The sequence below is a fragment of the Leucoraja erinacea genome, chromosome 19 (assembly GCF_028641065.1).
Source record: "Leucoraja erinacea ecotype New England chromosome 19, Leri_hhj_1, whole genome shotgun sequence".
NCBI lineage: Eukaryota > Metazoa > Chordata > Chondrichthyes > Rajiformes > Rajidae > Leucoraja > Leucoraja erinaceus.
In genome coordinates this window covers 19,382,213-19,452,652 of record NC_073395.1, presented here as the reverse complement: position 1 = coordinate 19,452,652, position 70,440 = coordinate 19,382,213, and the positions used below count along the sequence as shown (strand labels likewise).

At 45.8% G+C, this 70,440-nt stretch overlaps 5 protein-coding genes across 6 annotated transcripts in view; 4 read left to right on the top strand and 1 right to left on the bottom strand.

Annotated features, from left to right (window-relative positions):
- The window catches only part of th2 (tyrosine hydroxylase 2), an 11,322-nt gene extending 4,082 nt beyond the window's left edge, over positions 1 to 7,240 (top strand). The window contains exons 6-12 of the mRNA XM_055650538.1: positions 1,164 to 1,313; positions 1,403 to 1,534; positions 2,050 to 2,119; positions 3,108 to 3,164; positions 3,825 to 3,920; positions 4,237 to 4,370; positions 6,023 to 7,240. Of these exons, the coding sequence (XP_055506513.1) occupies positions 1,164 to 1,313; positions 1,403 to 1,534; positions 2,050 to 2,119; positions 3,108 to 3,164; positions 3,825 to 3,920; positions 4,237 to 4,370; positions 6,023 to 6,182 (799 nt within the window). The 3' untranslated portion in view covers positions 6,183 to 7,240. The remainder of the gene's footprint in view (positions 1 to 1,163; positions 1,314 to 1,402; positions 1,535 to 2,049; positions 2,120 to 3,107; positions 3,165 to 3,824; positions 3,921 to 4,236; positions 4,371 to 6,022) is intronic.
- A 2,726-nt stretch (positions 7,241 to 9,966) lies between these two features.
- Positions 9,967 to 23,071, top strand: igf1 (insulin-like growth factor 1). The gene is made up of 4 exons (XM_055650537.1): positions 9,967 to 10,193; positions 13,228 to 13,384; positions 19,786 to 19,952; positions 21,343 to 23,071. The coding sequence occupies exons 1-4, from the start codon at positions 10,158 to 10,160 to the stop codon at positions 21,406 to 21,408; spliced, it is 426 nt and encodes a 141-aa protein (XP_055506512.1). The 5' UTR covers positions 9,967 to 10,157; the 3' UTR covers positions 21,409 to 23,071.
- A 5,560-nt stretch (positions 23,072 to 28,631) lies between these two features.
- LOC129706552 (uncharacterized) lies at positions 28,632 to 32,143 on the top strand. The gene is made up of 2 exons (XM_055650915.1): positions 28,632 to 29,438; positions 30,646 to 32,143. Exons 1-2 carry the CDS (start codon positions 29,034 to 29,036, stop codon positions 30,910 to 30,912), a joined length of 672 nt encoding a protein of 223 aa, XP_055506890.1. The 5' UTR covers positions 28,632 to 29,033; the 3' UTR covers positions 30,913 to 32,143.
- A 792-nt stretch (positions 32,144 to 32,935) lies between these two features.
- parpbp (PARP1 binding protein) lies at positions 32,936 to 48,722 on the bottom strand. Of its 2 annotated transcripts, none has more exons than XM_055650532.1 (11): positions 48,595 to 48,722; positions 46,414 to 46,567; positions 44,242 to 44,475; positions 43,446 to 43,544; positions 42,527 to 42,697; positions 40,838 to 40,992; positions 38,134 to 38,317; positions 36,191 to 36,372; positions 35,963 to 36,047; positions 34,198 to 34,354; positions 32,936 to 33,309 (listed from the first exon to the last, which is right to left on the bottom strand). In XM_055650532.1, exons 2-11 carry the CDS (start codon positions 46,561 to 46,563, stop codon positions 33,038 to 33,040), a joined length of 1,689 nt encoding a protein of 562 aa, XP_055506507.1. In that variant the 5' UTR covers positions 46,564 to 46,567; positions 48,595 to 48,722; the 3' UTR covers positions 32,936 to 33,037. The 2 variants fall into 2 exon arrangements, with proteins under 2 accessions (XP_055506507.1, XP_055506508.1); XM_055650533.1 differs by lacking the exon at positions 48,595 to 48,722 and adding an exon at positions 47,967 to 48,106.
- A 25-nt stretch (positions 48,723 to 48,747) lies between these two features.
- nup37 (nucleoporin 37) lies at positions 48,748 to 70,045 on the top strand. The gene is made up of 9 exons (XM_055650534.1): positions 48,748 to 49,336; positions 50,175 to 50,299; positions 56,247 to 56,319; positions 56,875 to 56,969; positions 63,320 to 63,410; positions 64,531 to 64,712; positions 66,820 to 66,870; positions 69,332 to 69,425; positions 69,786 to 70,045. The coding sequence occupies exons 1-9, from the start codon at positions 49,169 to 49,171 to the stop codon at positions 69,897 to 69,899; spliced, it is 993 nt and encodes a 330-aa protein (XP_055506509.1). The 5' UTR covers positions 48,748 to 49,168; the 3' UTR covers positions 69,900 to 70,045.
- The last annotated feature ends 395 nt before the right edge of the window (positions 70,046 to 70,440 follow it).

The following is a 70,440-nucleotide window of genomic DNA, read 5'->3' as shown; positions in this document are numbered from 1 at the left end:
TGGGTGAAAACGTTTTTCCCCATCACAGTCTTCCCTTTATTCTAAGACTGTGGCCCCTGGTTCTGGACTCGCCCAACATTGGGAACATTTTTCCTGCATCTAGCTTGACCAGTCCTTTTATAATTTTATATGTTTCTATTTAAGAAGAACCTGAAGGGCACATTTTTTCATTCAGAAGGTGGGTGTATGGAATGAGCTGCCAGAGGAGGTTTAGGCAGGTACAATAGCAGCATTTAAAATATATTTGAACAAGTACATGGATAGGAAAGTTTTAGAAGGATATTGGCCAAATGCAGGCAGGTGAGACTATACATGGGGCATATTGGTTGGCACGGGCAAGTGGACCAAAAGGTCTGTTATCATGCCGCAAGACAAATGAGGTTTTTGTTACAAACAAGAAAGCCACGATGCAGCGCTGTACGTCTTTGATTAGACAGCATTTGGGGTATTACGTATATTTCTTGTTATCCGATTACAGAAATGATGTGGCAGCTCTGGGGAGAGTGCTGGAGGTTTACTAGAATGCTATCTAGAATAGCTATGCGGAAAGATGGGACAAACTTGCATTGTTTTCTCTGGAATGTTGGAGATTGAGGGGAGACCTAGGTGCCAAGTTGAACTAAACCCCACTGCAATCTTATTTTGCCCTTAATATCCTTGTGATCGTGAGAGGTTACCAATAATTGGAGAACACAATGTTGTAAACTACCCCAGCGTAAGTTATTTTATACATAATTTACGCTGGGGACTGCACATTGGCGCAGCTTACAGCGCCAGAGACCCGGGTTTGATCCTGACTACGGGTGCTGACTGTACAGAGTCTGTTCTCCCCCTGTGGCCGCATGGGTTTTCACCGGGTGCTCCGGTTTCCTCCCACATTCCAAAGACATGCAGATTCGTAGGTTAATTAGCTTCTGTCAATTGTCAACGGTGTGTAGGATGTAAGTGTAAAGGTGATCGTTGGTCAGCGTGGACTCTGTGGGCTGAAGGGCCTGTTTCCACACTGTATCACAAAATGAAAGGGTTTCAACCCAAAACGTCACCAATTCATGTTCTCCAGAATTGCTGCCTGACCAACTGAATTACTCCAGCACATGGTGTTCTGTTATGTAAACTAGCATCTGCATTTCTTTGTTTTTGCCATTATGTGTTGACTATTCTAGGAAGGTGGTCTACACTAAGTTGACCACTTTGTACCCAAGTCATGCCTGCAAACAATTTTTGGATGCCTTCCGGTTGCTGGAGCAGCAGTGTGGTTACCGAGCGGACAACATCCCACAACTTCAGGACGTCTCCGTGTTCTTGCAAGGCAGGTATTGCGTAGCAGGGCGGTTCAGAACCATGGGGACTGTGGCAGGGAATTGGCTCACCGTGACAGTGTGGTCCTTCCTTTCCTAGACAGGACAGGCTTTCAGCTGCGACCTGTGGCCGGACTCCTCTCCGCTCGAGATTTCCTGGCCAGCCTGGCATTCAGTGTCTTTCAGTGCACGCAGTACATCCGCCACCCTACATCTCCAATGCACTCCCCGGAACCGTAAGCATTTTAGTGTGTGTGGTGTGAATGTGTGAGTGTGTGTGAGTGTATGTGATAGTGTACGAGTGTGAGTGTGTGTGAGTGTGAATGGACTTGTGCGTGAGTGCGAGAGTGAGTGAGGCGTTAAAGCACCAGCTTTAAGGTGAGAGGGGGCAAAGTTTAAAGGATATGTGCGGTACAAGTTTTTTTACGCAGAGGTTGGGGAGTGCCTGGAACGCACTGCCATGTGCGGTGGTGGTAGAGTCAGAAACGATTATGTTTTTTACGGGTTTTTTTGGATAGGCACAGGGATAGGAAGGGAATGGGGAGATGTGGTACATGTGCAGGTTGATAAGAGTTGGTCTTGAACGAAGGGCCTGTTCGTGTTCATATTATAATCAGGTTCGGGGCATTTGTCACCCTTCAGAAGCGAATGGTCAGTCAGGAAGTTCTGACAAGCCTTAATAAAAGGAACATTGTGGACACGAATTGATATTTATAATGAAGCTAACACCGTGCTTTCTCCTTCTTTCAAGAGACTGTTGCCATGAGTTACTGGGCCATGTTCCCATGTTGGCAGATGCAGAATTTGCTCAGTTCTCCCAGGTAAAGCTTGCTACTCCCTCTGCTCATTTGTGTATGTCTAAATTCCTATTGAACGGGGTGATTTTAGCTCTGATCCCAACTCTTCTGGCAATGAGTTCCAGATTAATTTAGTTTAGTTTAGAGATACAGCGTGGAAAAGGGCCATTTGGCCCACCGAGTCCGTGCACACTTACACTATCCTACACACACTAGGGGCAGTTTACCAAATTATACCAAAGCAAATTTGCCTACAAACCTGTACGGACGAGGAGCACGGGAGGAAACCGGGATATCCCCGAGGAAACCCACGCAGGTCACGGGGAGAACGTACAAACCCCGTACAGGCAGCGTCCATAGTCATGATGGGACCCGGGTGTCTGGCGCTGTGGCAGCAACTCTACCGCTGCGCCACCGTGCCGCCCCAAATAGATGTGAGTGGTTTCGGATGTCGCTCACACTCGAGTCATGAACCTATCCCTCGGATCTCCTTTAAAATTCCATCCTATTTTCTTGTTTCCCTATAGCAGCATCTGCTATTTAGAGATACAGCATGGAAACAAGCCCTTCGACCCACCCAGCACACGCTGACCATTGATCACCCATTCACACTCATTCCATGTTATCTCGCTTTCTCATCCACTCCTTCTATACTAGGGGCAATTTACTGAAGCCAATTAACCTACATTCCCAATTTTGGGAAGTGGGATGAAACCGGGGCACCTGGAGGAAACCCACGCGCTACAGGGAGAACGGGCAAACTCCGCACACAGAAATCACCCGAGGTCAGGATCAAACCCGGGTGCCTGGCGCTGCGAGACAGCAGCTCTACCCGCTGCGCAAGTGTCATGTGGCTTTATGAAAACTCTAACACAAGTAGTCTCATTTCTCCCCGTGAAGCAAATCAGTCTTCCTATCAATTATCGGTGACTCCCCCATTTCACCGACTCACTGGTCACACGGGTCCCTGACCACTGAATGTAATGTTATTTCTTTTTTCCATAACCTTCAGGAACTTGGCCTTGCATCACTTGGAGCAGCAGATGAAGATATCGAGAAACTGTCCACCGTGAGTAATTAAGACATTCGTTAAGGTGAATGCACAGGCTTTTACCCAGAGTAGGGGAAGCAAGAACCAGACGGCATAGGTTTTAGGTAAGTGGGATAAAATTTAATGGAAACCTAGTGGGCAACATTATCTCAGAATATGCCAGTAGATAGAAACACGAAACTGCAGATGCTGGACTATACCAACGATAGACACAACGTGTTGGAGTAACTCAGCATCTCTGGAGAACACATATTATGTGATGAAACGGGTGGAGACCCTTCCTTCTTCAGACAGAGGAGGTAATTGGAGCAAATTCAATAATAACATTTAGAATCAGAGTCATACAGCATGGAAACGGGCCCTTCAGCCCAACTTGCTCATGCCAAACCAAGATGCATCATCTACACTAGTCCCATTTGCCCACGTTTGGCCCATATCCCTCTAAGCCGTTCCTATCCATCTACCTGTCCAAATGTCTTTTAAATGGATATAGATGGATACGTACCTTTTATCCGGGTTGGGGAATCTAGATCTAGAGAGCAAAAGATTAGTGAGAGGGGAAAGATGTCAGATGGGCTTGGAGTTGCCAAACCAGGCGGTGAAGCAGTCAGGATGCTCTCACCACCTGTAGAAGATTTGGCAACGCATCGAATCTGCTCAATGTGTTTGTTTCTGCAGCTTTACTGGTTTACAATAGAGTTTGGTCTCTGTAAACAGAATGGAGCTCTGAAGGCCTACGGAGCTGGTCTGCTCTCTTCATATGGGGAGCTAATGGTGAGAAAACGGCTGTACCGAGAGAAATGTCCCACAGTGTGGCGCTCCCTCAATTCCCACGGTGTGGCGCTCCCTCAGTAACGCCCCTCCCACAGTGTGGCGCTCCCTCACAAACGCTCCTACCACAGTGGCGCTCCCTCTGTAACGCCCCTCCCACAGTGCGGCGCTCCCTCAGTAACGCCCCTCCCACAGTGTGGCGCTCCCTCATTACTGCCAACCAAGGTGCGGCGCTCCCTCAGTAACACCCCTCCCACAATGCGGCGCTCCCTCTGCACTGCCCAGACATTAGGACTCACACCGCTTCTCTGTTATACAGTACGCTCTCTCAGGGCAGCCCCAATACAAAGACTTTGACCCCCAGTTGATCGCCCACTTGAACTATCAAGACCAGACCTACCAACCAGCCTACTTTGTGGCAGAGAGCTTCGAAGACGCAAAATCCAAACTCTGGTAAGACCCCAACAAAACCCCGGCTCCCTCACCAACCGCTGGCGATAGAACATAAGACAATAGCCAATAGACAATAGGTGCAGGGGTAGGCCATTCGGCCCTTCGAGCCAGCACCGCCATTCAATGTGATCATGGCTGATCATTCCCAATCAATACCCCGTTCCTGCCTTCTCCCCATATCCCCTGACTCCGCTATAAGGTGACGTGCATTGCTGTAGCGCCTGTCACATTCCAGGATACCACATGCTGTTTTTCAGCCAATTAAATGGTGGAGTCACAATTGGATCCAGCCAATCAGAATCCAGCCTACCCTGGCTAAAACACTCTGCATTCACCCTGTCTATTCCCCTCGTCAATATTTATACACCTCTATAAGATCATCCATCAGTCTCCTGTACTGCAAGGAATAAAGACTTAGCCTGCCCAACCTTTCCCAATAGTTCAAGCCCTTGATTCCTGGCAACAGCCTCGTATATCTTCCCTGCACTCTTTCCACATTAATACAATCTTTCTTATCTTATAAAATAATACAATATTTTGTCTTACCAACTTTATTTTCTAACTATCTACCCTTGCTTCAATCTCTCCCAATGCTGGATACATCCCCTTAGGATCACATATGCGTCAATGATATATGAATAGGAAGGTAGACACAAAATGCTGGAGAAACTCAGCGGGTGAGGCAGCATCTATGGAGAGAAGGAATTGGTGACGTTTCAGGTTGAGTCCCTTCTTTAGATTGACAGGGGAGGGGGTAGGACAAAGAAAAAAATGTAGGCGGTGGGACTAGTGGGGGAGGGGAATGAAGAGAGTGAGCAAGGGCTACCTGTAGTTAGAGAAGTCAATGTTCATACCGCTGGGGTGTAAACTACCCAAGCGAAATGTGAGGTGCCCCAGGAGGCCCAGGACAGAAAGGTCAGATTGGGAAAGGGTTGAGTGGGAGATGGCCAAATGTGACTCGCACCCCGCTCATCCCTTCTTCTCCCCTCCCATCAAGCAGAAGATACAAAAGCTTGAAAGTATGTACCACCAGATTCAGGAACATCTTCCCCGCCGAGATCAGACTACTGAACGGTCCTCTCACAAGCTAGGCTATGTCCCACATCTCCCACCCTATTTCATTGCAGACCTTGCATTTTTCAAAACCTGCACTTTCTCTGTACCTGTGATAGTGTAATGCTGTAACACTATATTCTGCACTCTGGTATTTTTCTCCATACACATGATAACAATAAACCAATACCAAGTTGCTTCTCCCTAGTGGTCACACAGATTTTTGGAGGACACCTTTCTCCAAGAGCCTTCGGCCCATCGAGTCCACGCCGACCAGCAGTCAGCCCATACACTAACACTTTCCCACACACCAGGGACAATTTACAATTTTACCGAAGCCAGTTAACCTACACACCTGGAAATTTTTGGGATGTTGGAGGATACTGGAGCACCTGGAGAAAACCCATGCGGTCACAGGCAGAACGTACAAATTCCGCCTAGACAGCACCCGTAGTCAGGATCGAACCCGGGTCTCCGACACTGTGAGGCAACAACTCTACCACTGCGCCATTGTGCCGTGCTAAACGTGACAATAATAAACCAATACCTAATGCAACCTTTCATTGTTACGTTGACCTTGCATTTTGTTTTTTGAGCAGGGCGTATGCCTCCAATATCAGGAAGCCATTCTCACTGCGTTATCGTCCACAAACCTGGAGTGTGGAGATACGCGACAGGCCAGACACGGGCAAGGATGCACTGACCCATTGCAGGGAGGACCTCAACAAACTCTACTTCGCTCATGATAAACCTTCTTAAACAAGTTGTTCCCACGGTGGCAATGGGCAGGTTGACATTTGTTGGATTTCGCTCCTGGGAACTTAGCCATGATCTTATCAAAGCACCCAGAGATATAATGAATAGTCCAGGTTCTTTATGATATCATGAATGTGTTCCTGAATGTAGAGTTTAAGCTGCTGAGATTATGTCTGAGTAACTGTGACTGGGTCTAAAATGTCTAGTGTTAGGTGTATGTCCATGTAGAGAGAGTCATAGAGCCTTACTGCATGGAAACAGGCCCTTTGGACCAATGTACTAGCCAACATGTGCCAGCTACACTCGTCCCACCTAGAGTTTGGCCTATTCACCTGTAAACCTGTTATATCCATGGACTTGTCTAAATGTTTCTTAAACGTTATGATAGTACCTGCCTCAACTATCTCCTCCAGCAGCTCGTTCCATACACCCACCAAACAGTGTAAAAAAAGTTACCCCTCAGTTTCCTATTTAATAATGCTCCCCCCTCATCTTAAACCTATGTCCTCTGGTTCTCGAGGGAAAGAGAGCTCGGAGAGATATTTATTTCCATTCCCTAATTGCCCCTTCTACAGGTGGTAAAGAAACATCACCTTGATGTGCTGCGGTCAGCCCTGTTGAAGGTGCCCCCATTGAGGTGATGTGGAGGGAGATTCCCAGGCTATGGCCCAGTGATGCTAAAATACCTGTGTTGTACGACCCAGCCGGGAGTTTACCTGAGATTGCTGCCCTTGGCACAGGCTCACATAATGGTTAGAGCAGTGAAGGAGGACATTTGGCCCATTGAGTCTGTATTAGCATTGACTCTGTAGGCTGGTCCCAGTCTCCTCTCAGATCTGCAAACGTTTCTCCTTCAGATACTTATCCTGCCTCATAATTCGAACTGCTTCCTCTAGTTCCCAGACCGTGTATTCCAAACCAGACCAGGCATCCGTGACTTGGAGGTCTTGTGAAGGAACATTGGAGCTGACAATATATAGATTGTAGATGGCACATGCTGTGGCCTCAGTGCGGACTTATGTACACTTGTATGTCTGTGTGTGTGCGCATGCATATTTGTGTGTGTGCATTAAGTGCATGTGTAAGTGCATGATTGTGTGTATGTGTCTGCACATATGTGTATGTGTGTGCATGTTTGTGTGTGCATATGTTTGTACATGGGTTGGACAGGCTAGATGCAGGAAGATTGTTCCCGATGTTGGGGAAGTCCAGGACAAGGGGTCACAGTTTAAGGATAAGGGGGAAATCTTTTAGGACCGAGATGAGGAAAATATTTTTCACACAGAGAGTGGTGAATCTCTGGAATTCTCTGCCACAGAAGGTAGTTGAGGCCAGTTCATTGGCTATATTTAAGAGGGAGTTAGATGTGGCCCTTGTGGCTAAACGGATCAGGGGGTATGGAGAGTAGACAGGTACAGGATACTGAGTTGGATGATCAGCCATGATCATATTGAATGGCGGTACAAGCTCGAAGGGCCGAATGGCCTACTCCTGCACCTATTTTCTATGTTTCTATGTACATTTGAGTGCTTCTGTGTGTGTATCTACAGTATGTATCTCTGTGTGTCTGTGTATGTTTGTTTGTGTGTGTGGCTGAGTGTGAGTGTACACATGCTTGTTTGTGTGCATGTATGTGAAGATGCATGTGCCTGTGTGTGCACATGAATGAATGTATGCCTGCATGTGCCAACATCCATGTTCGTGTCTATACACATGTGTGTTCATGAATGTAAATATTAATTTGTCATGATAATCTGTGATAATTAGGAAGTTTGTTGATTTAGGCAGCAGTCAATTTTACAGCCATTTAATTTCGACTTTGCAAAATCAAAATACTGCTGGAGCTGGATATGGAAAGATCTTGTCCTACTGTTAAAAGTTATTTGTTGGATATAATAGTTACAATAAATGCCAACATGGAATAATAATGTGTGCATTCTGTTTATCCCTGGCCCGTGGTCATTAGTGCTCTGACTGGGCCACCTGGGAATGGTGGGGTAGACCTTTCATCCTGTTGGAGATTGGGTGAAGGTTTCCCCAAGGCACTGCTGGTAGGGAGACCCAGTACTCTCTTTTAGGGTAGAAGATTCTCACACTTTGTCACACACCTTCTATCAGTGAGCCAGTTATGAATGCAGACAACCAAGTTGCATTGGCAGCACAGTGGCACAGCGGTAGAGTTGTGCCTCACAGCGCCAGAGACTCGTGTTCGATGCTCTCTGTGCGGAATTTGTACATTATCTCTGTGGCAGCGTGGGTTTCCCCCAGGTGGTCTGGTTTCCTCCACATCCCAAAGACGTGCAGGTTTGTAGTTTAATTGGCTCCGGTAAACATTGTAAATTGTCCCTAGTGTGTAGGATAGTGTAAGTGTACTGGGATCGCTTGTCAGTTCAGTCTCAGTGGGCCGAAGGGCCTGTTTCCGTGTTGGATCTCTAGTCTAAAGTAAATTTTAAAGTCTAAGGGAAAGTTACTGTCAATTCCATACATCTTAATCTTCTAGATCAGCCTATGATGGGGAACTTCTTCAACTGCCTAACTCCATGTAGACAATACATATACTTCCTACCCTCATAAATCACCGATTTCAACAATACCATGTTCTGCTGTTGATTGGAGCGATGTCTTGTTATCCCCAATTTTACCACAGGGTGGCAGGCATTGCTTAAACATGGCCTGGTTCTGACTGGCCAGTTTATTGGCATCTTTAGACTTTTGACTTCAGAGATACAGAGCGAAAACAGGCCCTTCGGCCCACCGAGTCCGCACAGACCAGCAATCACCTCGTACACTGCCACTATCCAACCACTGGGGACAATCTACAATTCAATCAAAGCTATGTAACCTACAAATATGTACATATTTGGATTGTGGGAGGACACTGGAGCACCCGGAGAAACCCACGCGGTCACAGTGAAAACTACAAACTCCCTACAGCCAGCACCCGTAGTCAGGATCGAACCTGGGTCTCTGGCGCTGTGAGGCAGGAAAAAAACCCGAGCACTGTACAACCGTGCCACAGTGAGGTACAGATACAATGAAAGCCTTGAGCAAAACACAAAGTGACGGAGGAACTCAGCAGGTCAGGCAGCTTATCTAGTCTAGTCTAAGAAGTTCAAGTCTAATTACCATGCACACAAGAGTGACACAGCTGCTACCTCACGGCGACAGAGACCCGGGTTCTGACTTCGGGTGCTGTCTGTGTATGTTCTTCCTGTGATCGCGTGGGTTTCCCCCGGATGCTCCGGTTTTCCCCCAAACCCCAGAGTACGTGCAGGTATTGTCATCTGTAAAATTGTCACTAGTGCGTAGGGTATGGATGCGAAACTAGTATCGTACTAGTGTGAACGGGTGATTCATGGTCAGTGTGGATTTGGAGGGCCTGTTTTCATGCATTTCCATGTACCTCTAAACTAAACTAAACTAAAGCGGGGTATAGGAACTTAGTGGACCAGGCAGGTGGGGATAGGAAGGGAGATGGGAATGGAGTACAGGAGAGAGGAGGGGGAGAGGAATTCGACGGAGAGGTGAGGTAGGGAGAGAGGAAGAGGAGGGAGATGAGAGGATGGAGAGAGGAGATGAGCAGGTGGAGCAGGGGGGGGGGGGGGTTGAGAGAGGGGAGGAGAGGAGAAGGGATGGGCGGATGGAGCAGGGAGGGGGGGAGGGGTGTGAAAGGGAGAGGGTGGGAAAGGGAGAGGGTGTGATAGGGAGAGGGTTGGTGGAGGGAGAGGTCTGAGGGGTGAGCTCGTCAGCTGCCCTTGAAACAAGCCCAGACACGCGTGGAGCGAGTCGGCCTCCCTCCCTCCCACCCCCGGCGGCCGGAGCAGACTGGGGCCGCGCGTCTCCGGCGGGGGCTCCGCTGCGCTCAGGCGGGGCCGGGGGTAAAGGAATATCCGGGAGATATCCGTCTGTGCCGGCACCTCCTCACCCCGGCAGTGTACGGCCGGCAACGCGGCTCACATCCACCCCGTGACAGCGTCAATGAGCAGGAACGCAGCTACAGGGAGCCGAGGAAAGGTAGCCGTTAATGAATTGCCTTAGATGCTTAGCTTAAGAGTTGTTGGCAGAAATATAACAATAATACTGCACTGTTGTTTATGCTGTGGAGATTAATCCAGGCACGATGCCGCACTCTTTGGGTGAAAGTTATACTAAATGAAAGAATTGCTTAATAGTTTCAAGTGGGGCGGGTAGTTTACGCTTGAAATCTGGATGTTTCTTGGAGTTTAAGTGATTACAAAGAGTTGGGATAGAGACACAAGGAACTTCAGGTGTTTTGATGCTGGAGCAAAACACAAAGTACTGGAGGAACTCAGTGGGTCAGGAATGGACAGGCGATGTTTCAGGTCGGGACGCTCTCTATTTGCCTGCACAGATGCTGCCCGGCCCGCTGAGTTCCTCCAGCACTCTGTGCTACACTGGGACGCGCTGGGGTTGCGACGTTTGGTCTAATTTCAATTCAATGCCCAGCCTTGAAGCGACCGAATCTCCGCGGGAGGAACGGGCTGGGCGTTAACAAGGGCGTTAGATTCATTCCTCATTCGTGTTGAGCAAAATGACAATTCTTTATCACTGCCTATCAACCTCTCCGGCTAACGAAATTAACTCCGCGCTCGGAATTTAGTTGTTTGGAGGTTTAAAAAAAAATGCAATTCCAATTTCCTGGCCACCAAGCCAAGTTTTTTTTTCCCCTTAACCTGATTTGACATTGAACGCAAGATAGACACAAAAAACTGTAGTAACTCCGCAGGTCAGGCAGCATCTCTGGAGGAAGGGAAGAGGTGACGTTTCGGATCTAGACCCTTCTTGAGAAATCTGAAGAAGATACACACACACACACACACACACACACACACACACACACACACACACACACACACACACACAGACACACACACACACACACACACACACACACACACACACACAGACACACACACAGACACACACACAGACACACACACACACAGACACACACACACACACACACACACACACACACACACACACACACACACACACACACACACACACACACACACACACACACACACACACACACAGAGACACACACACACACACACACACACACACACACACACACACACACACACACACACACACACACCGACACACACACACCGACACACACACACACACACACACACACACAGACACACACACAGACACACACACAGACACACACACACACACACACACACACACACACACACACCGACACACACACACAGACACACACACACACACACACATCTAAACACACACACACACACACACACACACATAAACACACACACACATACACACACACACACACACACACACATGTTATAGGAGTACAAGTAAGCCATTCGGTCCATCCAGTCTACTCCGCCATTCAATCATAGCTGATCCCTGTCTCCTATTCCCATTTTCCTGCGCTCTCCCCATAACCCTTGACACCCGGGAGGTCAACTATTCTTTTTTTCCCAGAGATGCTGCCTGACCTGATGAGTTACTCCAGCTTTTTGTGTCTATCTTCGGTTTAAACCAGCATCTGTGGTTCCTTCTTTGACATTGATTCCCCAGTCCTTTAGATGTCAATTCACAATCTGATTCCTTGGGGAGGTTACGATCTTCCCTTTCCAATGCCCAAAGCCTGATTCCCTCTGGAAATGGGGCACCTTTCTCACCAGTAACTTGCTGGGTAAAGGAATAGTTAGACCAAGACGCACCTACCTGTGAGATGGTTACCTGTCAGAGCAGAGTCTGTGTGAACCAGGGGAACCTGAGGCATGTGAGATACACTAAGAATCAACAGCTACTTGAGAGGCAACTTTTTTACACTGAAGGTGGTGGGTATATGGAATGAGGAGGTAGATGAGGCAGGTACTATACATAACATTTGGGCAGGTGCATGGATAGGATAGGTTTAGTAGCTGCACAACGGTTGAGTTGCTGCCTTACAGTGCCAGAGACCCAGGTTTGTTCCTCACCTCAGTTACTGTCTGTACGGAATTTGCACATTCTCCCTGTGACCGCGTGGGTTTCCTCCCACATTGCAAAGACGTGCAGGTTTGCAGGTTAACTGGTGTTGGTAAATTGTCCCTAGTGTGTGGGATAGAACTAGCATTTGGGTGCTCGTTGGTCAGTGTTGGCTCTGTGGGCCGAAGGGCCTGTTTCCACGCTGTATCTCTAAAACTAAAACTAAAAGACAGATATGGGCCAAACACAAGCAGGTGGGACTAGTAGTTGGGGAATGTTGATTGGCATAGGCAGGTTGGGCTGAAGGGCCTGTTTCCACACTCCATGACTCTGTGTGTTGGTGTGCAAGGAGATGAGGTTAGAGAATGGGACACCACCGGGTGTAACGTACATGGAGAGTAGATGAGCCCTTGATGTGAGCCAAGTGCATGCTCATATTGAGAGAGCTCCGTCATTCAAATATAGAACACAGAACCATATAATTATGTATCTATCTATGTATCTAGTGGAAACATCTTCTCCACATCCACTCTGTCCAGGCCTTTCACTATTCAGTAAGTTTCAATGAGGTTCCCCCTTATCTTTCTAAACTCCAGCAAGTACAGGCCCAGTGCCGTCAACCCAAACATCCCTGGGATCAATCTCGTAAACCTCCTCTGGACTCTCTCCAACGCCAGCACATCCTTCCTCAGATATGGGGCACAAAAATCCAGGAGGTTTCAGTGATTAGGTTTGGTAGTGATTATTGGAGTGGAATTGGAGATCTTGGAGCACTCCAGGGTTGTGGGAGAAGAAGGTTCGGCAATGGGGAGGAGATGGTGGGGAGATTATATTTCACTGGAAAACAAGAACGTAGGCTTTAAAAATCAGAGGTATTGCGTAACCAGCAGACAGCACAGGCTGGGGTGAAAGGCGAATGGGACAGAGTGCATGTTAGGACACTGCCTGTATTTTGGATGAGCTCAAGGTTTCGGCTGAAATGCTCTGACGGCAGTCCACGCTAGCCAAACATAGTCTGCTGGGCGACGCAGTGGTGCACAGTGACTATTATCTCCTATCTCCACAGGCCGCTAGGATGGTGCTGCACTCCTGCCTCTCTGTGCTCTACCTGATGCTGTGTGCACTGGCCGTGAGCGGGGTGAGAGCCAGCCCAGAGACCCTGTGCGGGGCCGAGCTCGTGGATGCTCTGCAGTTCGTCTGTGGCGAACGAGGATTCTACTTCAGTAAGTTCAACTCCTTCCTACATCGGTTGCTGTGCTTGAGAATCTCTCCCTCTCTCTCTCTCTCTCTCTCTCTCTCTCTCTTCTTACTTACAGATTCAAGATTTAGAAGGAACATTTTTAATAGGACAACTTTTTCACACAGTGGGTGCTGGGTATATGGAATGACCTGTGGAGGAGATAGTGAGGCTGTACTATAACAGCATTTAAAGGATACTTGGACAGGTGCATGGGTAGGAATAGTGAGAAGGATGTGGGCCAAACATGGGCAGGTGGGATTACTGAAGATGGCGCATCTTGGTGGCATGAGCAAGTTGGACTGAAGGGCCTGATTCCTGACATTTACTCCCCTGGGGTTTGGTTGAGAAGTCGGCTGTTCACTGCATTATTCAACTGCATTCACAATTTGTCAGTTAGATCTATCTGCACCAACCCCTAGATTTTTTACCAGGGTGGAAATGTCAAAGACTAGAGGGCATAACTTTAAGATGAGATGCAAGGAATTACAGATGACGGGTTTACATACAAAGGACTCAAAGTACTAGAGTAGCTCAGTCGGTCAGTCAGCATTTCTGGAGAACATGGATAGGTGACGTTTTGGGGCTGAAGAAACGTTTTGACGCAAAGCCTCATTTATCCATATTCTCCAGAGACGCTGCCTGACCCATCGTGTTACTTCAGCATTTTATGTCTTTTCGAGCTTTTAGCAGTTTGAAAAAGATGTGCGGGGAAAATTTAAAAGATGTTTAAAAGAAATGTGCGGGACAAGTTTTTTTTGGGGGGGTGCCTGGAAAGGGCTGTCAGGGGTGGTGGTGGGGGTAGATACGATAGTGGAGTTTAAGAGGCTTTTAGATTGGCACATGGATATGCAGGGAATGGAGAGATATGGATTATGTCAAGGTACAGAAGATTTGTGTACGCCATAATCATATTGAATGGCGGTGCAGGCTCAAAGGGCCGAATGGCCTGCTCCTGCACCTATTTTCTATGTTTCTATGTTTCTATTAGTTTTATATTGGCATCATGTTCATTGTGGGCAGAAGGGCCTGTTCCTGTGCTGTACTGTTCTATGTTCTACAATTACTGTTTCCCTATGTTCAATGTTGTCTTCTCTTGTAGGTTAAAGTCATGTTCATAGAGGGTCTGATGTATGGTTGTCCTATCATTAAGTTCTTTTCATGGCATTTAAACTTGCATCAGTTGTGTGTGTCGGTTTTGTGCGAGCTTAGTTTAGATAGTTTAGTTTAGAGATACCGAGCTGAAACGGGATCTTCGGCTCGCCGATTCCACACCGACCAGCACATAAGCTCCATCCTACACATACTAAAGACATTAAACATTTATACCAAGCCAATTAACCTATAAATCTGTGCGTCTTTGGAGTGTGGGAGGAAACCGAAGATCTTGGAGAAAACCCATGCAGGTCATGGTGAGAACGTACAAACTGAGAAGGGTGTCGAAGGGAGAAGGGACCCAAAAGACCACCTATCCATGTTCTCCAGACATGCTGCCCGACCCACTGATGTATTCCAGCACTTTGTGCCTTCTTTTCAGAAAATTTGGAAAGTTGATTAGAGTGTGAGGAGAATACAAAGTGTAATTAATGTAGTGTTGGTGTAAGCGCAGGGTTGGTGGTCAGTACAGATTCGGTGAGTGCCTCTCTGTATGATTTTTAAGATAAACATGGAGAAACATAGAAAATATGTGCAGGAGTAGGTCATTCGGCCCTTCGAGCCTGCACCACCATTCAATATGATCATGGCTGATCATCCAACTCAGTATTCTGTACCTGCCTTCTCTCCATACCCCCTGATCCCTTTAGCCACAAGGGCCACATCCTCTCTTAAAACTCCCTCTTAAATATACCCAATGAACTGGCCTGAACTACCTTCTGTGGCAGAAGGTAAAACCTGGCTTGTGATTCCACAACGTCCTAACTTATCCTTTCCTGCAACCCAACATTTCTACTTCATCTCCATATCTGATTTGCCTCAGTAACCATCGATGGAAGGCCAGCCATTCAGTCTATTTTAGGCTGAGATTAGTATTCTCAGTCTTGAATAAACTCAGTGGTGAACAACGAACATCATACAGCACAGTGACCGGCACTCCGGCCCACAATGTCTGTGCCGAACATGATGCAGAATTAATCTAGTCTCCCCTGCCTGCACATGATTCATATCCCTCCATTCTCATGAGCCTCTTAAATGTCACTATTGTATCTGCCTTCACCATCTCCCCGGCAGGGTGTTCCACCTACAACATCCCATACATCTCCTTTAAACTTTGTCCCCTCACCTTAATGCTATATCATAAAGTCATTGAGTCATACATCATGGAAACAGGCCCTTTGGCCCAACTTGCCCATGCCGACCAAGGTGAACCATCTATACTAGTCCCACTTGCCTTTGTTTGGCCCATATCCCTCTAAACCTACGCCCTCTAGTCTTTGATATTTTCAACCTTCTACCCTTTCTATGCCCATCATAATTTTATATACTTCTATCAAATCTCCTTTATCCTCTGATCTTCCAGACAAAACATTCCAACATCTCCTTTTAGCTAAAACCCTCTAATTCAGACATCATTCTGGTAAACCTCTTCCACACCCTCTTCAAAGCCTCAGCATCTTGTTAGTATCCACAGCCTCCAGCGTAGAAAATTCCAAAGAGAGACACAAAATGCTGAAGTAACTCTGAAGAGAAGGAAGAGAAGGAATGGGTGACGTTTCTGGTTGAGCCACTTCTTCTTGTGGGAGGGAAGAGGAGATGAGTCTATCTAGAAAATTGCAAAGCTATGCCGTCTCCTCATTGACTCTCTGCTCCCTGGATCTAGGCATGTTCATCTGACGAAATTTTGGAGAGGGTGCTGAGAAGGTTTGCCCGAATGATGCCTGGGCTAGTCATTAGCCACAGGGAGAGATTGGACAGACTTGGATTATTTTATCTGCAACACTCGAGGTTGTGGGGAGTTCCGATAGAAGTTTATACAATTGAGAGGCATAGATGGAACAATCAAATACCAGATGCATAGCTTTTGGGTGAGAGGGGCAAAGTTTAAAGGAGGTGTGAGGGCAAATGTTTTATTACAGAACGAGTGACGAGTGCCTGAAGCGTGCTGCCAAGGGTAGCAATGGGAGAAGATAAGATAGTGGCATTTAAGAGATGTTTGGATTGGCATGTGGATATGTAGGGGATGGAGAGATATGGATTGTTTGCAGGAAGATAGGAGGTTATCTTGGCATCATGTTCAGCACAGATATTGTGGACCGAAGGGTCTATTCATGTGCTGTCATGTTCTATGTTTCATGAAACAACTCTTTAGCAATCACAGTGAATTTCTGAAATTCTGAAGAAGGATCTCGACCCAAAACGTCATTCATTCCTTCTCTCCAAAGATGCTGCCAGTCCAGCAGATTTACTCCAGGGTCTATCTTCGGTGTAAACCAGCATCTGCAGTTCCTTCCTACACAATGAATTTACAAATGGTCTGAAATCCACCTGATAGAGCCGCACTGTAGTAACGCACCTCAGATTCTTGGTCAGAGCTTGCCAGACCTGTGATCTTTGTCACCAAGAAGGCACATGTGAACTTGCCTCTTCTGGAGACGTTGCCTTTCCTTTATCTCAACCACTCTGTGGAAGCAACTCAGCAAGTGATTGATTTGCCACCGTAAAGCACCGCAGCTGGTAGACCCACTGCCCCACAGTGCCAGAGACACGGGTTTGATCCTGAACTCGGGTTATAACTGTGCAGAGTTTGCACGTTCTCCCGAGAGAACAATCCTCACCTCCCATCTACTGCACTGGAGACACTCGGAATATCTTTAAGCTGGACTTGATCTTGCACTAAACGTTATTCCCTTTATTCTGTATCTGTACACTGTGGGTGACTTGATTATAATCATGTATTGTCCTTCTGCTGACTGGATCGCATGGAACAAGAAGCATTTCACTGTACCTCAGTACACGTGACAATAAACTAAACTAAACCAACCAAACTCCCTGTGACAGTGTGGGTTTCCTCCGGATGCTCCGGTTTCCTCCCACATCCCAAAGGCGTGCGGGTTTGTAGGTTCATTGGTCTCTGTAAATTGCCCCTGGTGTGTAGGGAGTGGATGTGGAAGTGGGATAACATGGAACTCGTGTGATCAAGTGATCGATGGTCAGCATGGGCTCAGTGGGCCAAAGGGCCTGGTTCCCTTGTGTATCTTTCAAACAAACTGTGGCCCTTGTCAGTCACGGCCACATCCTGTGAATTAATTTTATAAAAGTATTTGTTACAGAACCTCATTACACACTGATGGTTTGAATAAAAAAAGTTGAAAAGTGATATGCTTACTTGAGTTGATTATTGTCACGTATAGTGAGGTACAGTGAAAAGCGTTTGTTTGTGTGCTATCCAGTCAAATCAAAGTGAAGTCACCCATCCTTTATCTCCAGAGATGCTGCCTGACCCACTGAGTTACTCCAGCACTTTGTGTCTATCTTTGCTATAAACCAGCATCTACTGGTATTTGTTTCTAAAGAAAAGACTGTACATGATTACACTCAAGCTGCCCACGGTGTACAGATAAAGGATAATGGTCACAGATAGTTAGCACTGATAATTATAATAAGTTTATGATCCTGATTAAAATCTCCAGGGGGAGTTTGAAGCTGCAGACTTCTACACCGAATAAATCTGTCACATCTGGCGATTAATAAATGTGCCAGCCCTGTCGATTCCGAGTAGTAAATGATCTCGTGAACATCCACCTTCTAACATTGGATGGGCAATTTAAGCCAAAAGTTTGACAAAAACATGCGCTTCCTGTCCAGAAATAGGTTTTGTACAACACAGCGATTCTTTCTTCCAAGTAATTATTTTTTTGGCGCAAGCCTCATGCTGGGGCTCCAGCCCTGAATCAAGGCTGGGGATTCTGGCAGGGACCAGGGTCTCAGATGCACTGCCAGACTCTCAGATGATGCATCAAATCATCAGTGCCTTTGGCCTTCTAACTGTCGAAGGAACTTGTGGCTTGAGATATAAAACAATGTGTTGAGTGGGAACAGTGGGGAAACACTGGCCATTCAGCCCAAACATTTCATACTGTTCATAGACAGAAAGTGATGGAGTACCTGACTACGGGTGCTGCCTGTACGGAGTTTGTACGTTCTCCCCCTGACCACGTTGGTTTTCTCCCACATTGGCTTTGGTAAAAATTGTAAATTGTCCCTAGTGTGTAGGATAATGTTACTGTATGGGGATCGCTGGCCGTTATGGACTTGGTGGGCCAAAGGGCCTGTTTCAGCATTGTATCTCTAAACTAAACTAACTCAGTGGGTCAGTCAGCATATCCAGAAACATGGATAGGTGACGTCTTGGGTTGCGACCCTTTTATTTCTGCTCTGCGTTATCTCCCAGCCTCCAACAGCTTCTCTTCCTTTCTTCCTTTAGTAGTCAATAGATCTACACTATTCCCCTCTAACACTCGCCATGGACCCAGTTCCACATTCTCTTGCTTCTCTGGGTAAAGAAATGTATGAACTCGCTGTCTCCTTCACTGCTGCTAATCTTATTTACGTGGAGGCACAAGGAACTGCAGACGCTAGAATCTTGAGCGAAGCACAAAGTGCTGGAGGAACTCAGCGGGTCAGGCAGCATCTGTGAAGGGAATGGGCAGATGATATTTTAGGTTAGGATCCTTCTTCAGACGGAATGGACAGGTGACACTTTAGGTCAGGACCTTTCTTCAAACTAAATTGATAGATTTCAAGTCGGGACCCTGCGTTAGACTGAATGGATAGGTGACCTTTTGGGTCGGGAACTTACTTCGGACCCAAAGAAAGGTCCTGATCCAAACTTTGTCTGTCCATTCCCAAACGCGGGCAGGTGGGACTAGTGTAGATGGGGCATGTTGGTTGGCCAGGACAAATTTCTGTGTTGCATGAATCCATAAGGGGCGGCACAGTGGCGCTGCATTAGAGTTGCTGCCTCACGGCGCCAGGTTTGATCTTGACTATGGGTGCTGTCTGTACAGAGTTTGTACTTTCTCCCTGTGACCGCATGAGTTTTCTCCAGCTGCTCTGATTTCCTCCCACATTCCAAAGATGTACAGTTTTGTAGGTTAATTGGTTTCTCTGAGTTGTCCCTAGTGAGTAGGATAGAACTAGTGTACAGGTGATGACAGGTCGGTGCAGACTCAGTGGGCCGAAGGGCCAGTTTCCTCGCTGTAATACTAACACTAACCTAACCCGCCACTTTTCTAGAGTGGTGAACAGACTGCAGTTTGTTCAGCCCTTCCAGTTAGGCCTGTACTGTATCTCTCGTGTCGACGCTCTTGATGGTAAACCTTTATCCGCCACCGTGCAGACTGGAACGTAAGGCGTGTGCTTTCACCCTGCCCCACCCTCCCCCTGCAGACAAACCCACGGGCTACAGGTCGAATGTGCGGAGGCCACACCGAGGGATCGTGGACGAGTGCTGCTTCCAGAGCTGTGACCTCAAGCTGCTGGAGATGTACTGTGCAAAGCCCCAACGACCAGACAGTTCCCTCCGCATCCAGAGGCACACAGAGAAAGGACAGAGGGTAAGAGCCAGTCCTGCCCCACTCGCCCTCCCTCCTGCCACCCGCCACCCCACCACATCCTTTCAAAATAACGGGACGTACCTTTAGAAAAGATAGAAAAGAACATACTGCCGGGGATGCTGATGGAGGAAGATAGGATAGTGGCATTTGAGGCTTTTGAAGATGCACATGGAGATGCAGCACGGTGGCGCAGCGGTAGGTTTGTTGCCTTACAGCGCCAGAGACCCAGGATTCATCCTGACTACGGGTGTTGTCTGTTCTGTTCTTTTCTCCTGGTTTCCTCCCACACTCCAAAGACGTACAGGTTTTGTAGGCTAATTGGCTTGGTATAATTGAAAATTGTCCCTTGTGTGTGTAGGATAGTGCTAGTGTGCAGGAATCGCTGCTTGGCGGTCGACGGGCCTGTTTCCATGCTGTGTCTCTAAATTAATGGTCCCAACCCGAAACATCACCCATCCTTTTTCTCCAGAGATGCTGCCTGACCCACTGAGTTACTCCAGCACTTTGTGCCTATCTTTAGAAAGCAGATGAGATGGAATTTCTTTAGCCAGAGAGTGATGAGTGTTGAATTCATCACCACCGATGGCGATGGAGGCCAAGTAATTGGGTATTTTTAAGGCGGGGATTGGCAGGTTCTTGATTCGTAGGGGTGTCAAGGTATGGGGAGAAGACAGGAAAATGCTGTTGAGAGGGAAAGATAGATAGATCAGCCGGGATTGAATGGTGGAGTAGATTTGATGGGCCTAATTCTGCTGCCATGACTTATGAACATCTATTCTAGTTTAGAGTTACAGCATGGAAATAGGCAAGTCGGCCCACTGAGTACGCCGACCATCAATACTAGTTCTATGTTATCCCACTTTCTCATCCACTCCCTACACACTAGGGACAATTTACAGAGGGCCGATTAATCTACAATCCTGCATGTCTTTTAAATGTGGGAGGACACCGAAGCACCCGGAGAAAACCCATGTGGTCACAGGGAGAATGTGCAAACTCCACACCCACACACAGACAGCTCCCGTGGTCAGGATCGAACCCGGGTCTCTGGTGCTGTATAGCAGCAACTCTACTGCTGCGTTACTGAGCCCGCCCTGTAATGTCTCGGGATATCTATTGCCAAGACACAACCTAAATCTGACCCACTATCAATCACAGTTAGAATTTGGTTCAAATATAGTGTTTCTGCTGCAGAAAAAGTGCAGATCATTGAAAAAGACATTGCAAGGATTGTAATGAGGTTGTTTGGAAGATTGAGTTCAGGAATTCATCCTTGGCTTCTGAGAGGTTGATTCAAGGGTCTGGTACAGCAGGTGAAGCTACAAGTGTCTTAAGACAGCCAGCACTCATTCATGAAGCTAAAATCGTTCTCATTCCTCTGGTGTTACAGGAGAACATTTGGAGGAACCCCAGCCGAGCGAATGCCAGTGCCGTCAACAGGAATTATCGAATCTGAGCTGGGAGTGCCACGTGCCCGGGGCTGCTGGAGGTGGATTGGTTCAGTGGGCTCGGTGTAAATGTCACCAATGATTGGAGTCGTCGTCGGGTTACTAGTTATGAAAGGATACTGATCGACACCAGAACTCTCTCGGTCGAGCCGTGCAAGTTCTACCAAGTAATCGCCGTTCCTGGACAACTGTTTCCTGGGGCAAAGTGCAGGACTGGACAAACAATGCCTTGTGTTCCTAAAAGAGTTCTCAGCAGTTTCTCGTTCATGGCCGGTGCCCGGACGGTTACTGTACCCACCTTGCACAAGGTGGTAACGATGTGGACTTCATTTTAACCCGTGCCCTTTTATTGCGACAGCTTTTCTTTTTAACATTATCTATGGATTGGACTCGAGACACTTGGCACTGCAAACCAATTTTTATTGTAAGCTGCAACTTTGAAACGCATTCATTTCCAGTTAGGAGTACAGTTGATAAAGAAATGACTACTTTTGATCTCTGCTTTAGAGGGGGGGAGGTGATAGAATGGGATGAGGTACAGTTGACTGGGGGTATAAGCTAGAGGATCAAGTTTGGGGTACTGCCAATCTATCCAAGTGACATATACATAATGGCAATGTGCTATCACCAAAAAAGAAAATGGAGACCTGGTTCCAGGTATTTTCTAAATATTTGCAGTATAAGTTGGACTGTTGATTTTTGTAACAGCAAATATTGTTAGGCTACAGGGCACAATCTGATATCATTCTGCTGATAACCCAAATCCCTGCCAAAAAAGTGAAAGTTGACCTTTAATTCGTATCGTTGTTAAGTTGGATTTCTCTGAACTTGAAGTTTGTATCCAAAAGATAAGTTTCTAACTCAATTCTGCAGCCAGAGATGCTGACCTTCAATCTGGTGTGGAATCTGGCCACTCATACCCTTGCTTGGAGAATACAAAGGCAGCAATTCAAATTAATCTAAATTTTTTTTTGTCACCAAACTTTCCATCGTGTCTTTACAATTGGGACATCAGCATTTTGAGACACGTTGGATTTTTGTGCACTCAGTTTGAATCCAATTCGGGGCATGGATTTAGAAAAGTGTGTGGGTTGAGGATCGGTGGGGGGGGGGGGGGGTGTTGGTGACATTGGACTGGCAGAAGATGGCTAGTGCATCTTCATTCCTTCGTTTTACATGACATTCACATTTCTTCAGCTCCAGTCTCCATCTCCCTGTGGGGTACAACTGATAACACACACCCTAACAGATGTCACCTCTATACGTGAGGTGGTTACAATAAGGGGTGCAACTTTGGCAGCCTACCAGAGAATGCATTTGCACTGGGTTCATGTCTCTGTTTTTCATTGCCTGAGACCTTTTGTGAATACATGTTCTCGACATTATTGTAGCAACCTTCAAGAGTGCACAAGAGGTCCAATCTGATGTCCTGGCACAGGATAAACGGGGTGGAGTTTGTATAGCCATTAACCTAAACATTAACAATTCATAGACGGGGCTGATATAAGAGTCTGCTTGTTTTAAATATCTACATTTTATGTAACGAGGGGACATATTTGATTTGTAGCGGAATATTCAACTTGTTCTGTACACAGGTGCTATTGTGTTGTTTGATTGAGAATGTATTTGAATGTAAGAGTAATACGTTTTATGTAACAAAATGCTGAAACTTCTTTTGAGATCTTTAGTCTTTAGATTTTAGAGATACAGCGCGGAAACAATCCCTTTGGTTCGACGAGTCTGCGCCGACCAGCACTAGCACTATCCTACACACTAGAGGCAACTTACAATTACCAAAGCCAACTAACCAAAAGACCTGCACGCCTTTGGAGTGTTAGAGGGAAGCGGAGCACCCAGGGAAAACCCATGCTGTCACGGGGAGAATGTACAAACTCCGTATAGACAGCACCCATAGTCGGGATCGAACCTGGGTCTCTGTTGCTGTAAGTCAGCAGCTCTACCGCTGTGCCACCATGCCGCCCCAATGTTGTATGAAGACTTATCTAGACTTGGCCAGAGATGCCTCGTTCTAGTCCTATATCGTGGTACATAACAGCTCCTACACTGCCATATAACTGTTCACCTTCACAGCAGGGGCCCTGGTTGTGAAATACTTTCTTGTATATTGTCCACCACTGAGGAATGAACTACCTTCAAATACCTTGCCAATAATTCCTTAACATCCATGTTTCCGTTGGTCCCTGGGAGAATCTACCCGTGAAGATGTTTCAGTCCAATTGTTGAGAAGGTCCATGCAAAAGAGACGACTTTACACTTTAGAGAAACAGTGTGGAAATAGGGCACGCACTGACCAGTGATCACCCCATTCACTGGTATTATCCTACATACCAGGGACAATTTACAAGTTGCAGAATCAAATTAACCTACAAACATGTACGTCTTTGAAGTTTGGGTGAGACACCACAACAGTCACGGGGAGAAGGTACAAACTCCGTACAGACAGCACCTGTGGTCAGGAATGAACCCAGATCTCCCACGCTGTAAGGCAGCAACTCTGCCACTGCACCTCTGCGCCGCTCCAGAGAAGGGGGAACAGTATGTGTGATGGACCACACAATAAGTCTTAGTCAGTCTGCGTCAGAGCTATACAGCACAGAACTAGGCCCTTTGGCCTGCCACATCTGTGCCAACTATGGTGCCCAATCTAAGCTTGTTTTGTTTGGCCATGCTTGGTCCTTATCCCTCTAAAGCTTTCCTACAATGTACCTGGTTAATGTTGCCATTGTACCTCGACACAGAGGGTTGTGAATCTGAGGGATTCTTTGGCTCAGAGGGCAGTGGAGGCCAATTCTCTGGATGCTTTCAAGATGGAGTTAGATAGAGCTTCTAAAGATAGCTGAGTCAGGGGATATTGGGGAGAAGGCAGGAACGGGGTACTGATTGGGGATGATCAGCCATGATCACTGTGAATGGCGGTGCTGGCTCGAAGGGCCGAATTCGCCTACTCCTGCACCTATTGTCTATTGTCAACAGTTTTCCTCCATATCCCACCATTCCCTGCATATCCATGTGCCTATCCAAACGTATTTTAAATGCCACGAACACAAAGAAAAGACAACTGTGTCAATACGTTTCAGAGGAGGCTGGATACGTGTATGAGGAGGAAAGGCTAGAACTCGGCATGGAGTTGATCTAGATGAGGAAAACTGGAAGAAACAAGTGAGACACATGGGGAACTACAGATGCCGGTTTACAAAAAAAGGTCAGGTGTTAGTAGGTTAGTTACTTGAAATTGGAGAGAGCTGGGTTGGTGAGAGCCTACTGGGTCAGGTGGCCTGTTTGAGACCTGCGCTTGGCTGGCCTAGTGTCATTAACCCCTTAGTGTTGGAAAACAAAGAGGGAAATGAAGGCGTTTACCACATCTGATATGTATTCCAAAGTTTTGGATTCACAGCCATTGATTTGACTGAAACAAATGGGGTTAAAAGGTGTGGACTTGTGTAGGTGGGGCAGTGTGTGGGTATGCATGTGTGGCTGTGTGTGGGTTGGTGGGTATGATTGTGTGGGTGGGTGAATGAGAGTCTGTGTATGGGAGGGTGTGGGTGTCTATGTGGCTGCGTGAGTGTGTGTGGGTTTGCGTGTGTGGGTATGTGTGTGCGCGAGTGTGTGTGTATGGGGCAGTGTCTGCGTCTATATAGGGCAGTGTGTGTGTATTGGGCAGTGTGTGTGTGTATATGGGGCAGTGTGTGTGTATATGGGGCAGTGTGTGTGTGTGTATATGGGGCAGTGTGGGTGTGTATATGGGGCAGCGTGTGTGTGTATATGGGGCAGTGTGTGTGTATAAGGGGCAGTGTGTGTGTGTGTGTGTGTGTGTGTGTGTGTATATGGGGAAGTGTGTATGGGGTTGTGTGTGTGTATATGGGGCAGTGTGTGTGTGTGTGTATATATATATGAAACAGTGTGTGTGTGTGTGTATATGGGGAAGTTTGTATGGGGCTGTGTGTGTGTGTGTATGGGGCAGTGTGTGTGTGTGTGTATGGGGGCAGTGTGTGTGGGGAAGTGTGTGTGTGTGTGTGTGTGTGTGTGTGTGTATATGGGGCATTGTGTGTGTGTGTGTATGGGGCAGTGTGAGTGTGTGTGTAAAATACAGGGCTGCCAACTCGCGCATTGAGCATGAGAATCATTCATGTGGCCAAATTCTCACGCTCTCACGCTGATCACAAATTTCTCACGCTCTGGCGTGAGAAATTCTCTGATCAACGAAAATTTCAAAACTCATATCTACTGCATGGGCCACGGGTGTTGGAGAGCCGGGGCTGAGGGAGGGATGGAAGGAGAAGCAGCGGCGGGAACAGATGCGGATGGGGAGCCGGGGCTGGCGAGTGCCGAATTCGCCCAGGTGACCGGCATGGATCAGGCTGTGGCTTGGTGCATCCTGGAGGACAACCACTGGCTGCAGCAAGTAAGTACCAAGCACTGGGTAGAAACGGTGGAAGATAGTGGCCTTCAAATGGGGGTGGTTGGAGAAAGCATCCTGCTTGCCTGCTAGATTTTCACTTACTGTAACTGCAGGAAAAATGTTCCCCATGTTGGGAGAGTTCAGAACCAGGGGTCACAGTTTAGGAATAACGGGTAGGCCAGTTAGGACTGAGATGAGGACAAAGTTTCTTCACACAGAGAGTGGAATTCTCTGCCACAGAAGGCAGTGGAGGCCAATTCACTGACATTTAGCTCTTGGAGCTCGCAAAATCAAGGGATATGGGGGAAAAATCAGGAAAGAGGTACTGATTTTAGATGAACAGCCATGATCATATTGAATGGCGGTGCTGGCTTGAAGGGCTGAATGGCCTATTCCTGCACCTATTTTCTATGTTTCTATGCTTGAGTATATGGCAATAAAACTCGACCACTTGATTTTGAAGCATTCATGCATGGTGGGGGTATAATGTAGTCATAGAGTGATACAGTGTGAAAACAGGCCCTTCGGCCCAACTTGCCCACAACCACCAACATGTCCCAGCTACACTACCTACTTTTGGTCCCTATCCCTCCAAACCTGTCCTATCCATGTATCAGTCTAACTGTTTCTTAAATGTTGGGATAGTCCCTGCCTCAACTACCTCCTCTGGCTGCTTGTTCCATACACCCACTACCCTTTGTGTGGAAAAAAATACCCCTTCAAAAGTTACCTCTTAAATATACTTCAAACAAAAACCATTGAAATCGTACTTCTGCAATGCACTAAAACATGATTTTAATACATCAACTGTGAGGCTATGTACAGGCAAAGACATCAAGAACCTAGTCTTATAGTATCAGGACATCAGCCCCATCAAGACAAAAGAGTTGGTTCTTAAGTTCATGTAATAGGAGCAGAATTTAGACCATTCAGCCCATGCAAATCAATCATGGCCGATCTATCTTTCCCTCTCAACCCATTCTCCTGCCTTCTCCCCGTCACCTTTGACATCCTTACCGATTACGCATCTGTCAATCTCCGCTTTAAAAATACCCTATGACTTGGCCTCCACTGCCATCTGTGGCAATGAGTTCCACAGATTCACCACCCTCTGGCTAAGGAAGGTTGTTCTTCCCTTGGGTTGTTGACCTAAGGAAGGGAGAAGGGCGAACACAATCCTGTTCTCATCTACGGCCGCTGCTGTAGAGATGGTCGATAGCTTCAAGTTCCCAGTCATCCATATCACCAGCAACCTATTGTGTTCAAGAAGGAACTGCAGATGCTGCACCAGTCATCCATATCACCAGCAACCTAGCCTGGTCACACTGATACGGTGATGAAGAAAGTGCAATTTATTTTCTTGCGTATCTGAGAAGATTCGATGGTACAGAGTTATCAGACAACTGAACCATTCTATCAACATCTAGAGAGCAGTCCTCAACTTCCATCTACCTCATAGGAGACCTTCAGACTATCTTTAATCGGACTTTACTGGACTTCACCTTGCACTAAAAGTTATCCCCTTTATTCTATGTCTGCACACTGTGGATGGCTTGATTGTAATCATGTATAGTCTTTCCATTGACTGGTTAGCATGCAACAAAAGCTTTTCACTGTACCTCGGTACATATGACAATAAAATAAACAAACTAACTAACTAAGAAACTAAGATTCAGCATGTCCACAAGGATTTCCTCAAATCTCTACAGACGCGCTACATAAAGTATTCTGACGGGATGTATCTCAGCCTGGTGTGGCAACTGCTCTGCTCTTGACCAGCTGAACCTGCAGGGAGTGGTGAGCAAAGCCAAGTCCATCGCAGTCTCTGCACTTCCTCCCATCCATTCTACATTCATGGTGCGTTGTATCAGGAAGGTTGGAAGTATCGACCAGGTGAGGTACGATTAGCAGGTGTAAATCGAGATACAAGCTCTGGAATATTGCTTTGACAATGCAACTCTGCCCTGCTGCTTTCTCAACCGATTTATGAATTTTAATTCAAGAGTCAAGAGAGTTTTACTGTGCACCTGTAGAAGTTTGAGAGAGTCCTCCTTGAAACTTTGCACTATTGAAACTTTGTGCACTATTGGCAAGTCAATAGTTCCACAGAAAGATTTGTTAAATATTTCAGACCCAAGGAAGTGCTGATGCTAGTATACAAAAAAAGTGCACAAAGTGCTGGAGTAACTCAGTGGGTCAAGCAGAATCTCTGGAGAACATGGACAGGTAACGTTTTTGGTCGGGACCCTTCTTCAGACTGGAAGTTAGTCTAAAAAGAGTCTGAAGAAATTATCCTGACCCAAAACATCGCTTATCTATGTTCTCCAGAGATACTGCCTGACCCACTGAGTTACTCTTTGTAAACCAGCATCTGCAGTTCCTTGCGTCTCCAAATATTTTAGCAAATCCTTCTGTAAAAACGATTGACTTGCCAATAGTGTACAAAGTTCCAATTCTAATTCATAAATCAGTGGCACTTTGTATCTTTTCTTTTACTTAAATATTTCTTGTTTCCCAAAGTCCAATTTCTCCAACTGTAGTGTAAGAAATCAGAAGTTGATGCCATCTCCCTGGTCAAAAATCATATTAATTAAATATTATATGAATAAATAGACCGGGGATTAACTAGAACACTCTGAAATAATTGGTTTTAAACGAGGAAGATAATACATTGAACAGTTCCTGATCTTTCTGACATTAGAGCACTTTATCAACATAAAGCGTCACTGTTGATACTTGTGAATAGTTCTGGTGTTTGAATAATTCAATGCAAATAAAAGCCCCAATGGTTTTTAATTAAGGGTTGAAACTCCTGAGGAATTGCTAAACTCTTGTGTTTTAAATTAGATTTGTCACAGCTGGGAATTTGTTCTCCAAGAGAAAAGCCTCTCCACTCAAAAATGATCTGTCGGGGATTAGAAAGATTTAATTAAGAAATTTAATTTGCTGGGCTGGGATTTTGTATGAGAACATTATCTTGGAAGGAGTGAAGATTGGAAGACTGATCTCTTCAAGAATTGTTTACAGCTTGGCATCTTAAATTAGACTGATGTTCACCGGAAAATGGCTCATCCTATCTTGCACCTTAGGACACCTCTTCTCTTCAAATAATTAATTAAGACCACCACTGTTTTTGACATTAGTGGGTCTACATTAAAGCAAATGACCAAGTCAGCTCCTGTAGTGATCAATCGGAGATATTACTTTCAGTAAATGACATATGCGTTTGGCAGGAAGTTTGTTGGTGATCTTCAAGGATATAAAGGTAGGTGTGAGAGTTTTCCCAACAGTAACGGGCTAGCTTCTTCTTTCTTAATCGCTTTGGTTTTCACTGCAAACCTTCTTCGTCTCTTGAAGCGACCTGCAACTGCTAGTAGAATGCTTTCCTCGGTCTACAGTGCTCTCATCATCTCTGTCCTCTTCTCCGGAGACTGTTCCTCTTCCTCCGTCAGAGCTCTTGGACAATTGGAAGAAGTCAATGTGCCCCCAAACGACTATAGCCATGAGATGATGTTGGCTGTTGGGAAATACCCAGAGAACAGAAGGTCCCTAAGATCGTATAAGACCAAACAACTTCTTCAGACAAGCCAAGTAGACCCCAAAGTCTTCCTCTTTCCAGTAAGTTATCTCCATGCGTGTTACTCACTGTTTTAATCTTCAGCAAATCCGTCTGCTCTCTCTCCATTTTAAGGCAGTTAATACAGATGGATAAACATAATGTATATTGTCAGTAGCTGGAGTTTCTCCAGACCTCCCATCTCGTCACTGGGAATTTTCAATAGAAACTAATCCTCATTTGTTGGCACTTTGTCAAAGCATCATCTTAACCTTTGTTCCCTTCAATGCTCCCACACCCAGACAATTTTGTTTGCAGTTCAAGTATTTAACCACTTTCTTTTTTCTTTTTGGAAGTCACTACAAATCATCCCTGGAAAATGACTGAGTTTTGCTTTTACCAACCCCCTTAAGTTGATTTAGTCTATAACTTGGAAAATCTGTAAGCATCTACGATAAGCAAATACGGTCATCTCCAGTGTTAGAACAAACATCAAAAGGGCATAAGAATGAGAAGAATTACAAATAGTGAAGACAGGGAATAAATTAATTCTGCCATTAGTAGTGAAGAATTTATGCAAGTTAAACTTTTGAGTTGAATAATATTATGTGAGGCCTTATGTATGAATGTCCATAAGATGGGCGTTTGTAAGATGGGTTTATCCTTCATTAAATACAGCACTGTTGTTCTTTTTATTCATTTCATATTAACTACATATGTAAAATAAATGTGTTCACTTTACCTCAGTTTCATTTGCGCAACTTTGGATATCTCTCTGTGTGATTATTATTCAACCAGCATTGAAAACAATGTCTCCTCCATCCTTACTCTAACCAACCCATCAGAACTTTCAGCTATCCTCTTAAATTCTCTCTTGTAATTGTGAAAACAGGTTGGATAATTGGCCAATGTAAGTCGAGGAATATTGTCTTGGTTGATGGGAATGTGGGAGGACTAAATGATTGTCAGGGGGGGCAGTTGAAGGTTGGCAAGGACTCAATGGGCTGAAGGGTTCTTTTCCACGTTGTAGGGCTCTAACTATCCCAACTTCCCTCATCTATATAACTGGGATCGCTCAGTTCCATCTCTTAAATTCTCCACCACTCTCTTCTTTCCAATTTAGCTTCATTCATGCCAACCTCTTTAACCCAGCATTGGTCATTCATTTAATCTTTGTCCGATCATGCAACTATGAAGCAGGTTTGGGATATTTTACAGTTATGCATTAATGCAGGTTGTCATTGAAATCTATTCTTGTTTTCCGTTTAGGATTTGGGTTTCAAGATGGACCCAAAAACTGTTCAACAACCTTTTACATTCCAGAGGTTCTCCAAACCCCCTCCAGGCTTCAGATCAGTGAAAGGACCACTTGGCATCTTAGCCAAGAGGACGGAAACCTCCCAGGCATCTGACCAAGGGAAAGAGTTTGAGTTGCCGGAGATGCAGAGAGAACCCGACAATGAAGAAAGTGGGGCAATGTTCCCAATGGGTAGGAGAACTTCCGACGGTAAGTCATTATTGAGATGTGACCATTGAGTGGGAATTTGCAATGCTGGAGAGGAGCAGAGGAAGATTCCAAAAGATAGACACAAAGTGCTGGTGTAACGCAGCGGGTCAGGCACCATCTCTGGAGAACATGGATCGGTGACGTCTCAGCTCGGGTCGCCTCTTCGACTGAGATTCAGAGATTGGGCCTGACCTGCTATGTTACTCCAGCATTTTGTGTCTTTGGTATAAACCAGCATCTGTAATTCCTTGTTACTACATAGCAGAGGAAGATAGTTGAATCGTAGATCTAAACCGAGTGAAAAAATGTTTGAGTCCAAGAATTTTCAACTATACCATCTCTCACAGAAAATCCATGCGGCACAGCAGGCAGCTATTCAGCCCTTCACGTCTATGCTGGCCCTCCATGTAATAGTCCGAGTCCAATTCTCCCACTGTTTCCCCATTGTACAACAAAAGATGTAGATTGAACTTGATGTCAAAGGTGGACAGGGGTCAGTGGGGATGTTTCGGTGGTGATATCTTACACGTTAGTTCATGAATGACTTGGGTCAGACTCAAAACACCACCCAAGACAATTTCCACATGCCCAAAATAGTGAAGCTGGGCTACAACCTGTGACTTTAGAGATCCAGCGCGAACACAGGCCCCACCGCCCACTGATTTCACACCAACCCGTACACTAAACTATTGTACACACAGAAATACAGAGTTGAAGTTGAAATCAGATCTGACATGACCAAGCTGGAAGGGCATTTTTGATAGGCATCACATACGGCATATGGATCACATACAGGCAGAGGAGATTAGCTTATCAAGGCATCATGTTCAGAAGTGGCTCTGTTTCTGTGCAGTACTATTCTATGTTCACCTTTAAGTTTATTCAAGACTCAGCTAAAACGCACTCCTTGGCTGAGGTTGCATTAATGTCCGAGGCAAATTAGGAGATATGGAGATGGTGATGCAGCAGAGCTGCTGCATTACAGCACCAGAGACCTGGGTTCGATCCTGACCACGGGTGCTGTCTGTGTGGAGGTTATATGTTCTCCCTGTGACCGCACGAGTTTTCTCCGGATGCTCCGCTTTCCTCCCACACTCCAAAGACACACAGGTTTGAAGGGTTAGAGAGACACACAAAGTGCTGGAGTAATTCAACAAGTCAGGCAACGTCTCTGGAGAAAACGGATGGGTGACATTAGACTTGGTGCAGTCTGAAGAAGGGTCCCGACTCGAAACATCACCCATCATTTTCCCCACTTTACAGACACACATTATATGTAGGAAGGAATTTCACATGCTGGTTTAAGCCAAAGATAGACACCAAATGCTGCAGGAACTCAGCGGGTCAGGCAGCATCTCAGGAGAGAAGGAATATGCGACGTTTCTGGTCAAGACCCTTCTCAGTCTGAAGAAGGGTCTCGATCTGAAACGTCTTCATTCCTTCTCTCCAGAGATGCTGCCTATCCTGCTGAGTTACTCCAGCATTTTGTGTCCATTTTCAGGACAGTAGGCTAATTGGCTACTGTAAATTGTTCCTAGTGTTTGAGGTGAATGTTGGTCAGGGTGGACTTGGTTGGTTGAAGGGTCTGTTTTTAAGCTGTAACTAAAAAATATATAAAACATCATCAGGTAGGAATATTGAGTTGCAGGAAAGAATTGGTTGGGACATTATTGAATCAAAAGCAGCTTTAATCTTAGAAATCATAGAGAGATACACTCACTGAGTCAGCAAGAACCACCAACCCCTCCAATACTACATTATATCAAGATCTGCAAAGCCTCAATAACGAGTTATGTTTTTCTTGTCTCGCAGTTCTCCGCTGCATGTTAGGACGAGTGTACAGACCCTGCTGGCAAAAGTGACGACTGCTTCAAGCCACGCGGTCCAGAAAACTCAGTACATCTGCATGGTTCCTGCATTTAATGCGATCACAATTACTCTTGTCTGTCCTCCATGGTCCAAATGGTGAAAGCTTTAATGCGATTTTGTGTGTTATTGAACTTGTGACAACCACTGTACTTATAATAACTAAGATTGAATATTCTGCACCCATAATTGTAAGAATATTGTACTTTGAAAATAAATTCAAACAAACTGATTGTGTGGAATTCGTGGACTTAACATTTAAAAGCTATTAAAACAAGAAAAACCTTTTTAAACTCGGAAGAAACTGGTCAGTTTTAATTGTCCAGGGATTAACTTCTTAGTTTTGTTGCGCTTGACGCCTCTGGGTTCTTTCTTCTTGCATGGTCGTCCCCCCAGGGTGCCTGGTCTCCCGTCTGCACCATCCGGTTCCCGATTCTCACCCCCACAATCCACCTCCATCCGTCTCCGCTTCCCTTCCACCCCGTTGCCTTTCCCAGTTCCCGCAGCGTTCCCAAGGCTCGGTCCGTGTGCCCGCTTTTTTGGCGCAGATTCCGCCTTCCCTGTGACCAAAGAAGATAAGAAACGGAGGCAGGAGTCAGCATTTGTCACCCAGACTGACGTTCGGCCATGTACAACCTCAGCACCATCCCCCAACCATCCTGCAATCAGAAATCTAGTGCTCGCAGTATTCCTTGCAGGAATCTCCACACACTCCGGGGCAGAAACTTTCCAAGATTCACCACACGCAGTGTAAAGAAACTTCTCATCTCCGTCCTGAGATGTCACACTCAGCATAAGGGACGAGGCATCTCAAATAATCCTGGCTCGATCTCCTTGGTCAAATTTTTGATAATTTTTACACATTCAACACAACGTCACATTTGATTCTTCTAAACTCTGAAGAATAGAACCATCTACATCTCCTCATTCAACAAGCCCAGCATCCCTGGAACCACTTTGGTGAATCTTCAGTGCAATCTATAGCCAGTACATCATTTTGTTTTATTTAAGATTAAAGATGTTCTCAATACTCCAGGAACGACTCACCAATGACACAAAGTGCTGGAGTAGCTCAGCATGTCAGGCAGCATCACTGGAGACGTTTTTTAGTTTGTAGCTTAGGGATAGAGCTTGGAACAGGACCTTCAGCCCACTGAGTCCACACCATCCAGCAACCTCCCATGCACTAGTTCTATAACACACACTAGGGACAATTTGCAGACATCAACGAACCTACAAGCCTGCACATCTTTTGGGCGAGGGAAGAAACACAGCACCCGGAGAAAACACACACGGTCACAGGGAGAACGTGCAAACTCCATACAGACAGCACCCGAGGTCTGGATTGCAAAGGGGTTTCTGGCACCGCAAGGCAGCAGCTCTACCAGCTGTGTCACTGTGCGGCCCGAAGGGTGAATAAGAGATGTGCAGACAGCACATTTGCTTACCATCAGTTGATGAATTGCTGCCACATGAGATGTTTGGCGTGAGCTTTGGTCCGAGATGTTCACGGACTGGGATCTGGCAGAGACTGGGCGGCTTCTTTGTTGCATCCTCTTCATTATACGTGCAAGCAAACTGTGACCTGATCGCAATGGACTCCAGCTGGACACACAGGGAAAGGAACCATCAGTGATCATCTACACTTAATGGGTACATAGTAATTGAGTCATACAGCAGGGAAACAGGCCCTTTAGCCCAACTCATCCTTGCCCCCATCTAAGCGAGTCCCATTTTATGGCGCCTGACCAGTATCCATCCAAATCTTTGCTATCCATGCACTTTAGTTTAGTTTAAAGATACAGTGTGGAAACGGGCCCATCGGCCCACTGAATCCGCGCCAACCAATGATCACCCATACACTAGTTCTATCCTACACACTAGAGACAATTTACAGAGGCAATTAATCGACTAACCTCGACATCTTTGGAAAGTGGGAAGAAACTGGAGCACCCGGGGAAAACCCATGCAGTCATGGGGAGAACGCACAAACACCAGACAGGCAGCACCCATAATTAGGGTTGAACCCGTGTCTCTGGCGCTGCAAGGCAGCAATTCTACCGCTGTGCCATTCCGCTGTTCAAACGATCAAAATGTTGTTGTAGTATCTGCCTCAACCACTAAATCTGGCAGCTCATTCCATATACTCCGCATGAAAAAGCTGCCCCCAAGGTCCTTCTTAAATCTCTCCCCTCTACTTTAAGCCGAAGTTCTCTAGTTTTGGAATTCTCTACCCTAGGAAAAGCTGTGTGCGTCCACTTTATCCCGTCTTATTCAGTTTGAAGAAGGGTCCCAACCTGAAGCATCACCTATCCATGTTCTTCAGAGTTGTTAACTGACCCACTGAGTTACTCCAGCATTTTGTGTCTTTCCTTGGTGAACAAGCATCTGGAGATTCTTGTTTTCTGTACTTTATCCATGCCCGTCATGATTAGTGACTGACAGGGAAGGTGTGGCGCTGTAGTCCTGTGTGTGATCACTGGAGACTGTAGCGCACACTTGGGTCAGCATCGTGGTGTAGCGATAGAGTTGCTGCCTTACAGCGCCAGAGGCCAAGATTCAATCCTGACTATTGGTGCTGTCTGTGTGGAATTTGTAAGTTCTCCCTGTGACCTCGTGGGTTTTCTCTGGGTGCTCCGGTTTCCTCCCACAATCCAAAGACGTACAGGTTTGCCAGTTAATTATCTTCTGTAAAATTGTAAATTGTCCCTAGTGTGCAGGATAAAAGTAGATCGCTGGTCGGCACAGACCCGGTGGGCCGAAAGGCATATTTCTGTGTTATATCTCGAATGCAAAGTAAGGCAGGGCAAATATCTGATCAAATTAAACCTCGAAAAACTATTGAAACAGTTCCAACATTTAAAAGGGACCCAAGCGGTAACTTTTTCCACCCCACAGTGAAGGTGATGGGTATATGGAACGAGCTGCCAGAGGAGGTAGTTGAGGCATTTAGACTGGTACTAATAGGAAAAGTTCAGAGGGATATTGACTAAACTCAGACAAATGAGACTAGCTCAGTTTGGCAACATGGGCAGCATGGACACATTAGATGGAAGAGCCTATTTCCATGTTATATGGCTCTATAACTACAAACAAAAGCAAGCTGTAAAAGATGAATTGGTAGCCGTGGAGTGTAGAACTAAACATCCCCTGACCAGACTGAATCAACCGCTGTAACAGAATGCAAATCTCCTGTGAATTGTCAAGGATTACCTGAGTGGGTTTTCCTTGCTGGAGCCGTCTCTGAATGCGATGGCATAAGGCCTTTGGAGAGGAGCCACTCGATTGCTTTGGGGATCTAGAATTAAAGTGCGGGAGAATAAAATGGGATTAATGAAACCTTGTTTTGTAAACCAGCATCTGCAGTTCCTTGGGTCTCCAAGGCCACAAAGGGCTTGTTCTTCAGTAGTCACACCCCAGCTATGGTGTCCCACACCCTACCTGAATAGAGTCAGCATGCACGGTAGTCCGAGAAGTCTGGCCTGCTCCGCAGACCCATCCAGCAGCTCCGCCTTGCCTTGGCTCGGAGGTTTGGCCGCCTCTTCATCCAGAATGGCGAGGAAGGCCTTGACTGTCCGTCTCCCTCCATAGGCTGTGGCGTGGTTGATGGCGTACACTTTGGGCTAAAAATGAAAACCAAGAGAGCTTGTTACAGGGGGGAATGCAAAGGCCAGAAGAGAGACAAAATGCTGGAGTAACTCAATGGGACAGGCAGCATCTCTGGATAGAAGGAATGGGTGACGTTTCGGGTCAAGACTCTTCTTCAGACCCCGAAATGTCACCCATTCCTTCTATCCAGAGTTGCTGCCTGTCCTGGTGAGTTACTCCAGCATTTTGTGTCTATACTTGATGTAAACCAGCATCTGCAGTTCCTTCCTACATAATGCAAAAGCCAGCCCCGTTTGTTTCTGTTGAGGTCATGGTTGGTTTCTTTCCCAGCGTTTCCAGTTGAAGCTCATTGTGTTCAGGTCACAATGGATCTATAAGGAAGAGGAAGCAACAAAGAAGCAGCCCAGTTTCTGGAAACAGGCCCGTCGGCCAACTAAGTCCTCGCCGACCAGCGATCCCTGGACACTAGTTTTTTCCTATACACTGGGCACAATTTACCGAAGCCAATTTTCCTACAAATCTGCACGTCTTTGGAGTGTGGGAGGAAATCGGCAAAATCCCACGTCGTCACAAGGAGAATGTACAAACTCTGTACAGACAGCACCCATAGTCAGAATCGAACCAGAGTTTCAGGCAGTGACTCTACCTCTGTGCCACTCTATAAATCTCTGGCCTTTGACCAACCACCTGCCTATCAAAAATAGCCCTTGCCTCTGCACCCATGACCTGCCATTCTCTGCCCTGCTCCCCCACTCTTCTCGCTATCGTTTACCCCACCCCTTTAGTCAGTCTGAAGAAGGAACCCAACCCATAGCGACACCCGTTCACGTTCTCCTTGGATGCTGCCTGACCCGTTGAGTTACACCAGCACTTTGTCTTTCACAAGGAGGAAATCCACTGAATGGCTATCCAATGATATAGTACAGGAGGAGGCTATTCAGTCCATTGCATCTGTGGTGCGTTTTTGAAAAAACGTTCTTATAGACTCTATCCTTTGAGGGTGAGCAAGACAGTGTTTAAGAATGCAGCAAAGGAATAGGTCCTTCACCCCACAATGTCTGTGCCAGATACGATGCCAAGTTAAAGCAATCTCCCCACAGCTCTGCAACGCTTCACTAACTCATTTGTATTGGTAGTGGCATTGGTTGATATTGGTTTATTATTGTCACAGAGTGTACGGAGATACGGTGACAAGCTTTGTTTTGAGTGTCCTTCAGGCAAATCATCCTATACACGATTACAATGAAACCATACACAAGTACAACAGGTAGTGCAGATGTGAAAATAAAACAGAGTGTTACACCTACAGAGAGAGTGCAGATAAAAAGAGTGCATGGGCCACAATGAGGTAGATTGGGAAGTACATCTTTAGTTTATGAGAGGACTGTTCAGTAGTCCGCTAACAGAGGGGGAAGAAGCTGTGCTTTCAAGCTTTTGTATCTCTTGCCTGACGGGAGAAGAGAGAAAGTGGAATGACCGGGGTGTGAGTGGTCCTTGATTAAGTTGGCTGCTTTCCGGAGGCAGCGTGAAGTATAGATGTAGCTGATGGTGTGGGAGTCTGGTTTGTGTGATGGTCTGGGCTACATCCGCAACACTGCAATATTCATGCGATGAGTACTACAATACTAATTAAGATTAAGAAAACTCATCACCGACACAGTCAGATACTTTGGTCTAAACTGAGGATTATATAATTTCCGGCACATGTGAAGAGGGTGCTCAGTGACGTGCAGCATCACTACGGATGAGAGGGATTAAAGCTGAAGGAGTCTCACCTGCGCAGGGCTGCTGTTTGCCGCACTTGCCTCTGCGACGGTGGCTGGGGCATTGACCGCGTTGGCAATCCTGGTCGTTAGTTCCTGTTGGACCTCCCCACCAGCACGACACAACTGGCTCTCACTGCAGTGTCCTTTCGTCAGCCGTCTCGTGATGGCGGTCAGAATCTGACTCCCCGCAGCACTGCAAACACAAGTTACACTCCTCAGAGAGTTGAATCTTCACTTTATTTCCAATCCTTTTCATTTTCATAATTGGGGGGGGGGGGGGGGGGGGGAGATAACAAGACACAAAGCGCTGGAGCAACTCAGCGGGTCAGGCAGCAAATTCTGGAGTTTCGGGTCGAGACCCTTCTTCAGACTGCAGAAAGTTGAAGCTGATACTTCTTCAAGGGTCACGACCTGAAACGTCACTTATCCATGTTCTCCACAGATGTTGCTTGACCCGTTGAATTATTCCAGCACTTTGTATCTTTTTCGAAAATCAGCCTCTTCCATTCTTTCTATCTACCCTTTTCATGAGATGTCGATGCTGGCAAGTAAGCCAGGATGTTGAAGAATATAGAACAGTACAGCACAGGAACAGGCCCTTCAGCCCACACTGCCCGTGCCGTAAATGTTGCCAAGTTAAACTAACCTCAGCTGCCTGCACATGATCCATATCCATGTACCTTTTTAAAATCCTCTTAAATGCCATTAATCTATCTGCTTCCACCACCCTCAGTATAAAAAAAAAAGCATTGCTCCTCTGACCTTGTAGTGAAGCCCACTATTATTTTACAATAACACCCTGGAGACCAGAAAAAGGTTCTAGCTGCCTACCCTATCATTCCTCTCATCATTTTATATGCTTCTATCAGCCTCATGCACCAGAAAAAATAATCTGTTTGTTCCATTTTTCCTTATAGCCAATGCTCTCCAATTCAGGCAACATCACTAAATCACTCTGCATCCTCTCCAAAGCCCCACATCCTTCCTGCAGTGGGGTGACTTTGAATTGCCTACATTACTCCGATTGACAATGAAATGCCCTTGGTTTAAACTCAAATTGTGTTTTCAGATCACTGCAGCACTAGCCTTTTAAATTTATTCATCCCAACCTCAGACACCAACTCACTGGGAACGTTGAGGCCCAGGGTGTGTTCACAACCGCTGGCCAAGTTCAGCTCACAGTGTAACCCCTTATACAGATGTTGTGCTCTGCAATAGCTGGAGAAAACTGGCCCTCTAGGACTGGCTCAGATACACAGGCAAGTCTGTATTACAAAGGGGCTGACAAAGGCATGATCGGTTGTGGTCAGTTCACACACTGCACTAGCCGCAAGTTAATTAGTTACGATTACTTGGCTGCCTGTGTTTCGTGGAGTAGCTGATTGATTAAACACCTGGAACTTTGCCGGTAAGTGAAAGTGGTCAGAGTGAAACGTGCAGCTGTTCAATCCTCCCTCCAAGAACAAGGGACGAGGCGGTCAATGCAAGCTCAGCACTTTTCACCTTGGACCGCCGTCAATACAATAAACCCAACCCAGGTCCAGCGTTGTTTTACCCCCCCCCCCCCCCCCCCCCCCCGCCCTCTGCACAGACACAGTGCACAATTGCTTTCAAGACTACCCAGCCTCAGGAATGAAAATCACCCACCTTCTGGTGGAGAAGCAGGACCTCAAACTGTGCTGGAACCATGCAGTGTAAAAGGAGGGAATGCAGCGCACCACCATGTGTTGCAATCGTGTGATGGAGTCACATGTGGAGCAACACATGAATGGCACGTGTGTTGGTGTCATGTGTTGGAATCATGAGGTGTAGAAGAATGGAATTCAGCCCTCCAGCATATGCTACCCCTTTGCAATGTCAATTAAATAGAACTGTTTGTTATATAGAACAGTAGCACAACAACAGGCCCTTCAGCCCACTATGCCTGTAAACCTGGTTTACTGTTTATCCCTGGGTTTTAATCAGTCAGAGGAAGCTCCCACTCCTCCTTGGGCTTTAAACTTTTGAGATACAATGCAGAATCAAGCCCTTCAGTCCATCGTGTCTGTACCGAGCAGAAATCACCCCATACACTAGCACTATCATACACATTAGGGACAATTTATAATTCTACCAAAGCCAGTTAACCAACAAACCCGCACGTCTTTCGAGGAAACCGGAGCACCAGGAGAAAACCCACACGATCACTGGGAGAATATACAGACTCCATGCAGACAGCATTCATAGTCAGGATCGAACCCAGGTCTCTGGCATTGTAAGGCAGCAATGCAACTGCTGTGTCGTCCTAGCTTAATGAACTAGACTCCTTCCACAGTTCTTTATCCCGAAACATTAACTGTTGCACTTTCCGCAGATGATGCCTGACCAGTTGAATATCGCCATCATTTTCTGTTTTTTGTGTTTGACTTTGTCACATGTACCTAGGTACAGTGAAAAGCTTTTGTTGTGTGCCATCTAATCAGCGAAAAGACAATGCATGATTACAATCGAGCCATCCACAGTTTACAGATGAGAGATTTAAACAAGAATGGAGCGAATGTAATGCATGATTGTAGATCCACTTCTGTGACCAGTACACAAAGAGTCACCTGGGTTCGACACCATCTTAGCTTCCCTGTAGCTTTATTTTGAATACAAGTTCAGCGATCTTCTAGGTTCTTTATTGCAAAAATACAGCCTGATTTTATTCAGGAGCTCAAACCAGTGCCAGTACCTGGGGTCAGAGGTCTCTCCCACTATTTCTTGCAACTTGTCCACAAAGTGCACCAGGTCCACCAGCCCTTTGGCATACTGCATCAATGGATCTTCAATCGAAGGGGCACAGCTTTTTCTGCCGAGCTCCAAGCATCTCACGAAGGACGTTACAGCCTTTTAAGGGAGAAATGCTATGTGTTAGCTTACGTAGTGGAGAGACCCCCCCCCCCACAGCCCACGCCCACCTACACTTCATGCTGCCTTGGCAAGGCCACCAGCATAATCAAGGACTAGTCTCACCCCCAGTCACTCCCTCTTCTCCCCTCAGGCAAGTGGTACAGAAGTGTGAAAACGCACACGCTCAGATTCAAGAACAGTTTCTTCCCAGTTGTTATCAGGCACTGAACCATCCTATCACCAACTAGAGAGCAGTCCTGAGCTACTATCCTTGTCATTGGAGATCCTCAGACTATCTATAATACTAAGCATTATTCCCTTTATCCTGTATCTGTACACTGTAGATGCCTCAATTGTAATCAGATACTATATTTCCACTGACTGGTTCGCATGCAACAGAAACTTTTCTCTGTACCTCAGCACATGTAACAATAAACTAAACTAACTAACTAAACAGCTGTAGAGTTCCAGCCTCACAGCGCCAGAGACACAGGTTTAATCCTGACCGCTCATGCTATCTGTACGGAGTTTACACGATCTCCCTGTGGCTCCGTGGGTTTCCTCCAGGTGCCCCGGTTTGCTCCCACGTCCTAAAGATATGCGGGTTTGTAGGTTAATTGGCTACTGCAAATTGCCCCTAGTGTGTGGCGGATGGATGAGAAAGTGGGAATACATAGAGCTAGTGTGAACGGGGTATCCATGGTCAGCATGGGCTCGGTGGGCTGAAGGTCCCGTTTCCCTGCTGTATCACTAAACTAATTTGAACAAGAGTTTTAACCCAAAATGTCTCCTATCCATGTGCAACTGAACCATCCTCTCATCAGCTGTAGTGCAGTCCTGACCTCATTGGAAGTACTTTGAACTATCTTTAATTAGACTTAAACTTGTACTAAATGATATACACTTATCCTGTACCTGCACACAGTGGACGGTTTGATAGTAATCATGTTTAGTTTTTTTGTTGACTGGATAGAGTGCAACACAGAAGCTTTTCACTGTACCTCGGCACATGTGACAATAACAATAAACTCAACAAAACACTCCAGAGATGCAGCCACCTGCTGAGTTAGTCCAGCACTTTGCGTTCTTTTGTAAACTAAAACTAAAGTTCATCAGTCATAGCAGCAGAAGTAGGCCATTCGGCCCATCGAGTCCACTTTGCCATTCCATCATGGCTGATCTATCTTTCCTTCTCAACCCCACTCTCCTGCTTCCTCCCCACAACCTTTGACACCCTTACTAATCAAGAACCTGTCGATCTCCACCGAATTGGCCTCCACCCCATCTATGGCAATTGAGTTCACAGATTCACCTTCTGGCTAAAGAAATTCATCCTCATCTCCTTTCTAAAAGGTATGTCCTTTTATTCTGAGGCTGTGCCTTCTGGTCCTAGACTCTCCCACTAGTGGAAACATCCTCTGCACTTCCACTCTATCCAGGACTTTCACTATTTTGGTGGTTTCAATGAGATACTGCCTCATCTTGTTAACTCCAGCAAGTACTGGCCCAATGACTCAGACTCCAGGCTCACCAGGTACAAGGACATCTGCTTGCTGCGCGCTGTGTGCCGGAGGTGGGTGAAAGCATCCCTCCCTAGTCCCCGCTCGGGAAGGTTGAACACACACGCCATTGCCAGGTCACTCTTCGCGTTTACCATTAAAGTCAAATAATCACAAAGGATCTTCCTCCAACATGCTACCATCTGCAACAGAGCATTACACAGCAGTGTTAAAGTGGGCAAAGCACCCACACAAAACTTTCCCCATTTCATCCTGATACAGGATGCGGGGCGGCACGGTGGTGCAGCGGCAGAGTTGCTGCCTGTGACTGTGTGGGTTATACAGCATTATGATAGGCATAGATAGGGTCGACAGTCAGAACATTCCCCCCTCCCCCCCCCCATCGAAGACACGGGGCACAGCGTTAGGCGAGAGGTGTAAAGTTTAAAGGAGATGTGCAGGGCAAGTATATATTTTTTTTTTAAAGTGGCTGGATCCTGATCCTGGAATGCACTGCAAGGGCTGGTGGAAGTAGATGAGATAGTGGCATTTAAGAGGCTATTAGATAGGGTTTTAGATAGTCTGAAGAGGGTCTCGACCCGAAACATCACCCATTCCTTCTCTCCAGTGATGCATCCTATCCCGCTGAGTTACTCCAGCTTTTTGTGTCTATCTTGGGTTTAAACAAGCATCTGCAGTTCCTTCTTACATTTTTAGATGGGCACATGGGTATGTTGGGAATGGAGGGATATGGATCACTTGCCGGCAGAGATTGGTTTATTTTGGTTTCATGTTCGGCACAGACATTGTGGGCTGAAGGATCTGTTCCTGTGCTGTACTTTTCTAAGTTCTATGTTCATTTCATTCCAAGGTAACAGTTCACTTGAGCAGTGCAACCAGACACAAAATTTAAAAAAAGGTCAACATTTCACTCAAAGTTGATCACCTCACCTTGGAAGTGGACCGGTATGGTTCATTGGCCGGAGAAGAGGGTGCCAAGGGAGTCATGTTCTCCGATGATGAACCATTTAGGAAGTCCAACAATTCAACCTGAAAGATTCTGCATGTTGTAACACTGAATCACTCGAATCCTGATGCCCCCCCCCCCCCCCCGTTTCAGCTGAAGAAGCTTAAAACGGCAATACCTTGGTGTAATAACTACACAATAAAGACCTTTTTTTACCCAAAAAAATTCAAAATAACATCTGTATTTGTTTACCTGTTTAAAAAATTTAGAGACCTACAGCGCGCTCAATTGCCCCCCTTAAAACAGGCCCCTTGATCCACCGAAACAGTCCCCTTGATCCACAGAGTCACCAGTGATCCCCGTACATTAGCATTATCCTTCTCACTAGGGACAATTCACAATTCTTACCAAAGTCAATTAACCTACAAACCTGTAGGTTTGTAGAATGTGGGAGGAAACCAGAGGACCCGGAGAAAACCCACGTAGTCACAGGGAAAACGTACAAACTCCGTACAGACAGCACCCATAGTCAGGATGAAACCCGGGTCATTGGCGTTGTGAGGCAGCAATTCTACCTTGCCACCCAGTCAAATAAAATCTCAAACAATTAAAAGCTGTTCTGTCCGGAACTGCGCTGGTTCAGGTAGTTTTGTTACGACTTTTCCCCAAAACTAGGAATTTAGTGAATTAACAAGTTACATTCTCAGCCCAGTGAGATCGTATTTGAACTCCCTCGTTAGATGTCTCATTTCCCAATGTAATTTTCTAACTTCTCCTTACCATGGTCAACATATCCCCAAGATCAGCTTCGGTACAGAGATCAGCACAAATCTTGTACACATCAATCAGATCCACCGAATTACTTCTCATTAGAAAGGACTGGTATGTTTCTCGGACTCTGGTGTATCCTTCAGGCACCTCTTTGGGTTCACGCAGCAACTCCAGTTTCTCCCGAAGTAAATACTTCCACATCAGGAGCAGATCACTCAGGTCTACAGCAAATTCTCCATAAGACTATAAGGAATAAGCATAATTCAAATCAGAAAACCCATGCTCTACATAGAAAATAAAATGATTCAAATGAAGGCGCAGATTGTGAGTTAAGAATGTTTCAATGTCACATGCAGCAGGAACGGGACAGTTCTTCCTTGCTGCAACTTTACAGACAAATTAAATGTGCCAACGCAACAAATAAACATACAATAATTAATAATAACATTAATTACCCTAATAGTAAATAACCAGATTATAATAGCATAATCCAAGTACATAGAGTAACCTATACAAAGCCCATAGTAGATACAAGGAACTGCAGGTGCGGGCTTACAAATAAAAAGTGCTGGACTAATACAGTGGATTAGGCAGCATCCCTGGAGAACATGGGTAGACGTCATTTCCGTCAGAAGAAGTGTCCCAACCCAAAATATCACCTATCTATGTTATCCAGAGATACTGCTCGACTCACCGAGTTACTCCAGCAATTTGTGTCTTTTTTTTTGTTAAGCAGCTTTCGCAGTTCCTTGTGTTCCCAATATACTGGAGCTGTAGGTAGTTTGATTGATAACTTCAGAATTTTAGACTATCAGGGTTTTTTTATTTTTTTTAAAACATAATTTGTTGATAAGGCCAGGACCTTATGCCCAAACACAATAATTTCCCGACTAAGGGGCTAGACGGGGATTTATTGTCCACCACAACTGCATGGTGGAGAATAAGTACAGTGGGATGAAGGGCTTGTTTCGGCTTTGTATCTCCAAACTAAACTGGTCGGATCAGAGCAAGATGGCAAATTAATGAACCATCAGTTTTTACAGCAATTGGATTATTTTGAAACAAATAAATTATCAGTAATACTAGGTAATCAGATCATAATATTGCAAACCGAATTATGTAGATCAAGCCAAATAGGCAGGCAGCACGGTGGCACAGCAGTAGAGTTGCTGCCTCACAACCTCAGAAATCCGGTTTAGATCCCAATTACTGGTGTTGTCTGTACAGAGTTTGTATATTCTCCTTGTGACCGCATGGATTTTCTGCAGGTACTCCGGTTTCCTCGCACACTCCAAAGAATACATGTGTACGCGTGTGTTTGTGCGTGTGCGTGTGTCTCTGGTTGGGGTGGACTTGTCCGTTGGGCTGAAGGGTCCGTTTCAGCTCTGTATCCATAAACTAAACTAATCCCATGATAGATCGATACAGAGGTAGGGTTGTGGCTATATTCCTCAGCCATTGTGGTAGGGTTTGAATTAATTACCTGGATCAATGTCCTGACCCTTTAGCTCCTAGGTCATTAACTTAACTGCCTGCTGTCACAGCCGTGAGCACTCCCAAGCACGTTCAATCAGGATCAAACTACTGAGGGGTTTAGTTAGGAAGACCTCGTAAATGCGAGGGGTGATAGATGTTCAATTCTCCCACAGGGCAGCACAGTAGGTAGATTTGATGCCCCACAGCTTCAGAGAATCTGGTTAGATGTCTGTGTGGAGTCTGCATGTTCTCCCCGTGACCACGTCGGTTTCCTTTGAGAGCACCGGTTTCCTCTCGTATCCTAAAAACTTGTGGATTTTGTAGATTAATTAGCCTCTGTAAAATTGCCCCTAGTTTGTAGGTTATGATGAGAAAGTGGGATGACAGAACTAGCGTGAATGGGTGATTGATGGTCGGTGTTGACTTAGAGGGCCAAAGGGGGCCATTTCAATGCTGTATCTCTAAACTAACAGAAATGACAATAGATACAAAATGAGAAGAACATTCAAATTGGAAAGTTTGATGAAGGGTCCCAACTCAAAACGTCGCCTATTCATGTTGTCCAGAGCCTGGCCTGCTGAGTTACTCCAGAACTTTGTGTCTATCCTTGAAATCTTCTCTTGTTGGTTAGCACTAAACAAAGATTTATAACCCAAAGCAGGGGAACTGTGATCATCTTCCATCCCGGTGAGAAACACAACTTACTTCCTTGTTCACTTCAGCCATGGCAAGCTGCAAAACCAAGATCATGTTGTCGGCACCACAGACTGTTGTCCTCTCTCGCTCCGGTAAATGGCACCATTCCCTCCGAAATCTCCTTAACAGCTGTAACACCCTCTGCTGAAGACAATCCATGACCCTAAGAGGTGACACAAAAACACTTAACATTTAGAAACTTCAGAGTAGATAGTGCAGAACATGTTAATCATCACTGCAGCCAAGTTGCAGAGGAATCTCACCAAAATGCAGTATGATTCTTAACTCCAAACAATTGCAAGGTGCTGCCTTTTGGGGGACTCAAACTAGGGCAGGATATGTACAATAAATGGCAGAGTGTTGTAGGACAGAAAGACCCAAAGGTACAGGTAAATAGTTCCCTGACGTGGCAACCCAGGTAGATGAGATGGTGTGTGTGTGTGTGTGTGTGTGTGTGTGTGTGTGTGTGTGTGTGTGTGTGTGGACAGAGAGGGTATGCGGTATGCGGTGGGGGGGGAGGGGGGGGGGGGGGGGGGGGGGGGGGGTCTAGGACAAGACATGGCAGGTAATCTGTCAATACAGTCGAGGGTGTTTTGATTGGCCTTTATCAAAGCATCTGCCTGAGATGAAAACAGAAGGTGCGAAACAAAAATAATTCAAGAGTTACAAAGTATTTAATATATTTGCCTTCATCAGCCTGAGCACCGAGTACAAGAGTTAGGTTGCCATATTACAGCTGTACAATATGTTGGTGAGACCACACCTGGGGTATTCTGTGTGCGGTCTTTATTGCCTCGCTGTAGGAAAGATGTAATTAAGCTGGAAAGAATGCAGAATCAATTCACAAGGATGTTATTTGACCAGAAGGATTGGATTTGCACAGATAGGTTGGGACTGTCCCCCTGGAACATGGGAGGTCGAGGTGTGACCTTACAGAGGTATATAAAATCATGACGACATAGATAAGGTGAACGGCCAGTCATTTTCCCCCAGGAGAGGAGTCTAAAATGAGAGATCATAGACTTAATGTGAGAAATGTGACAATTAAAGGAGATATAAGAAGCAAGTTTCCCACACTGAAGTTGGTGGGTATGTGGATCAATTGGCCAGCCAACTACAACACCGAAGATAGAATCAAAATGTTGACGTGAGTCAGTTATTTCAGTATTTGTGAATATCTTTGGGGTGAACCAGCATCTGTAATTCCTTCTTACACCACTACAGAATATGAACAGGTACTTGGATAGGAAAGGTTCAGAGGGATACGAGCCAAATGTGGGCAAAGGGGAATAACATTGAACACTTTGTAACATTGTCAGTGGCCTAAATGTCACAACTCTTTGCATACGGTATGCAAAACAAAGCATTTCACTGTAACATGTCACATGTGATAATAAAGTATCAATTAATCAATATAGGTAGCTTGCTCAGCCTTCATTAGCTAGTTGGGCTGAAGGGGCTGTGGCTGTGCCGTATATTGCCCATTTACGTAATTCTCGAATTCATCACACTCCCTTTGACATCAACAACATCCAACTCTCCGCCCCATCACAGAAACTAACCTCAGATCAGTGTAAGCGAGAACTCAAACCTCACCAGTTTAAAAAATCACCGGAACCGGCACTCTAAAATGCTAGTTGTATGATATATTATTAAATTACACATTTGGCATTTGACAAAATGCCTCCGAGATAAGCCTCTTTCGAGCGCCGTCAACTTGGAACGAGTCCCCCCCTGTGCAAATGCGAGTTTTGCATTTGAGATCCAATCACCCGGCAGCTGGCCAGTTCGCTCTAAGATCTTTGGTTCAAACAGAGCAACCGTCAATGACGCCAGGTCCCTCCCACTCTGCCCTTCACAGTCACATTAGGGTTATCCCAGGCTAGTCCTCGCCCCCTAGTTGCCGGTTATCTCGAATAAGTTTGGCCCCGCTACTTTGAGGGAAAGAGCGGAGCATGCTATAGGATCTTTTGATTAGATGATCTTCTTCAAAGAGCAGCCTCCTTCATTCGATGGAAGTACCATCCGGAACCCAGCTCTCTACTGAAAGTCTTAGCGACCAAACAGCCTCTATTTTCCCTCAGCCCTTCTTTCCCCGTCTGCTTTTTCCCACCCTCACATTAACATGCTTACAACAGACACATAACATGCTCACAACAGACACATAACATGCTCACAACAGACACATACCTCCCCAGCTGTTCTCTATCCGCGACTCTCGGCTTGTTTAAAAGTCCCGGCCAGTGTTGCAGCAGCCAATGGGAGCCCCGGCACCGAAATGTTGCACTTTCCACCCGGAAGTCAAGCGGCCGCAGCCAATTAACGGCGAGCGGGAGCGTGTCTCAATGTTCCAAGCGGGAACCCCCCGGAGTCCCTAGAACCCAGACAGCGCCGCCCGGCACCAAACCCCCGGACCCCCGGCACCAAACCCCCGGACCCCAGGCATCGCCGCCCGGCACCTACCCCTCCGGACGCTGCCCCAACCCGCGGGACCAATTCCAACGCCGGGCCTCAGACCCCAGTCCTGATCCCCCCCCGACCCAGCACCCAACCACCGGGCGTCTAATCCCAGACCCAGACCCAGTCGCCAGCGCCGACTGTCCGGACCCCAGTCCCAGGAACCAGCGGCGACCACCTACCCCGGACTCAAACCAGCGCCGGGCCTCCAACTCCAGCCCCGACCCCCAGACCCTAGCGCTGGGCCTCCGGACCCTGACTGCCCCACGAGTCCAATCCCGGACCTCGGGTCTCTGGAGCCCCGGCCATGCTGCTGATGAAAAAGGATGCGGCGGCCCGCAGCGCCACACACTCGGTGCCGAGCGAGGAGACTGTGATTGTCGTGGAGTTCAGCCCGTTCGACAACTGTGGCGCCGGCAGCCTGATCGCCTACGGGGGCGACAACTACGTGGTGGTGGGCAACTGCCGTTTCCAGGTGGGCCGGTAGTGGTGTGGTTGCTGCTTGTCGGCCATTCGGCTCTTAATGTCCATACTACCCCGAGAATTGTATAGGCGAACCCTATCTCCAGCGTTTAGACTATAGAACAGTACAGCACAACAAGGCAGTTCGACCCACTAACACTGTGCTGACCACGATGCCACTTTAAACATGGTCAATTCACTCCCTGTTTGTGTTTCACTTAGTGACTCTTATTTGCTTCCAATACTTCCCCTGGTAGCGCATCATACATCCCCTGGTAGCGCATGCATTCCATGTATGACAACTATTTTCACGCAAACCACCTTTAACCCCCCCCCCCACAAAGCTGTCTGGTATTTGACAATTTCAGGGATAAGTGGCCTTGTTGGTTGGGGTCAGGACAAAAGAGTTGCCTGTCGCTTTATTCAGATCGGATATTCTCCTTTGGACAGTGATTCGTCTTTTAAATGCACATCTTGATTATTATCTATACATAAAGTCTGAAAAAGGGAGCTGACATAAAACGTTACCTATCCATGTTCTCCAGAGATGCTGTCAGGCCCACTGAGTTTATTGGGGAGGGGGGGGGGGGGGAAAGAGAACAGACCCTTCAGACCAACTCGTCTGTGCTGACCAAGACGCCCTTCAACGCTACTCCCATTTCATCGGTCTCACTCGCAGGGATCATCGGGTGGCTCATCCTCTCAGTAGGGTCGCTGCTGATCTGTGTGTGGATTCAGCCTGATTTCCCTGCCTCTCCTCCACACCCGCTGATCACTGGCAGACCAAACTCTGTCCGTCCAGCACATGAGAGGTTCATCAAAATCACAATCTCTTCACCACAATCTTTTAGGAAGAAGATGCAGACATCAAAGGCATGGAATACAAGACCCTGCAGACCTTTCACCGAGGAGTACGCGTATGTGCTATCGCCTGGAGCCCAGAGACTACAGTTGACACAGTGACACACCTAGTAAAGTAAGAAAGGATCATTGATTATGAGTGCTGGCAATTGGGACCAGCTTAGTTAGACATTTTGGTCAGCATGGACAAGTTGGGCAGGAGAGCTTGTTTATGTGCTGTAGGAGGTGGTGACCATAACATGGTCGTTTAACCAACAATTGGAGAGGGAGAAGGGAAAATTGGAGGTATCAGTGTTACAGTTGAATAAAGGGGACTATGGAGCCATGAGGGAGGAGCTATCCAGTTGACTGACAATAATAGACAATAGGTGCAGGAGTAGGCCATTTGACCCTTTGAGCCAGCACCGCCATTCAATGTGATCATGGCTGATCATCCCCTATCAGTACCCTGATCCTGCCTTCTCCCCATATCTCCTGACTCTGCTATTTTTAAGAGCCCTATCCAGCTCTCTCTTGAAAGCATCCAGAGAACCTGCCTCCACCGCCCTCTGAGGCAGAGAATTGCACAGACTCACCACACTCTGGGAGAAAAAGTGTTTCCTCGTCTACGTTCTAAATGGCTTACTCCTTATTCTTAAACTGTGGCCCCCAGATTCTGGCCTGCCCCAACATTGGGAACATGTTTCCTGCCTCTAGCGTGTCCAAGCCCTTAACAATCTTATATGTTTCAATGAGATCCCCTCGCATCATTCTAAACTCCAGAGTGTACAAGCCCAGTTGCTCCATTCTCTCAGCACATGACAGTCCCGCCATACCGGGAATTAACTTTGACTGGAAAGATACCCTAGCAGGAATGACAGTGGAACAACAATGGCAGGCATTTCTGGGAATAATACTGATAATAATAATAAATCTGGTGCAGGATCAGTTCATTCCAAAGAAGAAGAAAGATTCCAAGGGGAGTAAGGGGTGACCGTGGCTGACAAAGGATATCAAGGACAGTATACAAATAAAAAGAAGTTACATGAAACAACATAGAAAAATTAGGTGCAGGAGTAGGCCATTCGCCCCGTCGAGCCTGCACCGCCATTCAATGGCAGGCATTTCTGGGAATAATACTGATAATAATAATAAGTCTGGTGCAGGATCAGTTCATTCCAAAGAAGAAGAAAGATTCCAAAGGGAGTAAGGGGTGACCGTGGCTGACAAAGGATGTCAAGGACAGTATACAAATAAAAGAGAAGAAGTACATCTAGCAGCAAAGATGAGTGGGAAGCAAGAGGATTGGGTAGTGTTTAAAGAGCAACAAGATAACCAAAAAGGCAATACGGGGAGAAAAGATGAGGTACAAAGGTAAGTTAGCCAAGACTATAAATGTGGATAGTAAAAGCTTCTTTAGGTATGTGATGAGGAAAAAAATAGTTAAGACCAAAGTTGGACTCGTGAAGATTGAAAAAGGTGAATTTATTATGGGGAACAAGGAAATGGCAGATGAATTGAACAGGTACTTTGGATCCATCTTCACTAAGGAGGACACAAACAAATTTCCTGATATACTAGTAGCCAGAGGATCTGGGGTGATGGAGGAACTGAAGGAAATCCACATTAGGTAGGAAATGGTGTTGGGTAGACTGATGGGACTGAAGGCTGATAAATCCCCAGGGCCTACTGGTCTGCATCCAGGTTACTTAAGGAAGAGGCTCTAGAAATCGTGGACTCATTGGTGATAATTTTCCAATGTTCCATAGATTCAGAATCAGTTCCTGTGGATTGGAGGGTAGCTAATGTTATCCCACTTTTTAAGAAAGGCGGGAGAGAAAACTAGGAATTATAGAGCAGTTAGCCTGACATCGGTGGTGGGGAAGATGCTGGAGTCAATTATAAAAGATGAAATGGCAGCACATTTGGATAGCAGAAACAGGATCAGTCTGAGTCAGCATGGAAATCATGCTTGACTAATCTTCTGGAATATTTTGAGGATGTAACTAGGAAAATGGACAAGGGAGAGTCAGTGGATGTAGTGTACCTGGACTTTCAGAAAGTATTCAATAAGGTCCCACATAGGAGATTAGTGGGTAAAATTAGGGCACATGGTATTGGGGGTAGAGTGCTGATATGGATAGAAAATTGGTTGGCAGACAGGAAACAAAAAATAACGGATGGCAGGCAGTGAGTTGTGTGGTACCGCAAGGCTCGGTGCTGGGACTGCAGCTATTTACAATATACATCAATGGTCTATTTATTTATTTATTTATTTATTTATTTATTTATTTGATTCTTTGTTTCGAAAAGAATAAAATAATAAAAAGCAAGTGTGAAACAGCATACAAAAAAGAGAAGAAAAAAATAAACAAGAATATTTATAAAGTGTCATATACAATATCTATAAATAAATGAAATTGTATGAAATTTAGATTAAGGTATTCAAAGTAACATTAGCAAATTTGCAGGTGACACAAAGCTGGGTGGCAGTGTGAACTGTGAGGATGAAGCTAGGAGAATGCAGGGTGACTTGGACAGGTTGGGTGAGTGGGCAAATGCATGGCAGATGCAGTTTAATGTGGATAAATGTGAAGTTATTCACTTTGGTAGTAAAAACAGGAAGGCAGTTTACTATCTGAATGGTGCCAAGTTGGGAAAAGGGGAAGTACAACGGGATCTGGGGGGTCCTTGTTCATCAGTCAATGAAAGTAAGCATGCAGGTACAGCAGGCAGTGAAGAAAGCAAATGGCACGATGGCCTTTATAACAAGAGGAGTTGAGTATAGGAGCAAAGAGGTCCTTCTGCAGTTGTATAGGGCCCTAGTGAGACCACACCTGGAGTATTGTGTGCAGTTTTGGTCCCCTAATTTGAGGAAGGACACTCTTGCTATTGAGGGAGTGCAGCGTAGGTTTGCAAGGTTAATTCCCGGGATGGCGGGACTGTCATATGCTGAGAGAATGGAGCGGTTGTGCTTGTTTACTTTGGAGTTTAGAAGGATGAGAGGATATCTTATTGAAACATATAAGATTATTAAGGGTTTGGACACATTAGAGGCAGGAAACATGTTCCCGATTTTGGGGGAGTCCAGAACCAGGGGCCATTAGAAAACATTTTTGGCTTTAGTAAATGTCTAAAATATAGATCCTTGAATAGCATATAGTCTGGGCTATATCTACAACTCTCTGCAATGGGAGTGTGCTATAAAGATGTTTGTATTGTAGCTTTTGTAAAGTGGATGAAATCTACACTGGAATTCCAACTCTTGTTTTAGGAGTATCTGCCCAGAATTTTGGAATTAATTTCTCCACGTTTGATGTTAATAGAGCAGAGACCTGTTTCCATTTACGTTTTCTGTTCAGCTTTACAAGTTGTACTGGAAATGATAAATCAATTGAGTTATTTTCCTAGGAGGATTTCTGCATTTATTGCAAAATGTACATAAGTCCCTTTGGTTAAAAAAATATTTTTATTTGACATTTGTTTAATTGTTTTGAAATAAATCCAAGCTGAAGTCAGTCAGAGTAATTTGACTTTGAAGGTTATCGTGACCATTTCAAAGCTTCAGTTTGTATGGTAAAGTCTAGTTTAGAGATACAGCATGGAAACAGGCCCTTCAGCCCGTTGATCACATGCTCATATTAGTTCTATGTTATTCCACTTTCCCATCTACACTGTTGGGGGAATTTACAGAGGCCAATTAATCGCACGTCTTTGGGATGTGGGAGGAAATTGGAATACCCACACAGGGCAAATGTGCAAACACCATATTGACAGCCCATAGTCAGATTCAAACCTACGGGTCTAGCACTGTGAAGCAGTGGCCTACCTGCTGCGCTACTGTGCCATCATAAAGATGCCCTGCCAATAATTAAGCATCCATTTGCACAAATCCTCCATTAATAGCATTTGAGTTTTCATTTCTGCACGCATTTTTATCAACTACTCCCAGATTATGAGCCCCAGATGCCTACACGCTGAGAACAATTTATAGAGGTCAATCAACCTACTAGCACAAACATCTTTGAGATGTGGGAGGAAACCGGAGCATCCGGAGGAAACCCATGGGAATGTGCAAACTCCACACAGACAGCACTCAAGGTCAGGATTGAACCCGTTCTCCGGCACTGGAGGCAACGACTGTACGACTATCATCTAATCCCAGAGCACCAGATTTAGCCATGGTAGGGGAATCAAGCAACAGAAGTCATTGGTTTAAGACGTGAGGGAACAGATTTAATAGATTCATAGATTTAATTGAAAGATTTAAAGTTATGGGGCATCTTTTCCACACTGGTATATGGAATAGGCTGCCAGAGGAGGTAATTGAGGGAGGTACTAAAACAACATTTAAAAGACATTTGGGCAGGTACATGGATAGGAAAGGTTTAGAGGGACAAGGGCCAAACATGGGATTAGTGTTGATGGGATATCTTAGTTGGCAGGAGCAAATTGGGCCAGTTTGCATGTTGTATGATTATGAATAATCAATATCATCAAAGCAGATGGCTTGGTCACTATCACATCCGGTTTGTGGCCTTGACCATGCACCTATTGGCATCTCACCTCCTACATTGCATATGTTGCTGTTTCCCAACTGCAGTTGTAAGTCGAGAAGATGGTGGTGAGGGTTCATCATTTGCTGATGAAGTCTTAGCAAATTGTTGCTCTTTATTTGTTTGGGCGACTCAGGTGAACAGTGTGGTGAAGATGGCCTTTGGCCCTCGCACTTTCATTGGGAAGGGTTTCTTACAGTGATATAAAGATAATGAGGGGCATGGTAAAAGTGAACGCTCAAGTTTTTTTCGCAGGGTAGAAGATTCTAAAACTAGAGGGCGCAGGCTTAAAGTGAGAGGGGAGAGATCATAATCATATGACCATAAGTGATAGGAGCAGAATTAGGCCATTTGGCCCATCAAGACTACTCTGCCATTCTATCATGGCTGATCTATCTCTCCCTCCTAACCCCCTTCTCCTGCCATCTCCCCATAACCTTTGACACCCGTACTAATCAAGAATCTATCTATCGCTGCTTTAAATATATCCACTGACTTGGCCTCCACCGCCTTCTGTGGCAAAGAATTCCACAGATTCACCACCTTCTGACTAAAGAAATTCCTCATCTCCTTCCTAAAAGAATGTCCTTTAATTCTGAGGCTATGACCTCTAGTCCTAGACTCTCCCACTAGTGGAAACATCCTCCCCACATCGACTCTCTCCAAGCTTATATTATTCTGTACGTTTCAATGAGGTCCTAAACTCCAGCCCAGTGCCGTCAAAAGCTCATCATATGTCATTCCTGGGATCATTCTTTTAAACCTCCTCTGAACCTCTACAGAACCAGCACATCCTTCCTGAGATATGGTGCTCACAATATTCCAAATGTGATCTGACCAGTGCTTTCTAGAGCCTTAGCATTACATCCCTGTTTTTGTACAAAAGCTCGCTCGAAATAAATCCTAGTATTGCGTTTCTTTACTACCAATTGGATTCTTTACTACCAATTCGACTTGCAGATTAACATTTTAGGAATCCTGCACCAGCACTCATAAGTCCCTTTGCACCTCCGATTTCTGAATTCTCTCCCCATTTAGAAAACAATCTACCTCTTTATTCCGATTACCAAAATGCATGACTCCACACTTTGCCAAGCTATATTCCAGCTAGATTTAAGAGGGACCTCAGGGCAACGTTTACACTCTGAGGTTAGTCCATATCTGGAATGAGCTGCCAGAGGAAGCTGGAGAAGCTAATACAATTATAATTTTTAAAAGACATTTGGACAGATCTGTGGTTAGAATGGGCTTAGAAGGACATAGGCCAAATACAAGCAAATAGGACTAGCCATTATGTCAACTTGGTTGGTGTTTGCCAAGGGACCAGTTTCTGTGCTGCACATCTTTGTCTCTGATAAACGGAATCAATGAAAATGGGTGGTCGATGGTTGGCGTGGGTGGGCTGAAGGGCCTGTTTCCGTGCTGTATCTCACCGTGAAATACAAAGAGAGTGATAGTCAAAAGCCATTAGACCAGTGATTTGAGTGTTTCTTCTATGTTTAACAGAATTTTCTTCGATCCTCACAGGCTATGCACAGCAGATGCAGACAGGAAGTTGCGATTGCTAACATCTGACCTCAGAGACAATACCACATGGCAGGTGGGTTACTCGTTATTTTATTTCCTGTATCCTTGCTGTGATTAAACTTTAAAGGCTATTTAGTGGTCTTCTGCTGCATGGAAAACAAACCCATTCTGTCCAATTTCTCCTTATGAAACGCTTTATCACGCCCCTTCATGTTCGAAGCTCTCAGTTTAAACTCCACTACGACAACATTTTTGGCTCCTCCATCTCTGTACAGCTGAAATCCTCCCGGGTGCTATTCCAACAAATTTCCTGAAGCGTTCTCAGAGTCTGCAATTCCTTCCTCAAGAAACTCTTAGTTTGGTGTATGTATTCCTTTTTTCAATGTTACTCATTACGATCTGCTGCTAAATTGACAGCATTGTTCAAATGTGTTTTGTTTATTGCCTTAGAGTACATGGCGGAGATCATTTTGCAATCTCCCCTCCACTCAACTCATGGACTGAGATGAACTTTCTATGTCAGTCGATTCCAAGTGCAAAAATGTCAATGAAACGTGATATGAAGCAGCTGAGTTGGAAAAAAGGCAGTTGTTTGAACTGAAGCTTCCTTGCTTATGATTCCCTGCAGGTGATTGAGGGCCACACGGACTACATTAACGATCTGGTATTCGAGCCCATCAACGGGAAACAGATTGCATCTGTGAGCGATGATCACACGTGTCGGTAGGTCGACCTTGGGATCGCAGCGTGGTTTAGGTTTTGGATCCTGGAATATAGTGTACAACACAACAACAAGCCCATCGCCTACACGTATAGTCTTTCCGCCGACTAGTTAGCACGCAACAAAAGCTTTTCACTGTACAATAAACTAAACTAAATCACAATGCTGTGCCAAACATGATGCCAAGACTGTCTCTTACCTATCAGCACTTAATCCATATCCCTCCATTCCCTGCATATCCATATGCATATCCAGAAGCCTATTAAATGCCAAGAATCTGTGTGCAGCATCACCCCTGGCAGCATGTTCCAGGCATCCGCCACCCGCTGTGTGTAAAACAAAAGTTCTCCCGCACATCTCCTTCACACTTTACCCCTCTCACCTTAAGGCTACGCCCTCTAGTATTTAATGTTTTTCAATCGTGGAATGGAAACAATTTTACTAGAATGCTGCCTGGGTTAGAAAGTATTGGGGAGGTTGGGCAAAATTGGTTTGTTTTGTATTGCAGGTCAGGTTAAAGGGAAACTTGATAGAAGTAGATGCAATATTGAGGGGCTTTAATTAATTAATTAAGGAGAAATTATAAAATTGAAACTAAATGATTACTAAAAAGAAAATTACAAGTACATAAAATTCTGAGAGGCATGGATAGGGTACACAGTCAGAACCCTATTTGCAGGGCAGAAGTATCAAAGAGTAGAGGGCATACCTTTGTCAAGTGAGGCTAAGTTTAAAGGAGATGTGTGGGGCAAAACTCAGAGAGTGGTGGGTGCCTGGAACATGTTGTCAGGGGTGGTGGTGCAGGTGATAGTAGCGTTTAAGAGGCTTTCAGATGGGCACATGGATAGGGATCACATGCAGGCAGATGAGATTAGTGCAACTTGGCATCGGACATTCTGGGCCGAAGGGCCTGTTCCTGCGCTGTACTGTTCTATGTTAAGTCTTAACCAGGGATACAGACAAAAACTTGGGGTAAAGTATTGCTTTTATATTTGCTGCAGTTAAATACAAGAGAAGAAAACTCTGCTCTTGGCCGTTTATTTTTCTTCCTCTCTGCCTCCTCTTGCCAGGTTAAATAAACCGCTGCCAAGTTAAACTTGATTAGGTTGCTGCCTCGGCAAGTTAAGAGCTGGCCAGGAAGCCAAGGGTGCTGGAGGCAAGACCCAGACTCGACACGGATAGTTGCCTGTATCAGGCAGTGAGTGAAAATAATCGGCGGCTTCCTGCACCAGCACTCGCTCTGTTTTCCTGGTTTAACGGCAAACCGTGCTTGCTGTTCATTGAGGGAATGAAAGATAAACTAAAACCCCATCTCCCTTATCGCTTGGTGGCTAAGCTAGTAGAGCAGCCGTCTCACAGCTCTAGAGACTTTTAGCGATGTCATTGTGGAGTTTGCATGCTTGTCCCAGGACCATGGTGGTATCCTCTTTACCAAATGCGTACAGATGCACAACGTGTGAAAGGTCTGGATAGAGTGGATTGAAGAGGATGTTTCTAGTAGTGGGAGAGTTTAGGACCAGAGGGCACAGCCTCGGAATAAAAGGACACCTGAATGGAGATGAGGAAGAATTTTTTTAGCCAGAAGGTGATGAATCTTGGAATTCATTGCCACAGATGGACGTGGAGGCGTCAATGAGTATTTTTACAGCAAAGATTGATAGTTTTTTCGCTAGGAAGTATGTCAAAGGTTACACAATACACAATACAATTTATTTGTCACTTGAACCTCATGGAGGCTCAAATGAAATGTTGTTTCTGCAGTCATACACACAAGAAAAAAAGACCCAAGACACAACACAATTTACACAGACATCCATCACATCGCATCTCCTCCTCGCTGTGATGGAAGGCAAAAAAACTTATCGGGGTAGGAGAATGAGATTGAGAGGAGAAAATTAAATCGGCCATGATTGAATGGCAGAGCCTTGATGGGCCGAATGACCTAATTCTGCTCCTATGTCTTTTGGGTTGGTGGGCTAATTAGCTGCTGTAAATTAACCCTAGTGTGTAGGAGAATGAGAACATTTGAAAGATTAATGAGAATCCGGGGTGAAATTACGGCGGCACAGTGGTAGAGTTGCTGCCTCACATTGCCAGAGACCCGGGTTTGATCCTGAACGCGGGTGCTGTCTGTACGGAGTTTACACGTTTACCCTGTGACCGTGTGGGCTTTCTCCGGGTGCTCCAGTGCCCCTCCACACTCCAAAGATGTACAGGTTTGTAGGTTATTTGGCCGGTAAAATTGGCCCTCTGAGGGAGCCAATGTGCGGAGATCGCTGGTCACGCCCAGACTTGGTAGGCTGAAAGGCCTGTTTGTGTGCTGTATCTCTAAACTAAATTAAATAAAATAGCACTAGAGAAAAATCAGTATAAATGGATGATTGTAGGTCAGCACGGATTCAGTGGGTCGTAGAGCTTGTTCTCTGGTGGATCAATCCATGAGTAACATCTCCTACTTCATCCAGGTTTGCAGATCATATTCATCTGGGTAGCAGTGTAGGTGGTGGGGGGTGGGGTTAGTGGGGGGTGGGGATGGGTTATTTGAGTTCATCCATGATTAGAGATACAGCATGGTAACAGGCCCTTCGGCCCACCAAGTCCATGCTGACCGTCGATCACCCATTCATGCCGGTTGTATGTTCTCAAACTTTCTCATCCATTCCATACACACTAGGGGCAATTTCACAGAGGCCAATTAACCTACAAACCTGCACGTCTTTGGGATGTGGGAGGAAACCAGAGCGCCCGGAGGAAACCCGCGTGGTAACGGGGACAATTGAACCCGGGTCTCTGGCGCCGTGAGGCAGCAACTCTCCCTGCTGCGCTGCTGTGCCCAGGCAGCATCAGTGGGGGAGGGGGGGGGGGGTAGAAACTGGGTAAATATTTCAAGCAAAGAGCCTGTATCAGAACAAGTGGAAACTCCTGGAAGAGTAACAGCAATGAATTGAACAGAAATCCAATAATGTCAGTGTGTTCAAACTATTTTTGTGTTGTTAAACAGTCAAAACTTTTTCTTTTTTTTAACATTTAAAAAAAATCATGGAGCCATCTGTTTGGGTGGGTGTAAATGATCCCCGGACAGTGCAGAAGAGTCGCGAGATCTCCTGATGGAACGCTCTCCCTGCAGCCTTGGCCAAATCGCTCTGTGATCTCGTTCTGCAAATAATTGGCGGCTTCATCTTCCAACGAACTATTCTCTGGGCGTGCAGCAACCTGGGATCTCCCGCCCTAAAGAGGCGTATAGATCCGACAGCATCCTTCCTCCTAGTTGCTGCAGCTGCCTCGAGTACGCTCAGCCTTTTCCTGACCTGTTTTTCTTGCTCTGAAGCCAGCTAATTTTGGCAGTGGTTCACTCGGACTTTCTTCCCAATGTAATGTTAGTTCGCAAGACGATGCTTTCACTTCCCCGGGGAAATTGCCATCGCATTGCTGCTCGAAGGCGACGGGTGGCCACTGGCGAACATCTGGTGATGGGAAACCCCTGGGCTCCGTGATGTGCCACTGTGTTCAGGGTGGGTTCTTCCCGAAGAGCTGCAGAAGGTGGCAGCAATCTGCAGAAGGATCCCGACCAGTAAAGTCTCCAGGAAAACTCAGCAAGCACTGGATATATTCAAGATAGTGACTGATATGTTGGAAGTTAAGGGAAGCATTATATAGGATTAGTGCAGAAAGTGGCATTGAGGTGAAAGATCTAACATATTGAACAGCGGAACATGCGTGAATGATCCGGAAATTCCGTTACGAATGCAGAACACCGCAGATGCTAAAACCCTGAGATAAAATGGCCAGTGCTGGAAATAACCGCTGCAGCTCAGGCAGCATCAGTGGAGAGAGAAACTGAGTTAATGTTGCAGGCAAAGAGCCTATCAGACAAATTAAAATTTTGCTGGAGTTTTTTATTGTCACCTGTAAAAGGTGCAATGAAAAGCTATTCTGCATGTCTGCTGATTTACTCCAGAACTTTGTGTCCTTTTGTGTATTAACCAGCATCTGCAGTTTCTACATTTTAGCTGCTGAAAGATAGCTACAGATGGATGGAGTGATTCTAGTACCTCCTTGCCTCTTTCTTCATTTGCCAACAGCTGAAGCCGATTTTAACAAATATATATAAATTACATTTCCTTCCTTCCTCTCGGTTCCAAGAAGGGTGTGGATTGCTCTGTCTCCCTCCCTTGCTTCCCCGCCCCAACCGTTTAATCTGATCATTTTGCAATTGTGAAAACGAGACCTTTGGGTTTGTGGTATAGAATTCTGCTCTGATTGACCTTGGTTGACCAGGTAACCTTGGAGAAAGTTTAATGAAACACATCTGCGTGGGGAGTGGGGAGGAGAAGTTTGTTTCCACTCTCCCAGCTGTGTGCAGCTGGGCCTCGATGAATCCCGCTGTATGAACTTGCTTTCATCTACCTGGGGCTTGTCAGCCACACAGCCAGGGCCCAGTGGGAGGCCTTCTCACCTCTGGGTCAGGAGATCGTGGGCTCGGGTCCCGTTTCAGTGCTGGGAGCATGCGTTGGATCTATCCAGTTTAGTTTAGAGATACAGTGTGGAAACGGGCCCTTCGGTCACCCGTACAATAGTCCTATCCTACGCAGTAGGGACAACTTACAGAAGCCAATTAACCTACACACCTGCATATATTTGGAATGTAGGAGGAAACTGGAGCACCCGGAAAAAAGGCCTGCAGTAACAGGGAGAATGTGCAAACTCTGTACAGACAGCACCCGTAGTCAGGATCACATCCGGATCTCTGGCCCTGTGAGGCAGCGATTCCACTGCTACTCCACTGTTCTGCCTAATGTAGTGCTGAGGGCTCGGGGTATCGGGGCTATGGTACATCAGGGTATGACGGGCTCAGGGTACCTGAAGAGATATTGTCTTCAAGATGAGACAGTAAACTAGAACAAACTGTATGATATAGCACAGGAAGTGGCCCTTCGGCCCACAATGTTTGTGCCAAACATGACACAAGACCAACTCTTATCTGCCTGCACATGATCCATTCCATGCATATCCGTTTGCCTATCCAGAAATCACTTAATCAACGCCATTGTATCTGCCTCAACCACCATCCCTGGCAGCGCGTTCCAAGCCCCTGCGTCTCTGTGGTTCTTTAATAAATACTTATAATGCACACGCCATTATCATTACCCCTTTCATCTTATAGCTGTGCCCTCTAGTATTGGATATTTCCACCCTGGGGGAAAAAGGTCCCGCCCTATCTGTGCCTCTCATAAGTTCATACACTTCTATCGTCTCCCCTCAATCTTTTCCGTTCCAGTCCAAGTCTATCCAACCTCTCCCTGTAGCTGAAACCCTGTAATCCAGGCAACATTCTGATAAACCACCTCTGCACCCTCTCCAAAGCTTTCACAACTTTCCTGTAATGGGACAACCAGAACTGCACACAATACTCCAAATGTAGCCTAACCAAAATCCTATAGAGCTGAATCGGAACTTTCTGTTACCTACAATAAACTAAGACCCTTTAAAATATATATATATATATATATAAGCAAGGATGTAATGAAGGGGCTTTATACGACGTTGGTGAGATCACATTTGGGATATTGTGAGCAGTTTTGCGCTACATATCTGAGGAAGGATGAGCTAGTTTTGGAGAGGCCTGAGAGGTTTACGAGAATGATCCCTGGAATGATTGGATTAATGTATGTGGAGATTTTCATGGCTCTGGACCAGTACTCACTGGAGTTTAGCAGGATGGGGGGGGGGGATCTCATTGAAACCTATCAGATATGAAAGGCTTAGATAGAGTGAATGTGGAGAGAATGTTTTCAGCAGTGGGAGTGTCCAGGACCAGAGGGGGCAGCCTCAGAATAAAAGGACGTGCCTTTTGAGGAATCAGGAAGTGAGATGACATGGAACAAGTTTGTACGGATCGATGGTCGACGTAGACTCGGTTGGCCGAAGGACCAGCTTCCATGCTGTATCTCTAATCAAAAAATGTTTATTGTTCCTGTACCTTGCTGCACATGACAAAGTCTCCTTGCAATTGCTTAGGTTTCTAGGCGCTCCAGTTTCCTTCCACATCCCAAAGACATGCGGGTCGGTGGGATGATAGGCCGCTGTAACTTACATCAACCATCAACTTACCCTGAGTGAGCTGTCAAATCTGTGGAGGATTTGAGAAACTTGGAGAGCAAAGAGTGCGCAAACGGGTGCTTAATGGTTGATGTGGACCTGGGTAAAGGTGATGTGGACTATGGGTAAAAGGGCTTGTTTCAGGGCTGCATGACTCAATTATGTATCTTTGAGTATTCGTGAAGCACGTCTATAAGCTAAGCTGTATAGCTATTGCTCATAAATGAATACATTGTGATTAAATGTGTTTCAGTATTTGGGACCTCGATGGAAATCAAAAGACTTCGTTTCTGCTTCACTCTCCGGGAATGAGCTTGTGTTGGCATCCTGAGGACGTGTTCAAGGTTCACTTGTAATTTTATTTCTAAATCCTATGTTGTTTGTGTCTGTGGGAGACTTGAACCACAAGCTGGGAGCACTGGAGCAGCAGGGCAGATCTAGGGCTGGAATGTTTTCATTTACTGCCAATAATAACTGGGGGAAGAAAACAGACTTGATGGCCTTTAATTTAAAAAAAGTTATTTTCTTTTACACCAGTGAAGGCCCTGAATTGGGACCAGTTTTTTATAGTCTAAACCCTGCATTGTCTTTAATGGATGTTGAACAGGGACTACGAACAAATTGGTTTTGGCTTGTCATGTGCAAGGACTTCTGAAATATTGAGCAAAACACAAACTACTGGAGGAACTCAGCAGGTCAGGCTGTGTCTGTGGAGGGAAGATAAGTAACAGGTCAATTCTGGTCTGAAGGGATCTGACATAGACAATAGATAATAGGTGCAGGAGTAGGCCATTTGGCCCTTCGAGCCAGCACAGCCATTCAATGTGATCATGGCTGATCATCCCCAATCAGTACCCCGTTCCTGCCTTCTCCCCATATCCCCTGACTGCTATTTTTAAGAGCCCTATCTAGCTCTCTCTTGATAGCATCCAGAGAACCTGCCTCCACTGTCCTCTGAGGCAGAGAATTCCACAGACTCACCACTCTCTGTGAGAAAAAGTGTTTCCTCGTCTCCGTTGTAAATGGCTTACTCCTTATTCTTAAATTGTGGCCGCTGGTTCTGGACTCCCCCAACATCGGGAACATGTTTCCTGCCTCTAGTGTGTCCAAGCCCTTAACAATCTTAAAGGTTTCAATGAGATACCCACTCATCCTTCTAAACACCAGAATGTACAAGCCCAGCTGCTCCATTCTCTCAACATATGACAATCCCGCCATCCCGGGAATTAACCTTGTAAACCTACGCTGCACTCCCTCAATAACAAGAATGTCCTTCCTCAAATTAGGGGAACAAAACTGCGCACAATACTCCTGGTGTGGTCTCACCTGAAACGTCATCTGTCCATTCCCTCCACTGATGTTCATAGAACCGATTTGACCACCTGTTCCTCACTAAAGGGGACAGGAGGAGGCCATTGAGCCCATTGCGGTTTGGGATACTGACTCTTCTCTCATATCTTGCAGCTGATGGTGGCGGAGAAGAATGGGATCATCCGCTTTTACGACCTGGTTACTCTGCAGGCTATCCTGTCTGTGGACTGTGGCCAGATGCCACTGATGTCGGCCGACTGGTGCCTGGGCAACACCATCAAAGTTGGTGCGGTGGCGGGCAATGACTGGCTGATCTGGGACATCACCCGCTCCAGGTACATAAGTTATAGGAGTAGAATTCAGCCATTTGGCCCATCAAGTCTACTCGGCCATTCAATCGTGGTTGATTTATCTTTTCCTCTCAACCCCATTCTCCTGCTTCCTCCCCCATAAACCCTGACATCGATACTAATCGAGAACCTGTCAACCTCTGACGTAAAAATATCCATTGAGGCCTCCACAGCCTTCTGTGACACTGAATTCCACAGATTTACCACACTCTGGCTAAATAAATTCCTCCTCATCTCCTTTGGCAGTTGGCGTACACGGCCGTTGGCTTTCATCGAGGTTAGAGTCATAGAGATTTATGTGGTGGAAACCAAAGACCCTATAGCAAGCAAGATAGTGCACTCCTGCTAAAACCAATGGACTGACGTGTAGTAGGCAACGGAGCGGAACGTCAGCCTTTTCGTCGTCCATTTCAGTAACCCAACTTTGTATATCCCTCTCGCAGTGTAATCAACGTTACGGTGGAACAGTTTGTGTGTGTGTGATATAGTGTTAGATTCATGATTCATAATTCTGTTATTTTTTGTTAATAATTAATATGTTGATAAATTATAAATCTGTTAATTTTCTTTTTTGATGTTTTGGATTCAAAGCCCCGGGATTGGGATCGGACTGTGCAAGGGTGGAGGGGACACTGAGGGCAAAGAGGCTGTGCCCACACGGCAGTGTAAAAGGGGAGACTTTTCCAATCCACACTTCCCTCTCCCTGTCTCCGCTGTGCCTTTTCAAAATTGGTTGTTTATTTATTATAGAAATGCGGAGTGAGCGAGAGTGAGGGGCTGAGGCTTGCACCGACCGACCGAGTGAGCCCAGCTTTGGATCTCATGCCCGCCCTCTTTCCTCCCATCAGTGAGTCTCTTTAACGGGGCAGAGAGAAAGTGAGGAAAAGATTTTTACCAAAGACGTTTGATTTTTACGAGGATGTTTCCGTAACCGGCTTCCGTCTCCGTACTAGTATCTTTGCTCCGCTATGGCGGACAAAGATGGTGGAGACGGAAGCCGGTTACGGAAATGGGGCCGAAGATTACCCATGAATCTGCCCATGACCGAACTACGTCTTTTTCGTTTAGTGCACTATCTTGCTCGCTATAGGATCTTTGGTGGAAACAGGTCCTGCAACCAACATTCCCCCTCTACACTAGTCCCACCTGCCTGTGTTTGCATCATAATTATTATCGGTATCCCTCTAAACCTATCCGGACAAGTGCCTATCCTAAACATGTACTTATCCAAATGTTTCTTAAACATTGTGATAATACCTGCCTTCAGCAGTTCACTCCATATGCCTACCACCCTTTGTGTGGAAAACGTTGCCCCTCACGTTCCAATTAAATCACTCCCCCTCACCCTGTGTCCTCTGGTTCTTGATTCCCCTACTCTGGTAAAAAAAATTGTGTATTTACCTTATCTATTCCAGGATTCGGGGAGGGAGGTGGGTCACAAAGAACTATCTAAAAGCCTCTTAAATGCCACATTTGTATCTGCCTCCAACACCACCCTAGGCAGTTCGTTCCAGGCACGCGCCACTCTCTGTGCCAATAACTTGCCCTGCACATCGCCTTTAAACTTTGCCCCTCTCACCTTGAAGCTATGCCCTCTAGTCTTTGGCATTTCCATCCTGGTAAAAAGGTTCTGACTGTACCTGATTGACCTGCTGCCTGAGTGGCTGAGTTACTCCGGCACGTTGTGTCTTTTTTTTGTAAACCAACATCTGCAGTTCCTTGCATCTGGATAATTTCCTGCCTGCTTTTGTCTCCACATTATATTGGGGATATAGAGAAGATGCAAAATACTGAGCTCTCATCTAGTTTTAGTAGTGAAGATGAAAAGTAATTGAAAACATAAAGGGGTTCAAGCATGAGAGAATGCAGATGCTGACATCTGCAGCAACAAATTTACTCACTTGCTGGTAATGTGGTTGTCAGGTGAACAGTCTGATTACTGGGATGTGTTAATTCCTGAAATATATGGCTTCCAAGCTTCCCATCCAGAAAATCTAATCTGTGTTCCCTTCATTAGATCTGAATAAATATCAAGACCTGCGTGTGTGAACTGAATTTTATTAGTTGTGATTTTTCTGTCTCTCGCCCACAGTTATCCCCAGGAGAAGAGACCATCACACTTGGATGGAGCCCAGAGATTTCGGTAAGATGGAATGTATTTACTGATATAGTCAAGAGTATTTAATGGAACAATGAAATTCCTACATGTGAATCTTAACAGACCAATAATGCAATAACTCACAAATAAATATATGGTTAAGATATAGGAGCACAATTGAGCCATTTGGCCCATCAAGTCTACTCCGCCATTCAATCATGGTTGATCTATCTTTCCCTCTCAACCCCATCTCCTGCCTTCGTGCCATAACCCCTGACACCCGTACTAATCGACAATAATCAATAATACAACAAATTAGAAACCATGATACTGGGTAAATCATAATAGTACGAAAACCAAAGTATGTTGTGCAACCAAAAGCACAGTCCATAGAAGAACATAGTTTTAGAATTTGTAGATACAGCGTGGAAACAGGCCCTTTGACCCACCGAGTCTTTGCTAACCGATCTTCCCATACACTAAACCTATCCTACACTCTAAGGGTCTGAAGAAGGGTCTCGACCCGAAACGTCACCTATTCCTTCGCTCCATAGATGCTGCCTCACCCGCTGAGTTTCTGCAGCATTTTTGTCTACCTTCGATTTTTCCAGCATCTGCAGTTCCTTCTTAAACACTACACACTAAGGACATTTTTGCATTTATGCCAATGAACCTACAAACCAATACATTTTTGGAATGTGGGAGGAAACTGGAGCACCTGGTGAAAATTTACCCAGTCATCAGGAGAATGTACAAACTCCGTACAGACTGCACCCGTGGTCAGGATCGAACACTGGTCTCTGGCGCTGTATGGCAGCAACTACCGCTGTGCCACCATGCCGCCCTTTGCTGAGGTTGGTGTTGTGCAATGTTCAAAAACCTTTTGGTTGTTGGGAAGGTCCCTGTGAAATAGCACAAGGGTGGGACACTTCCCACATAGTGCTAGGGCTGCTGATATTAGTATTAAATATCGGTATCTGAAAACCACTGAAGCCCAGCTGGTTCCCTAATGCCGCTGGGGAAGGGAGTATGTTGTTCTTGTACCCTCCCGACTATCAAATGTACTTCAGATTCTCAATTTGTAGTTTAAATTCCAGTTATGGAACTGATTTGATGGACGAACATCACCATTAATCTAAAGGATTCTAATGGTTGGAAGAACAAGGACTGCATCCTGGCTGTTGGGAGGACCATTCAGTAGTCTGATAACAGCTGTTCTTAAATCTGGTGCCAAGTGTTTTCAGGCTTTTGAGTCTTTATCCTGACAGGAGAGAGGAGAGGTAAATGGTCCTTGATTATAGTGGCTGCTTTCCCAAGCGTGAAGTGTAGATGGAGTTGATGCTGGGGAATCTAGTTTCTGCGATGGACTAAGCTATTTTCAACATAATGCCCTTTCCTTGACCTCGGTCTGTAATCTTCATTGACATTGGTGTACCTTTTTCATGTGTTAGGGGTTTCTGCCAGAGAATTCCAGATCCCCAGTACTGTGGATAAAAATATTTTTCCTTGGCCCCTCTCACATTCTTCAATAACTTAATTCTGTGCCCCCCCCCCCCATATCCAGTTTCTGGCCTCTGCTCAGAGAAACTATCCCACTCGTTTCATCCTTACTAGACTTAGACCCATACAGCACTGACACAAGCCCAACTTATCCATGCCAACCAAGATGCCCCTATTAAAATTGTCACATTTACCCGTGTTTCTCCCACACATGTTGCAGTTGTACAAAACATTGGTCAAGCTGCTTTTGGAGCATTGTATACAGTTCTGCTCGCCTCACTATGGGAATGGAGTTGTAGCAATAGAGACAGTGCAGATATGATTCACCAGGATGTTGCCCTGGAATGGAGGGCTGTAGTTATTTGGAGATTGGGTTTATTCTCATTGGAACGTGGGGTTCTTATAACTTTATACACCTCAGTTAAATCTTACTTCACTCTCCCCCGTTGACAATGAAAATGGACCCCATGAGGATTTTTCAAATTTTTTTTTTTAGATACAGCATGGAAACTGGCCCTTCGTCCCACCATGTCCATGCACACCATCGATCACATGTTCACACTAGTGCTATGTTATCACATCCACTCCCTACACACCAGGGGCAATTCGGAGGCCAATTAACCTTCAAGCCCGCCGTCTTTGGGACGTGGGAGGAAATCTGTGCCTTATTGGATGAGCCCCCACATCATTGTGCAAACTCCACACAAACAGTACCCAAGGTCATGATCGAACCTGGATCTCTGACACTGTGTGGCAGCAGCTCTACCAGTTGTGCCACTGTGCCATCTGAGGATCTTTCCTTGTTCAGGGTGTGACTGCAGGTAGTGCAGCTGCCTCATAACTCCAGTTACCTGGATTTCAATCCTCCTTCCTCCAAGCATTTAATGTTGAAAGTTCCTATTTGAATAGTGTATTTTTGCATTACCCATTCATTGCACTGAAAATTAAAAGGTGATTTGCCAACTTTTTTTCATATAATAACAATTCTTCCTCTTTGGTTTTCCAGGTGGTCAAAAGCTAATGAAAATCTCTTTGCAACAACTGGCTACCCGGGCAAGATGAACAGTCAACTGCTTGTACATCACTTGGGTCATCCGCAGGTAAGCTTGGATTCAGAAAACAAAACTAATGTGAGGCCCCGAGGCAAAGGCAGGAGAAAGTAGAATTCGGAAATCACTGAAGCATTCACCAAATAGTTCATATTGACATGTTGCAGGTGTACAATACATTGCTTGGGCCGCTCTACCCGTTCGATCTTGCCGTGCGAGTCCTTGTTTCACCTATCTTATTTGATTTCATAAAATGTTGTAGATTAGACAATAAACTAAACTATCAGTTGAGCATTGGCCTGGGTACCAGGTGAGTACCTCATCGACTGTGTGGGTTGTGGTGAGTTTGGTGCAGGCAGGCTGCGGTATGGGTGTAGTGACCCGGTTAACAAACCTCTCTTCCCTTGACAGGCTATCATGGTCGGCTCTGCTCCCGTGGCTTCAGGCTTGAGCTGGCACCGGACACTCCCGTTATGTGCCGTTGGCGGCGATCGCAAGGTTTTATTTTGGATGACGGAAATGTAGAGAAGTTCCCCTTAACTGCTTGGTCGCACTATCGAACATTTTAAATGTTGGCTTCACTACTGTACCTGTGGTCCCTGGACCAAAGCATCATGATCACTTCATCTGAGAGGGCCTCGAGCTCAACATTAAAGATTTGTTCATTTTGATTCTCATGTGTATAACTTGTATCTGTATCGTGCCTTTAATGTAGTGACACATTCTAGGGTGTTCACGAGAGCCCAGAAACAGTGTCACGCAGGGACAGTCTGATCCTCAACCCAAACCTGATGAGACCTGATTCAGGGTCATACAGCATGGAAACAATTTCTGCAGCACAACTCTATCAAGATGCCCAATCTAAGCTGGACCTTTGGACATTTGACCAAATGACATTTGGATTGATACATGAATAGGAAAGATCTAGAGGGATACGAGCCAAACTCTCGGGCAGGTGAGACTAGTTTTGATGGGGCATCTTGGCAAGTTGGTTTGAACAACCTGTTTATGTGCTGAATGATTCTATGACTAACTCGTTATCACCTAGCGCACAGCCAACAAAGGA

Excerpts from the sequence above, each read along its gene's own strand:
- igf1 (XM_055650537.1), top strand. The coding sequence starts at position 10,158 with ATGAGCAGGAACGCAGCTACAGGGAGCCGAGGAAAG. Across the intron at positions 13,385-19,785 it reads CGAACGAGGATTCTACTTCA|ACAAACCCACGGGCTACAGG; the intron begins GTAAGTTCAACT and ends CTCCCCCTGCAG. Across the intron at positions 19,953-21,342 it reads ACACAGAGAAAGGACAGAGG|GAGAACATTTGGAGGAACCC; the intron begins GTAAGAGCCAGT and ends CTGGTGTTACAG.
- nup37 (XM_055650534.1), top strand. The coding sequence starts at position 49,169 with ATGCTGCTGATGAAAAAGGATGCGGCGGCCCGCAGCGCCACACACTCG. Across the intron at positions 63,411-64,530 it reads ATCCTGAGGACGTGTTCAAG|CTGATGGTGGCGGAGAAGAA; the intron begins GTTCACTTGTAA and ends CATATCTTGCAG. Across the intron at positions 64,713-66,819 it reads TGGGACATCACCCGCTCCAG|TTATCCCCAGGAGAAGAGAC; the intron begins GTACATAAGTTA and ends TCTCGCCCACAG.
- LOC129706552 (XM_055650915.1), top strand. The coding sequence starts at position 29,034 with ATGACATATGCGTTTGGCAGGAAGTTTGTTGGTGATCTTCAAGGATAT. Across the intron at positions 29,439-30,645 it reads CCAAAGTCTTCCTCTTTCCA|GATTTGGGTTTCAAGATGGA; the intron begins GTAAGTTATCTC and ends TTTTCCGTTTAG.
- parpbp (XM_055650532.1), bottom strand. The coding sequence starts at position 46,563 with ATGGATTGTCTTCAGCAGAGGGTGTTACAGCTGTTAAGGAGATTTCGG. Across the intron at positions 38,318-40,837 it reads GGAGAGACCTCTGACCCCAG|TGCTGCGGGGAGTCAGATTC; the intron begins GTACTGGCACTG and ends TTGTGTTTGCAG. Across the intron at positions 33,310-34,197 it reads CAGCAATTCATCAACTGATG|GGAAGGCGGAATCTGCGCCA; the intron begins GTAAGCAAATGT and ends CTTTGGTCACAG.